Source organism: Gigantopelta aegis, chromosome 12 (genome assembly GCF_016097555.1).
Source record: "Gigantopelta aegis isolate Gae_Host chromosome 12, Gae_host_genome, whole genome shotgun sequence".
Classification (NCBI taxonomy): domain Eukaryota; kingdom Metazoa; phylum Mollusca; class Gastropoda; order Neomphalida; family Peltospiridae; genus Gigantopelta; species Gigantopelta aegis.
The window spans coordinates 14,375,970-14,448,058 of NC_054710.1; the positions used below are offsets into that span (position 1 = coordinate 14,375,970).

Genomic DNA, 72,089 nt, shown 5'->3' on the forward strand with positions numbered 1-72,089 from the left:
TGAAGGAAACCTCATGAATTGTCTCGCTCCAGCCAGTGCTCCACAGCTGACATATCAAATGCCGTGGTATGTACTACCCTGTCTGTGGGATGGTGCATATAAAAGATCCCTTGTTGTTAAGTTTGAAGTGGGCAGAATTTGGAATAAAACCATTTAGTAAAGGTCTACCGACAAGTAAACACCAAGTAAAAGCTGTTTCTACCAATCACCGAGGGTAAAAAAAAATGTGAGTTACTGTGGTAAATTTGACTTTCACTGGTCCATTCATTTTATTGTTACTCTTTATCCTCTACCGGCCTCGGTGGCGTCGTGGCAGGCCATCGGTCTACAGGCTGGTAGGTACTGGGTTCGGATCCCAGGCATGGAATTTTTAATCCAGATGCCGACTCCAAACTCTGAGTGAGTGCTCCGCAAAGCTCAATGGGTAGGTGTAAACGACTTGCACCGACCAGTGATCCATAACTGGTTCAACAAAGGCCATGGTTTGTGCTATCCTGCCTGTGGGAAGCGCAAATAAAAGATCCCTTGCTGCTAATCGGAAGAGTAGCCCATGTAATGGCGACAGCGGGTTTACTCTCAAAATCTGTGTGGTCCTTAACCATATGTCTGACGTCATATAACCGTAAATAAAATGTGTTGAGTGCGTCGTTAAATAAAACATTTCTTTCTTTCTTTCTTTATCCTCTGTTAATACACGAACATTCGTAGCTAGCTGACTGTAAGCATTGTGAGATGGAACAAAAACTGATGTATTCACCTGTTATATTCTGTATAATAAAATGATGCACATGTTTGAGTTTTACGTTCGTCTGTTGTCCCACGAAATAAAACCCCTGAGAATCCTGTTTCTCATAGTGGCCCAGGGTTGAAAGTATTCTCAGGGCATTTTCTTTTAAGTTTTTTTCTTTCTTTTTTTTGGTTTTGTTTTGTTTTTTGTTGTTGTTTTGTTTTTTGAGGGAGGAGAGGGGAGAGGTTGTGTTTGTGTTTTTGTTTGTTGTTGTTTTTTTGCTTACTTGCTTGTTTTTGTTTGTGGATCTTCCATAAGACATGTCACTGTATCCCGCAATATTCAAATACATGTACAGTCAAAACTGTATATAACGGCCACCCAAGAGACCCGACAAAAGTGGCCGTTATAGACAGGTGACCCTTGTATACAGGTTCAAAATTAGAACCCATATATTAAAACATCACAACTGTCATAATCTTCTTCTATATCCATGGTAGCAAATTTTTTAAGTAACTAACATACTTCTAACTCACAAGTCATTTGTTTGTTTTATGTCACCGCTAATCCTTCAGTGAAGTATGATCGTTGACACACTCAAGACATTTTATTTACAGTTATGTTATCACACATATGAATAAGGACCACATAGATAATGAGAGAGGAAACCCGCTGTCGCCACTTCATGGGCTACTCTTTTCAATTAGCAGAAAGGGATCTTTTATATGGACCATCCCACAGGCAGGATAGCACATACCACGGCCTTTGATATACCAGTCGTGGTGCACTGACCGGAACGAGAAATAGCCCAATGGGTCTGTTGTGAAATTAATTGTTTCAAAGAGCACGATCCTTTAAAATTAAATTTCAATGTTTCACCGTGGTCAGCTATGTTGAAACTTGACGTTTACCTTTTTATTTCTTCCATGATTTGAAGTAATTAACGTGTAGATGGACAGGCCAATGTCCGTGATTAAATTATGTATCATTATAGTTCAGTAAATACTTAAATGAATATTAATATTCGAGTTATTTCATAAAAAAACTTAGTATTTCTTGCTAAATGTCGTCTGCTTTGCGAGCGGAAATGCACGAGACGAACTATGTCCGGTTTGCTGTAAAGCACTGTTGGTTAATAGACCGGAACCGTAGTGTTATTGCTTAACCTGTGAAAACGATGTTGTTGTTTTGATTAATGTAATGGATTATAAATAACATTGATATTAGAAATATATGCTTAGATATTCGCTGATTTATGTATCCGTTGTGTATTGTAAGACCATATTGTGTTTTTCTCAAGAGTATATTTGACGTCATACTAGAGATTCAAAAAAGACCAGTGACGTCAATGTTGGGGTATAAATAGAACTGTTACGTCAGTTGTAAACAGTTGGATCCAAATTTTGACAACTATCAGCTGATCGAGCTAAACTTCGCAGTTATAACGTTTCATTGAATATTTTTCTTACATTTTTGGACAGCATTGAGAGGTAAATAGACGATTGTCTTTAGCTTCCTTTGCAATCTTTCTAAATTAATAGGTTATCCAATTTAAATTACTTTAAAGTAGTTTTGGGATCCAACTCAATAATTACTCTTTCTTGTTTATTAAATTTAGGATAGATAATTAATTAACTGGTCATTGAGAGCATCTTGAGATAATGGGCGATTGTCTAGTCTCCTGGTGTTGTTAGTCAGTCACTGAGAACACTCAATTGATAATGGGCGATTGCCTAGTCTTTTGGTTGTTTAAATAAATATCTGTAAGTGTATATAATATTAACTGTAGTTAAATATTGTAGTTCTTTTGTGTATAACTCTTTAATTAACTGGTCATTGAGAGCATCTTGAGATAATGGGCGATTGTCTAGTCTCCTGGTGTTGTTAGTCAGTCACTGAGAACACTCAATTGATAATGGGCGATTGCCTAGTCTTTTGGTTGTTTAAATAAATATCTGTAAGTGTATGTAAGTGTATATAATATTAACTGTAGTTAAATATTGTAGTTCTTTTGTGTATAACTCTTTAATTAACTGGTCATTGAGAGCATCTTGAGATAATGGGCGATTGTCTAGTCTCCTGGTGTTGTTAGTCGGTCACTGTGAACATTCAATGGATAATGGGCGACTGCCTAGTCTTTTGGCTGTTTAAATGAATATAGATTTTTAACTGTGATACTTGTAATTGACATCACTGGGTAAAAGGAAATATGTAGTACTATCCACATAGGTGTGTTTAAAGGCTTCTTTTCACTTGGGCAACTTATAAATTTATAAAAGACAAGGCATTTTGATTTTGAGGGCAACATGGTGCTAACCTATCTGTGGGAGAGTACATACAAAAGACCCCTTGCTGTTTAATAATAGGCAGAAGGTTTACTAGCTCTCATACTAACACTTAACTTGTGTAGGGGAGACCGGGGCACAGTGGATCAAAGGGCACAGTGAATCTGTCTATTTTTAGAGAAATTGATACTTTGTAATAACAAGATGATGTCATCAGTTTATACCTCTAGGCAATTCCCAACTGAATTAGTGCATGATTCAAGACCAGATTTCACTGCAGAACAATTACAAGGTAAAGTATGTTTTTCACTACCTAAAGTAAAATTTGCATGCTCTATTGTTTTTGTCATTTAGTATAGATCATCCAGTAATAAGTAACCAAGCACTTGTTTGTAATTAGAGGGCTGTTTCATGCAGTTAATAACCATGTGCTCTGTCTGCTGCAGGCAGCCATTTTTAAAACAATGCCACAAGAGGGCATTAAGTGCATTTGGGGTACAGTGAATCGGGGTACAGTGGCTCATTTTGACAAGTGATTCACTGCCCCGGAAAATTTTCAAAACTTTATATGGCAGGTCCAAAACCGTATTGAAGCTACTGATGAGGCAATCTTTGAAGTGAAGTTCTTGAGACATGAGAAACCAGTCATTCACATTTATTTTTCCAAATGTAAAAGACATATCAGATGTTTCGTTCGAAGATGTTGTAGGGAAGTTGCCTGTTCCCAACCAACAAGGTGGCACAGCTCGTGTGGCACGCCATATGGTATTTCCAGTGGACCTCACCTCTTACTCAGATGTGCTGCGCTAGGTTAACACCAGTTAACATCTTCAACCAGGGGATTCATTGACCTGTTTTGAATATTGCACGACCCACAGTTTAGTTTAAAATGTTTTGCAAGACATGCACATACTATGTTTCCTTTGTACTTGTTCACTGTTTATAACCTTGAACACTAGGTTTAACTGTAACAGGTTTTTTAGGACTATTTTAAATTCAGTTATTATAATTTTATTTCCTTTTGCCTACACTTCGAAGGCATAGGCAACTATTGCCACAAGTGCCTAATTTTGTTATCTTTGTTATCAACAACATCTTTTTAAGCACAGTTATTTTGGTATTTGTCAAATTTTCATATTTATGAATACAATGTTTGTGAACATTAAATTGGAATATGGAGTCTTTTTTAACATTTGATTTACTGTGCCCCGTTCAGTGGTTCACTCTGCCCCGGTACCTGCCCACAGTGAATCGATTTTTTTTTTTTTTAAATTTCCATTCAGCAAAAAATGGTGGCAATTGGCAGGCTATAAGTAAACATGTTTTATAGAGGTGAAGTTCTTCTATCATTTCCACCATCAACATTAAGCCTGCCGACTTTAACATAGAAATAATATTAAACAGAAGATTTCCGATCCACTGTGCCCCGGCCTCCCCTACTGGTCCAGGACAGACTTAGTTGAACCTTAATTAGATAGAAACCAGTAAATAAGTTATAACAATTTCTTTTAATGAAAACTGAAAAGAAGGGTTCTATATTTACCTGTCCAACAATAACATTTAAAAAAAAAATATATTATGAATATTATCTTTCCTAGTGTATCTAAGAAATGGTAGACTTGCCAGTATTATAATTTACAATGTTAGTTTTATTCTGTATGCATCCAGTATTAAAGTACACACGTGGTTTGAAGCAATCAATTGGTCCAATGAATAGAAATGCAGTACAAATGCTCAGGATGCTCAAACGAATGTTGAAAAGTAAAGTTTGTTTTATTTAACGACGCCACTAGAGCACATTGATTTTTATCTTTAATATCATCGGCTATTGGACGTCAAACACATGGTCATTCTGACACTGTTTTTAGTGGAAACCTGCGAAGTTCCCAGTGACCACTTACAAAAAATAACGAAACGCATCGAGATCTTACTGACATATTTAATCATTTGATTTGGCAGTAAACTCCATCAATATCGGTAAACATTCCCTCCCCTAGTTTATCAGAAGGTCACTAAATTTCTACAAGGACAGTTTGTCGCTGGAGTAAATCATTAAATATAATTATTATTATTATTATTATTATTATTATTATTAATCGGAACACCTCGCTATGCTAGATGTGGAGTAAATCGGAAAAGATCGCATATATTCGTGAAAACAATTTTCCGACTCTTCGCCCGATATTTCACGAAAGTTACCGAACTTCAATTTCAAGGTAAGTAACTCCATCAATGAATTGTTAGAATAAAACAGTTCGTGGCTAAAGGCCCTTTTCCATGGAGCGTATTTCCGCGCCGAAAGCCACGCGTGTTTTGTCCGCGCCGAAAATGCGCTGCTTTTAAGACAATCGCTTCACAGTATCTACCATACAAGCGTTTCCACGCAGGCGAATTGCCGTGCTGATTTTTGACCGCGCGGAAAAAAATCGCTAGGAGAGGCGATTTTTATCAGCTTGTCTGCGCGGACAACGCTAGAAATGTCATAATTACGTCATTAATGTAGGGGTTTCCCTTCCAGAAGCGATAATGAAGTTTGATTTGCACACATATGAAAAATTGATCGAATTGGTGAGGAGTCATCCTTGTTTATACCAGTCCACCATGGCTGAACACAAGGACTTCCACTTACAAAGAAACATTTGGAAGGAAATAGCAAACGAAATGGATATGAAAGAAATTAACGGTAAATAGGCCTATTCTCGGACACTGTTCAATCTGTTAAATTATAGCATTTGGGATTTACCCATTTTAAATAATTTTCTACCGTTTGTTTACCTTCCCCGAAGTACACAGGCACCCAGCCAAGTAATTTTAAGTATATCTTAACAATTACGTCTTTTTGCATATATTGCTAATACCCGAAATGCGTCCTAACCCTAGGATCATCCCATTTTGTTTAAAACGAATCTGCGCACACGAGGGGATGCAGACGACTCGTCCCCTGGACGATTTATCCTCCAAAAATTCGTCCACTGGTCAACTCGAAACAATAAAAATAAAATAAATAATGACAAATAAACATTATAAAAGATAAAACATAGAAAAATAACAATAAGTAAATACAAAATCAAGCAAAGGGATGCAGACGATTCGTTCACGATCAATTCGTCCCCTGCACGATCAAAGATTACTTCTGGACATTTAAATTTAAATAAAATAAATGCAACAAACAAAAAGCACCCCACAAAAACTACTAAACAAACAGATTACGTCTGAAGAGAAACGTGTTCATCCGGTCGCTTTAATTAATTTATTTATTTATTTATTTCTTTGGTTTATTTGATGAAACCATTTATGAATATATTATTATCTTTTCTACCTGCTTGTTTGTTTAGTAATATATTAGAGTAATCACTTGATTGATCCGTCGACCTACTGTACTGTACTAGTTACCTGTTTTGCTTCTCTCTCTCTCTCTCTCTCTCTCTCTCTCTCTCTCTCTCTCTCTCTCTCTCTCTCTCTCTCTCTCTCTCTCTCTCTCTCTCTCTCTCGCTACACACACGCACACATACACACTAAGGCCGTAGCTAGGATTTTATTGTGTGTGGGTGTAGTTTCAAGCGAGTGGACGAATTTTAATGTATTTTATAACTCAACCTCTAATTCTCAACTCTAAAAACAAATACCTTCACTTTCATAATAACCAACTTAGGAAAAACAATACGTTTATAAGGAACATTTTAAAGGAAAGACGGAATAAAGATTATCCCAAGTTTATTGTTCATTCCAGTACTGTGAGCAATCTGGCAGATGACAGCCATCCAAGTTCTTCAGAAGGAGAGGAATCCCGCTATAGTCACGATGAAATGGAGGAGGAAAGTGCTGCAGAGACACACCAAGAACCAGATACTCAAGGTACATAGTGCTTTACATATTTAGTCCTCTTCGAACATATTGTACTTGCCATGGTAAAGCATGTCTGTTAAAATATTTGGTAAACATTTCTCTTATCTTTATTGCCTCAGCTGTGCCTCTTGTGCCTAATCTATCTAGTGGTTGAAGGCCTGCTGCTTGGTCACAACTGGTGTCATCCAACAATTCTGTGGTTGTCTTAGATTGTCTTTGTAACATATTATGCAGCACAGTTGTTGCCTTAACAATTTTGATGACACTATCTGGCATAACTGCAATTTTAGTGTGGTACACTCGCCATCTTTGTGATAAAATCCCAAAGGCATTCTCTACAATTCGTCTTGCACGACTACGGCGGTAGTTGTAGACGTCTTGTTCCTCACTTGTGTTTTTTCCTAGATAGGGCTTCATCATATGTCATTGCAACGGAAAAGCCTCGTCTGCTACTACCACATAGGGCATTGGACCTAATTCCTCATCCCCATTAATAACATCATCCTTGGGTAACTGCAGTGAATTTGTAGGTGACAATGCTCTTCCCAACGTTGAAGCAGAATAAATGCCACCATCAGATTGTTTCCCATATGCTCCTATATCAACGTAGATGAAACTGTAATTTGCATCAACCAAAGCTAGTAGCACCACTGAAAATGTGTGCTTGTTGTTGAAGTACTGAGACCCTGTGTTGGCTGGGGCTTAAATTAGTACATGCTTCCCATCTATGGCACCTACGCAATGTGGATAGTCCCACCTTTGAGCAAAATTCACAGCTTTTGCACGCCACTCTTCACTGGTTTTAAGGAAAGGCATGAAGTGTTCCTGCATCGTAATCCAGATAGCCTCACATACCTCAGGTACAATTTTGGACAAGGTAGTCACGCCAACTCTGTACTGTGATGCCAAAGACGTGTACGTCTCACCTGTTGCCAGAAACCTGAAAACAAATATCGTTTTTTTTATATTTTCATGTTAAACTAGTCATTCATAATACTTCATCATGTTTATAATTGTTTATTTATAGGTACATCATGTCAACATCTATGTCAAGATCAAGTTCACCAACCACCACTCAAGACATTACTTCTCAGACAAGCATGACACCCAGTGTGAGCGAGTCAACAGGATCATTATCCGCCACAGCCCAGCAAGGATCCCAGGATAAAACAGAAAGAGCAACATTGAAATGCAGCAAACGCACTAGCGTAAAGGGCAAGAAGAAAAAAGAGTTGGAGGTGGACAGTTTGATTGAACATCTTAAACAACGTTCTGCATCCAACATGGAGAGCATGCAAAAGATAGCATCCACACTTACACAAGAAGAGGATGATGCAAACATCTTTACTTTCTTGTCCAAAAGAATTAAAACATTTTCCAAACCAACTCAAGAATGGATGGAAGATGAAGTTCTTCGAATTTATATGGAGCCTAAGAGGCGAGAGAAAAATCTGAGTTCTGCCACTGCTACTACTGATTCAAGTACCACATCCATGCAGCAGTATCAATCTACGTTCACGCAGCAGTTGTATAGTCAACAGGACCAAAATCAAGCTATGGAAACACAACCTGAACCACAATATTATAATTATTAAATATCGCAAATCTTACCCCACCTACCAGCATATTCCATTTCAGTGGTAATACAATATAACCAACCAACTGTAATAAAACATATATCTCCCATACTATTTAGTTATTATTTGTACACTTTTAGTTTCAGTTCAAATTATTAATTTTTTTTTTTTTTTATAATGAATATCTTTACCGTATACACATCACAAGTCTCTTGGCATTAATTGCTTCTCTCACTGCTGATGATTTGCCGATGATGGCTCCCACAAATCCCAGAATCATCTCCATTTCCTGGGAGGACATCCTAAAATACTCATGGTGTTTTTCACTGTCAAGCTGGAGTTCTTTAATTAAGTGATAAAAGGTACCATATTGTTTTCTTCCTTGTATGATTTTGTGTAACCAAAAATTGTATTTTCTTTTACTTAATAATATTTTCTTTTTCAAAAGTAAAGCTAATAACATGTCTACAACATTGGACTCTTCCCAATGGGCAAGTAAAAACAGTCTCAACTGAAGGTGCTTTGACATCGCCATTTTAATTGTCAACGCGTGTTTTCACTAAACTCGGCGCAGACGATCTGCTTCATGGACATGAATTGTCTGCGCGGCTATTATTAACGCGCGGCAAAAAGCCGCGCCATGGAAAACGGCCATAACGGGTCGGCAATAAAACTAAATTTGCGACAGTAAAACCACCGATATACGTCCGCAAATCGGAAAACACAGTAGGGTTATCCCCTAAATGACACCAAATTAGTGTTTGTGATAGTTTTGGAATGTTTTCGTGGAAATCGTTGTTATATTAAAAAAACATTTTTGGATATAGAAAATTCGGGCAAAACAGTGGGGAAAATTCGGGCAGTTTTTATCTGGGTAAAATTTCGGGCAAATCAACCCCTCTAGCCTCCCTAAATCAAAGAGTCCCCATACGCCCATGCTACTACCCCTCACACTTAAAGTGAATCAGAAAAAATTGGGGGTCAAGCTGCTCGTTTCTGAGGTAAGGGGTAACGTCTATGACTACCCTAGTTCCGCACAAAATTCGAGTACTGTTTTTTTACAGGTACTAAAACTGTCACAATTTCCCATTTTAAATCAACCAGCAAACAGTTTAATTAGTAGAACCACCGATATACGTCCGGAAATCGGAAAACGGAGTAGGGTTATCCCCCAATTATTTAATTATTTGAAGCTATTAAGTGACGTTTGGAATTTTGTCACTTATTATTGTCATTGTTTAATGAAATTTTGAGTAGTGCAGTTTGTTGTGCTGCGCACTATAATGATAAAACCGAACTGTACGAGTGTCATTATTGATCGTTTGGATGCAAAATAAAGAGTTAAATTTAGCTGTATTTCCTAAAAAAATTGGTTTCAGTTTATGAAGCTATGTTTGCAAATAGTTGTCATAATTTATTTATGGATATTCGTATATTATGATCGCCAAATGTTTCAAGTTATTGTCCAAATCAAATTGTTAACAACTACGAAAAATTACTCTCCTACCTTTAATTACCGTTAAATTTCCTCCAAAGTTTGTCCAGACACAAATCTTGAAAACCCCATTACAATGACATAGATTCCACATACCAGATGATAACTATGTCACCTATACAGGCATCGAAATAAGTCGAGAACGGTCGTTCAGGTTACCGGGGGGTTACCACATGTTAGAAAAGTCGAGAACGGTGTTTCGTTCTCGATAAAAAATTTCAACGAATGGTAGTTTCGTTTCCGAACGTAAACCAAGCAATCCATTCAGGACTTCTGCGTTTCATTTTCTCGTCAGGAATTGTATCGATGTTCGCGCGCAAGTCCCTCCGCGTTTAAGCAGCGACCACTAAATGAATTTATGTCCGCATTTTGTTTTCTCGTACAAAATTACACCGATGTTCGTGCGCACTTGTGCAATTGTAAAGCAATTTTGGCAATCCGCGTTTAAGCAGCGCCCACTAGATAAATTTACTTCCGGATTTCGTTTCTCGTATCGATGTTCGTGCGCACCGTTACAATTTCAGAACGACCGCGTAGTAGTAACAGGAATTCAATTCTAACTTTCATATAGTTGTGGAAACCTATCGGTTACCAGACTATATTTTGTGGTAACCTGTAAATGGGTTACCAGACACAATGCTTATTTCGATGCCTGCTATATCGACTTCGCTGAGAGAGCATAGGGCAAAAAGCATGTAATTTTGCCCCAGCTGCCATTTTGACTTTTTTGGAATATTCTTCAACAGGGGTGAAAGGATAAGACTTAATCTAACAACGTCATAGCATGTTATGATATAAAAGCAAACGTGATGACATCATATTATTTATTCTTATTTTTTTAATGGTACCACTAGAGATCATTGATTTCATATTAATTGTGTCACATACTTTAGAGGCTTTCACCCCTCTTGAAGAATATTCCATAAACAAGCAACATGGCAGACGGCAGAAAACTGCATGTATTTTTTCCTATGCAATCTCAGGAAAGACGATATCGGCGAAATCGTTGCAGTCTCGTGTGTGGAATCTGTATATTTGTAGTGTTTTTTTGCGATTTGTGTCTGGACAAACTTTGGAGGAAATCTAACGGCAATTAAAGGTAGGAGAGTAATTTTTTGTAGTTGTTAACAATTTGGTGCGGACAATAATTTCCGATGTAGTTTTTCAGCCATGGATGATGTCACATGTGCTCTTCGACCTTGCGATTTAATTATCAGATTCCTGTGCATATTAAGCTTATTACAGTACGTTGACATTAGTATTATTGAAGTAAATCTTACCATAATTGCAACGTGTGTGTAATTATACAATGACGATATTCCATGGACTTAGTAAACTGGAATTAATTTCCGTTTGATCAACTGTTTTAACATGGCTGCCGTAATGACCTTGCCCTTAGTAAAGTTTATTTTCCTCCAAAACTGGTATGATCGATTGGCTATTTTCTTAGTTAAATGTATCCTAATATTGTTTATACATTGTGACAAATCATTTTATTAATTCATTGAGATAATAACTGTAAATATTATTACTGTAATATTAGTGCTTTTAGGAACTATATCCTTGTACGCTGAGAACCTGGGGGGGGGGGGGGGGGGGGGGGGCTATGAAGCATTATAGAAACTTAAAGAAAATTCTCTTCCTAACTGTTTAAGGAGTTTTAGACTATTAACTACTCAGTCCCCCCCCCCCCCCCCCCCCAAACAAAAAATCCTAGCTACGGCCCTGGTTTACGCATGCAGGTTGCTAAGGTCTGATATATCGGTACACAATGTTTGTAAACAACAGTATAAAAATGCTGTTTTTGTAATATTCCCAAAGGCTTTTTCATTCAAACTATTTTATATTGAAATTAGACCAAAAAAGCAATTGTGTAGTGATAGTCTCGTTTTTATGCATATTAGAATTCATTTGTATTATTAGCTTGAATTCCCAATGTATTTGCAATGCACAATAGCGTGTTTCTGTGCCTGGTCAATGTCGTTTTTATAAATATTCTAAAGGCTTTTTCTGTGAAATTGTTTTACGCTAATTTTAGACTAAAAATCAATTAAGAAATGTTAGTTTTATGTTTATGCACTTTAGAAATTTCCAGTATTAATTATTTCAATTTGGTAATGCTTTTGCCATGGGCTAAACTGACGTATTTATAAAAGTTGAATTTTTTCAGGATTTAGTGTGCATTTACAAACTGTAAATTGCAAACGGAAGCGGGACAAAAACGCAATTACTTTATTTATTGAGCAAGTGTGTGCATAACATAATTATTAAATGAAATTATATTTATTTTGTAAAGGTAGATCTCTTCCTAGTGTAACGCAATTTCTGATTAGCTGTTATATGGAAGTAATATTTATAAGCAACTGTTAGCTGTTTACATTTATTGGAGATACAGTCCTCACTGGTTTGATATAACTAGAGCTGAAAGGAAGAGATATATCTATCTATTGGAAAGTTACCTGTGAACATTAACTGTATTTTTATTTACTCATGACTTAAATAAATTTATTAATTCTGGAACTGGAACACTTCGGCTTTGTTATCTGTGGATGTTATTTATATTCTCTGGACAGTATTGATATCCTTGGGACGCGGCCACAACAAACATGGTGTCAGAAGCGGGGATGATTATTTACTAAACATCCTTGATCCGGATCCACGTACTGAGGAGGAATCATAACACTTTACAGGAAAACAGTATTTATTCACGGAGTCATGGATAATGAAGCTGTCTGTTCACCGGATCCTGAAGTTACTCTTAAGTTGCCAAATGTCTCGGAAGGAGCTGGACAAGGGGATATCTTGTTTAACGAGGATAGCCTGGAGGATCCTGTATTTTCAAATGGAAGGAATGGAGTGGAATATCACCCTCGAAAATCTCATTCACAGTTGTCTTCCAGTGAGGAAAATACAGTGAGGTATTCAGTACCTACCATCCAAGTAGGAGGCAGAACATATTGTAGGAGGAATGTAATGGGCCATTCATCACCAAATTTTTATTTTGAAAATTGCTTCTCTCCGGATAGACGAAGTAGGATAAACCATCCAGTATCTCACCTGCGAAATAATAATTAAAGGGACACAACTCACAAAAACTGTTCAGGATATATCAACCCGATGACTATACGGCCTGACTATTATGATGGTATAGCAGACTGGGAAGCATATATCTCACATTTCCGCAACTGTGCTGATCTTGGAGACTGGACAGAACAGAAGCAGTTGTTAATTTTAGCTGCCAGCCTTAAAGGTATTGCAAGCACATTTTATATGCGGCCTACCTTATTGGAAAGGAATTCTCTCCATCACATGATCAAACGAATGAACCAAAGATTTGGAAGTGAGAGACAGCAGTCACTCTGGTTGAGTTCCTTGAAACAAGGAGCAGACATCCAGGCTAGTCAATTGCTGGTTTTGCTGATGATATACGCCAAATAATTAAAGGGCATATGGGCGCCTGGATAGTCAAGCTCAAGAGGCGATCGCTTTGAATCAGAGGTGAAATTTAACTGTATTGACAGGGGTTGTCAGACACTGGATGATGCAGTGGAAGTATGCGAGAGATATGAAACTCTTATAGATGACTGTAAGGATAAGAAAAGAGCCTCAGTTCGAGCTTTAAGAAGAGAAAATGTGAACTACACAACTCAGTCCATGTGTAATACTGAAAAGAATGGATTTTCAAATCAAATATATGACCAGAATGATTTGTTGAAACAAGTGTCGGGAAGAATCCAAAAACTGGAAACGGGATATAAACGAAACTATCAGAAACAACCCTTTGTAAGGAGGTGCGTCATTTGTAGGTCTCCTAATCGTATAAGAGACTGCCCTATATGGAAAATTCAGTTGGAGCGGGAAAATGCACAATATAGTGAAAAGAGAATATCGGGAAACCTGAGTCTGTCCTCTCAGTAGGCCGGGAGGGAATGGAGACATCAAGGTCTTTACATAACACAGATGTCAGGGTCGGAGTAACTACAAAAGGAAATGAGTTGTGCGACAATGAATGTACATACGTACATTTAAATTGACACTGGAATAACTTTAACTTGTATTTTTAAAGTAAATTTTATTAACTTACCATCTCTATTTAATTAAGTTGTTTTATGGAAGTAATATTTATAAGCAACTATAAGTTGTTTACATTTATTGGAGATACAGTCCTCACTGGTTTGATATAACTAGAGCTGAAAGGAAGAGATCTATCTATATATTGGAAGCTTACCTCTGAACATTAACTTTATTTTCATTTACTCGTAACTTTCAATAAATTTATAATTCTGAAAACTGGAACACTTCGGCTTTGTCATCTGTGAATGTTATTTATATTATCTGGACAGTGTTGATATCCTTGGGATGTGGCCACAACAATATATATCCATATCTATATCTATGTCTGTATGTATGTATGTGTATACATGTATGTATATGTATATATTCTTTAAAAAAGTAGGGGAACTCTAATAAGCATTTACAGTTATCAAAATTGTAAGGTATATTAGCTGTGGGGAATGGTTATATGATAATAATGAATTAATTGGGAACACATTACAACCGGTAGTTCAGTATTACAGTAGGTTTTATGACCACCACAGATCTTGAAGGACGATTTGGGTCAGAAGTGAAATTTGAAAGTTGACATTTTCTATTAGTAAATCGCGAATTCAAACAATAAAAATTACTAAAAACAAAACAATAACAACTGTATGATCAACAGAATGAAAACGATTGGCAATGATTAATGGACCTTCCTGGAAATTGTCAAAATCGAGAATGACATCACACGCACCTGTACGGGGCAACTGCGTGATGCATGTGCAAACTATGGAATGTGTTTCGGTGTGTTAATAAACAGACCTGAACGTTCTTTACTAGGATGTCTGTGGTCAAAACGTATGTTCGGTCTAATAGTTGATATTAACATTAATATTTCAGGTTCCCCTACTTTTTTTGAAGACTTGTTTGTTAATTTTGACATATAGTCTTAATATACATTTAATATATGTTTTGAGTCAATGAAAATCAATGAATAAATAATTAAAAGCTGGGTTACTTCCCTACTTCTTTTTATTCAGTGACAAAATCCTCATTAGAGATGAATACACACGTTTTTGTCTAGAGTCATGTCACTCAATCTACGTCTTCAGTTCAGTTTCCCCCAGTATGAATCAACATATGTTGTCTTAAGCTGGAACTCCGAGCAAAACATTTTGTGCACACTTCACATTTGAAAGGTTTCTTACCAGTATGAATCAACATATGCTACTTTAAGTTGACTCTCTGTGCAAAAGATTTTGCCTGTATGAATCATTATATGATATTTTAAGCTGGATTTATAAGCAAAACATTTCGTGCACACTTCACATTTGAAAGGTTTCTCACCAGTATGAATCAACATATGCCGCTTAAATTTGGAACTATATGCAAAATATGTTGGGCACACTTCACATTTGAATGGTGTCTCACCAGTATGAATCATTATATGTTGTTTTAAACTGCATTTATAAGCTAATATGAATCAACATGTTTTTTTCAAGTGGGATCTACATCTAAAACATTTTGTGCACTCTTGACATTTGACAGATTTCTTACCAGTATGAATCAACATATGCTGTTTTAAGTTGACTCTCTGTGCAAAACATTTTGTGCACACTTCACACTTGAAAGGTTTTTCTCCAGTGTGGATCTGCATGTGTCTTTTAATGTTACCTTTGGTTGAGAAATACTTTAAGCATATTCCACACCTGAAAAGTTTTTCACCAGAATGAACACGCATGTGTCTTTCTAGAAGAGACTTGACTTTACAACTCTTTGAACAGACTTCACATTGGAAACACCCTTTATCCCTGAGCGACGTTTTGCTTTCCAGATGAACATCTTCAGCTGATGACGTTTGCCAGACTAGAGTCTATTCTGTGCTGAGTAAATATCTGACATGCCTCCAATTATATTAAACTATTATTAAATGCAAAATTAAACATTAAAACAAGCATATAAAACAAATATCAAGCGAATGACCTAAAACGAATGTTTATAATTAAATGCTTAAACATTCTTAAGAAACTCCCACACAACCCTCTCCCCCTCCAAAAAAAATAAAAAAAATAAAAAAATAAATAAATAATAAAATCCCCCATATAAAACAAACAAAACCAAACCCGGCACACACACACACACCCAAAACCCCCAAACAAACAAAACGAAGCACACACGGATTGTAGGAGTTCTTTACGGAAATAGCCGATCTTTAATTATCAGGGCCCGTATTTATCAAACAACTTAAGTTTCCGAGACTGACTTAGCTAAGTTGGTGTTTATTAAACAAAAGAAGTTACACTTTACTGAGCTAGAATACCACCCCCCGCAACTTACGTCCATGGTAGTTAAAGATGTATTTCTTATTTATAAACGTCTTATTAAAAAACAAATTAAATACAAAAAAACAAGTAACACAACAGGCTACAAAAGTAATGTATTTCGTTCTATCAAAAGCTAACGATAAAAATATATCAATAGAATTAAAGTTAAAAGTGTCTGATACTATGGTATTACCTATCGTTTTATATGGATGTGAAATATGCGGCTACGAAAACATGGATATTATCGAAAATATACACACCAATTTGCTGAGACGCATACTTCCTGTTATCAAAAGGCACACCGATATTAATGTTATATGGAAAGAAAGAAATGTTTTATTTAACGACGCACTCAACACATTTTATTTATGGTTATATGGCGTCAAACATATGGTGAAGGACCACACAGATTTTGAGAGGAAACCGGCTATCGCCACTTCATGGGCTACTCTTTCCGATTAACAGCAAGGGATCTTTTGTTTGCGCTTCCCACAGGCAGGATAGCACAAACCATGGCACTTGTTGAACCAGGTATGGATCACTGGTCGGTGCAAGTGGTTTACACCTACCCATTGAGCCTTGCGGAGCACTCACTCAAGGTTTGGAGTCGGTATCTGGAATAAAATTCCTATGCCTCGACTGGAATCCGAACCCAGTACCTACCAGCCTGTTGACCGATGGCCTAACCACGACGCCACCGAGGCCGGTCATCATGTTATATGGAGAAGTAGGAAGTAAACCACTTAAATTAATGATCCAACAAATAATGTTTAGTTTCTGGACTAGAATTGTATCTGACAAACAAACAAAACTATGTTTTTATTACATGGATTTATGTTACACGAGTGTTTCCTAAATTAACTCAGCTATACTTGGATCCAACATATTAAACAATTATTTAACAGCTTAGGAATGACAGATATATGAATGTTCCATAGATTCTCAACACAAAAACACCAACAAGTTCTTGAACTAATCAAATTAAGACAGCATAGCCATTATCTTCAAACGTGGAACAATAATATTGCAACTTCGTCTAGATGCCCCTTGTTGCTAATCAAAAAGATTAGTCCATGAAGTGGCGACAGCGGGTTTCTTCGCTAAATATCTGTGTGGTCCTTAACCATATGTTTGACGCCATATAACCGTAAACAAAATGTTTTGAGTACCTCAAATAAAACATTTCCTTCCTTCCTTTGTCTAGAGGGAAAACGTACTTAATGTTTCCTGAAACAATATTTTTATCTTGATCCCAGTATACTGAAATTTAAAGAATTATTTACCGGTAATAAAATAGGTAACTTAAAGAAAGTAGGTAAATTAATTGAAATAATTAATGATCAAGTCCGAAGATATATACCACACAGATATTTAGAGAGGAAACCTGCTGTCGCCACTTCATGAGCTACTTTTTCTATTAGCAGCAAGGGATCTTTTATATGCACCATCTCATAGACAGGATATCACATACCACGGCCTTTGTTGTATGAATCGTGGTGCACTGGCTGGAGCGAGAAATAGTCCAATGGGCCCACCGACGGGGATCGATCCTAGACCGACCGCGCATCTTTGCTAACGCTAATTTCTACGAATGACTTTGTATTAAAATGTAGCTGAACTCTGGTTTGGTAACACAGGGCGGGACGTAACCCAGTGGTAAAGTGTTCGCCTCATACGCGGTTGGTATTGAATTGATCCCCATCGATGGGCCCATTGTGCTATTTCTCGTTCCAGCCAATGCACCACTATTGGTATATCAAATGTCGAAGTCTGTGCTGTCTGGGATGGTGTATATGAAAGACCCCTTGCTACTAAGGGTAATATGTTGCTGGTTTCCTCTTGAAGACTATATGTCGCAATTACCAAACGTTTGACACGCAGTAGCCGATGATTAATAAATCAATGTGATCTAGTGGTGTCGTTAACCAAAAACAAACTAAACTGGTCTTATATCAGTCATGTTTTTAACTCGGGACGATAAAACTGCCGTCGTTGCTGTCTATTCATCTAAGATTATGTGTTTTGAAATATCCGATATTCCATGCCACTCAATCCGAATCAGTGTTTTATATCGGTTATCAGTATAGAAGTATATAGTCCGAAAGTAAATATCAGTTTGTGTATAAAATGACAAAAACACTCGTGTGTACATATCAATTTTAAGCATACCGAACCGTTCCTTTGTGCTTCTAATCGAATACAATAAATTATACAAATAAACCAAAGTCACCGAGAGAAATCTAATCAAGTTAACATGAAGCAAGCGGAAATAGACACTAATCTGACCCGCTGTCCGGACCACAGTCAATGCGGACCGCTATTATCATTGCCATGTTTTATTGGCAGGCCCATTGGAGCGTGTTTGTAAGGGTGGGTGTGGGGGGGGGGGGGGGGGGGGGAGGGTGGGGGGGGACTATTCCCAATGGTGGAGAAGAAAATGGTCAGGCCGTTAAAAACAATGGGAAACATACGGACAAAACAATTTTAGCCTATAAAACAGGTTATTTTCAGCATTCTATGACGCCCGTCGGTGGGTTCAAGTTTGGGCCAGTTCTCGCTCCCGCCATGTGCATACCACGAACTGGTATATCAAAGGCCGTGTATGTGGTATCAGTGTCTGTGGGATAGTGCAAATAAAAAGATCCCTTGCTGCTAAATCGAAATAAAACAAACATGAAGTGGCGACAGCGGGTTTCCGCAATCGGTATCTGTGTGGTCTTTAACCATATGTCCTATGCAATATAACCGTAAATAAAATGTGTTGAGTGCGTCGTTAAATAAACCATTTCCTTCATTCTGTGACTGCTAAGAATCTAATCCTGAAAATTTAGAGAATATTGATTTATTAATTCATGTGAAACATTTAATGATTTTGACGTATAGTCTTAGACAGGAAACCCGCTACATTTTTTTCATTAATAGCAAGGGGTCTTTTATCCCACAGACAGGATAGTAGATTGTACGACCGGTCTTGATTTACAATATCTGTTGTGACGACTCGATAATAAAAATCATTTTATGATTGTTATAGGACATATGCTGCTAATGGTAGTGATGTAAATTTGTTTGGGGACAACTGGTTTAATCGGAGGTGCAAAATTTGTTGGGGGGGGGGGGGGGGGGGGGGGGGGCACACACATACACGTACATGTATAAATATATAAAAAAGCATCGCTGTTTCCCCCCCCCCCCCCCCACCCCTCCTTTCTACCCCAGTGGTTATTGACGGAACATTGTTGATCTGTTAGGTCTATCCCAGAGGACACGAGAACAGGTGCACGATGCTTATAACTCATATCCTTCTTATGTTCATAACATTCTAACCGATCGCGTAATCGAAAGTTCGTCGTGTAATCGAAAGTTGTAACTGTATACACATAATATGAGACTTTGCTCCAATGGGTAACGAGAGAACTTGTATTTTACTTTTATTATTTTATTTTCTCAATTCTCTTATCCTGTTCTGTAAGTCTCTTATCCGTCACATATACAGAGATTATTATACGAGCGTGTGTGTCGTACTGATTTTACTAAACGAGGATCTGGAGTTTTGTATTGCCCGAGCAAGAGCGACGCTAATACGTAAATCCTGATAAGAGTTTCGTAAAATCAGTACGACACAAACGTGAGTGTAAAAATTTCTTTATTATCCATATCATTATTATTTGTTTATGAATTTGTTTATGAATAACAAGTAGGCCTACCGTCTCAAAATGCTTCAACCACAAGTAGAAGGAGACGACGAAATGACGTCAGATTTTCATATGCAGTCTTAGGACATGGAAAAATAATGTCATGTAATGACGTTGGTTCCCAAAATTGCGTCATTGCATTTGTTATTACAGTGTGCTTCGTCTGATTAGTATTAACTAGGTTATGTTGAACCATGTGGATAATAAGTCTAAATAGTTCTCGGTATACAAGACAAAATGACTCTTATCATATCTATCCTTTCCATCTTTAACCATTCTTTCTCTCTCATTCCAGACTAGAAGTCTTAGTCATATGGCAACAGTCTGCCACATGTATATTTATTGTTATGGCTTATATACACATAATGACTGTTAACTGGCAGGGACTGGGAGAGCCTCAAAAAGGAGAGATGTACTTAATTATTTAAAGCAGAAACAATTTAGTATATATTGTTTACATGATACTACTTTTACAAGAGATCTTGAATCCTATATACACACACAATGGGGATGTATGTGCTTTTTAGTTCTTTTTCTAGTAATTCAAGTGGAGCTGCTGTATTGCTAAATAACAATTTCGAGTACAAATTGCATAAAATAAAGAATAATATTTCGGGTAATTATATTATACTTCATATAACTATGGAAGAGAGTCACACATGTCAATTTATATGGACCAAACGATGACAACCTAAATTTCTATGAGAAATATTTTTTACATCGGTTGAAAAATTTGAGAATGAAAACATATATTGTATGTAGGTATTTTAATCTAGTACTTGATCAAAACCTTGACACACAAACATATTTCTACATATAAATAACCCAAAGGCTAGAAACATAATTCTGGAAAGTTTTGAAAAATATGACTTTAGACCCTTTTTGAGAAAAAAAAATGTTATGTCCTAAATTTATGGAACATACCTTTAGAAAAAGTGGTAAATCATCATGCAAAATAAACTTCATCAGTTACAGTACATGATAAAGAAATATACAAAATAAACTTGATCAGTTACAGTACATGATAAAGAAATATACAAAATAAACTTGATCAGTTACAGTACATGATAAAGAAATATACAAAATAAACTTCATCAGTTACAGTACATGATAAAGAAATATACAAAATAAACTTGATCAGTTACAGTACATGATAAAGAAAAGAAAAAACAAATTCACCTGAATGAAACCAAAGTTCGGAAAATAAATGTTTAAATCTCTTAAGTTCTGGATTCACAAGTCCGTCAAAAACGGGTAATTTGCAATTAAAATCAACTTTGATCTGTAACAGTAAATTATAAAGCTATACACAAAATCTCAGTTCAATATCTCAAGAACTTCTGAAAATAAAGTCTGGATAGCTACTTTTCACATCTCCTAAGTTCAAGAGCATAACTCAATCAGATATGAGTAAATCGCCATGGAAGTCAAACTTGATCTGTAACAGTACATGATAAAAAATTTCAAAACATCTCAGCTCAATATCTCAAGGCAATAATAAAAAATTAAAAAAAATCATTCAGAAATCTATATGTAGGACAAACAGACAGACGGACAGAAGGACGGAGATAAAACCTATAGTCCCCTCTGGTTGGACCGGACGGGGACTAATAATACATTTGCTAATTGCTCTTCTAAATCGCACAGATAAAATAATAAAACAAATAAACAGAATGCTTTATGGTTTTATTTGGCAAAATAAACCTGGAAAAAAAAGATATTAGAACAAGAATATAAAAATGGTGGCCTTAAAATGTTAAACATTAACAATTGTATGACAGCTTTAAAGTCTACTTGGATAAGGCGACTATATACATCAAACTCTAATTGGGTACATCTGTTTCAAGTAGTTATATACAACTAATATCACAAGCATTTGTATTATATATCATAATTTATCAGCACGAGTTGATAAAAGTATGAAATCGAGGCTTCATATCACAAGAAATCAGGGGGGTATTCTTTTTATCATCCATTATCATTCTTTTCATTTGCGACAAGACAAGACAAGACAATACAAGACTTTATTTACTCTCTGGCCGTTGCACAACGGCGTAGGAGGAATATATACATAATATTTCTATAAACACGTTACAAGATGAAAGTGAAATACAAAAGTTAAATTACAATGATTGTCAATTAATTGCTATGAACATTTGCATACAACATAAAGCTGTGAATATTCATAAAAATACAATATATAAACTGTTTAGCCGGTAGAACTAGTTAAAATTGTTATTGGTAAATTAATGTTCAATATATATATATATATATATATATATATATATAAAATGTGCTTCTGGGGGTTGGGGATGTGAAATATCATGGATGTTTAAATGCATTCATACCGTATATCTTCGCCTATAAGTCGAATTTTGTTCCCCCAAAAATTATTTTATAAATTGGGGGGTCGACTTACAAGAGGGTGAAAAAATTTCACCCAAAAATATTAGTTTTGAGGATTATTTTACAAGTTTTATTATTGATGTATGCCCTGTATTTATACTCAAATATATTAATTTGACACATTTATTTGTTTATAACCTATTTTTGGGGGCATTATAATGGTTTTGGTTATTTGAAAAGGCGTGCGATCTCACTCACATGCCAAGACAACAGTCCACTTAGTTAAAATAACAGTCATCACTAATAGCAAAAATGTAAACAATACTAACTACCTGTTGCCTGAGTTTATTTTGAAATCTGGTCACTGGCATTAATGGTTGTTCAAACAATGTTTTCTCGGTGATTAACTTCATGAATATTAATGAGCTTTCCCTTAAAATAGAATGATCTCTGCAGTTCACTAGAGCAATAGGGACACATCATTTGGTACAAAAACCAGTGTACTTTCCAGAGTTATCCTCCTTACATGTATTAATATGGCGGCAAAACATGTGATTAACCGATGATACATGTACTTTCAGTTTTATCGTAGTGATCTGTTGTCAGTGTTTATAAATAAAGTTGTTGTCTTTGCACAAAACCACACTGTACAGTGCCATACGGTAACAGTCAAACAGCTTTCACTCTCTACTAAGGGAATATTTCGTTTTGATGCTATGTTGTTTGATTGGAATATTATTGCGATGTACAAAATGTGAAAAACGAAGTTTGTAAAAAAATTCTTTTGTTCAGATATTGTACATTATTGTTCTCGTGTGCTGTAAATAAGAAATACTTCAATATTCATACGTTGTTTTTCATGGGTCGACTTATAAATGGGTCAATAAAAATAATACGTTTTCAGGGCTTGAAATTAGGGACTGACTTATAGCCGAGATGGACTTACAGGCGAAGATATACGGTAATTACTTTTATAAACATTGCTAAATTCTTTAGTGTACTGATTCGTTTGTGTTGCATTAGTTGGTAGGTTTCGCCTCTCGAAGATAATGATATGTTACTTCTCCATGTTTGTGAATATTAATCAGTTTGTCTTTGTTTAATTTGTTGCGAGACAATTAACTGATCTGAAAGTATGAGCTACCCAGACATTACCCATTCCCAACTTTTCCAAAATGTTTTTAATAGTAATGACCCATTTATATTCTGTTCAGTTAAAAATATAGTCATTTAGCATTACTTTATACAATAAGTTCAAAAAAATTGACTGCTTTCCTGATAAAAGCCTTGCCCAGTAACATACCATTCTTCTATAAATTATTAATTCAATAGGAAGTCTCCCTAGCTCTCCAAAGAGCATAAAAAATTGTGTTTCTTGTTTAATAGGTAAAATATGTCTTAAATGTATTTGTACAGAATTAAAAATATCAATTTTCTCATGTCCCCAGACTTCACATCCGTATAACAAGATTGGAAGGACTATTGAATCAAACATTTTTAATTTACATTCGGTTGATAAATGAGTAGCCTGTTGGCTGAGCTTAGTTTTAGTAATACGGAAGTTATTTAATTTAGTAAAGATAATTCCAAGATATTTATATTCTTTTACATTCTCTAGAACAGTGTTTCCGATCTTGAAAGTATGTTTATAATCTCTAGTGGTTCCCTTAAAAATTAATATTATCGTTTTGCTACAGTTTATTTTAAATTTCCATTTTAAAGAATATTGATAAAATATATTTAAGGTGTAAACAACGTCAGTAATGTGGGTTGAATGTCAGCGATAGATTCGTTAACTAGCAGAACGGCATTGGCGTGACGTTACTAATGATAGGTTTAGCGTTGAAACAAACAAAATGATGTAATAAAACATTGTCTTGTGATTAAAATTTGACCAATCAAGATTATAACAAGTGATGTCTTCTGCGGAGATATCGCAAATTATAGTGCCAGCGATATCTCCTACAAAAGCCTTTAATGGACGATATATATATATACATACATACATACATACATATATATTATTACGCCAGTGGTCACTCATAACAGGGAAAATATTTTCCATATTTTCTCAGTGAGAAATATTCTACATTGGTCTAACGAACAATACTATTGAACAATTTGACGCTTACAAACTAACGACTTTGCCGGTACTAAATATGAAGTCATCACGATTTGACAAACACACAAAATGACGCCATGTAGTTTAAATAGTTTGCGTTTACGGCTCTGTTTTTGGTGTTACATTTATAACAAAATGCCATTTTAATGCAATTGTTTATAGATTTTGAAGCAGAATAAAGAGAACTTGTGTTTTTTAACATATCTATGAACGTGATTAAATTACAACGTTATAGTAATTCTCAGAACAGTGCGTAAAGTGCTTTACATCGTTTCTATACAGGTTGGCCTTCGTGCATATGCGTGGAAAATAAAGATTTTTAGAGAAAAAAAAGCTCAGGTAATAAGGCCGAATTTTTTATTTTACTTCTTTCCTATTACATGCTGGAAAAATATAGGGTAGGTAGGTAGGAAAAACATTTTATTTTGGAAAATAATTTTATTTATGGATGTTAAATAAAGGTGTCGACTACCGGTATCCAAAATAACCTCTGCATGTATAAGAAATGCATTATGCAAACCAACAATACCATTCATCACAGTGTTTTCCCTAGAAATGAAGTAAGGCATGGTAAAGTGACTTTTTGGGGGAATATTTTATGTGCAGTTTTAAATATAAGGGTTTTTCTTCCCCATTATACAATTTTCAAAAGGACAAAAACCTTATGGCCATTTTATTTTCTACATCTATTTCGTAACTTAATTAAAAAAAGGAAATATGTAGTACTATCCACACAGGTGTGTTTAAAGGCTTCTTTTTACATGGGCAACTTATAAATTTATAAAAGGCAAGGCATTTTGATTTTGAGGGCAACATGGTGCTAACCTATCTGTGGGAGAGTACATACAAAAGACCCCTTGCCATTTGATAATAGGCAGAAGGTTTACTCTCATACTAACACTACTTCTGTACTGGTCCGGGACAGACTTGCTTGAACCTTAATTGGATAGAAACCAGTAAATAAGTTAAAACTATTTTTTTTTAATAAAAACTGAAATGAAGAGTTCTACATTTATAATAACAATAACATTTTAAAAAGATTTTTATGAATATTATCTTTCCTAGTGTATCTAAGAAATGGTTGACTTACCAATTTTATAATTTGCAATGTTAGTTTTATTCTGTATGCATCCAGTATTAAAGTACACACTTGGTTTGAAGCAATCAATTGGTCCAATGAATAGAAATGCAGTACAAATGCTCAGGATACTCAAACGAATGTTGAAAATTAAACCTTGTTTTATTTAACGACGCCACTAGAGCACATTGATTTCTATCTTTAATATCATTGGCTATTGGACGTCAAACACATGGTCATTCTGACATTGTTTTTAGTGGAAACCCGTGAAGTTCCCAGTGACCACTTACAAAAAATAACGAAACGCATCGAGATCTTACTGACATATTTAATCATTTGATTTGGCAGTAAAATCCATCAGTATCGGTAAACATTCTCTCCCCTAGTTTATCAGAAGGTCACTAAATTTCTACAAGGCCAGTTTGTTGCTGGAGTAAATCATTAAATATAGTTATTATTATTATTATTAATCGGAACACCTCGCTACGCTAGATGTAGAGTAAATCGGAAAAGATTGCATATATTTGTGAAAACAATTTTCCAACTCTTCGCCCGATATCTCACGAAAGTTACCGAACTTCAATTTGAAGGGAAGTAACTCCATCAATCAATTGTTAGAATAAAACAACGGGTCGCCAATAAAACTAAATTTGCGACAGTAAAACCACCGATATACGTCCACAAATCGGAAAACACAGTAGGGTTATCCCCTAAAGGACACCAAAGTTGTGCTTGTGATAGTTTTGGAATGTTTTCGTGGAAATCGTTGTTACATTAAAACAAACATTTTTGGATATACAAAAAAAGTTTTAGGGTCGGCAGGTTCAAATTAGGGTCGGTCGGGTAACCGAAAACAAACAATATTTTATGATACGCCTAAATAGAATAACAAACTCGGTTCCAGTTATTATCAAATGCTTGTGATATTAGTTGTACTGGTTGATACAATCTGGTGAGTGGATCATTTTGATTATTAGGTTATCAATTACCTAATAAAACAAGTTAACAGTCAAAAGTTGTAGTAGTATTGTTAAATCAGAACAGTAAAGTAATACACAGTTATGATATAATGAAGTATTTTTAAAAATCTATAATACCTTAAAACTGATACATGAAAATACACTTATACTTTCCAACATTATTTATCATCGGCTACTTGAGGTCAATCATTTGATCATTCTGGCATAAAGACTTACGATACAGTTAATATATATATTTCTAGTCAACTAAGAAAATGAACAAATAAATAATTAAAGGCTGAATTACTACTTGTCTACTTCTTTCTCATCAGTCACTAAATCCTCATCAGAGATGGATACACACTTGTTTTGTCTAGAAACATGTCACTCAATCTACATCTTCAGTTCAGTTCTTTCATGTATGAATCAACCTACGTCGTCTTAAGCGAGAGGTTTCTCACCAGTATGAATCAACTTATATCGTCTTAAGATGGAACTTTGCGTAAAATATTTTGTGCACACTTCACATTTGAAAGGTTTCTCACCAGTATGAATCAACATATGTCGTCTTAACCTTCTGACTACTGCAGGCGAGTGACGTCAGTCAATATACTGTACACTGTATACAGTGCATTCCCCAATTCATATTTCCCGCCCTTTTCCACACGACACTCACCGGAAACGGAAATATAATTAAAGAAAAAAGATTTTTTTTTCAAAATGGTGGTTTTTGTTTTGATTTTTTCAATTGAAAATACCTTGAAATTTTGAGTTCAAAAAGTGGTTTTCGGCAAGCATTTTCGCTTGACAACAATCCGGCACGTCGCGGTAATTTTCAGGGATCGATAGCTGATTGTAACAGCTAATTTGATAAAAATTTGATCGTTTTACTAACAACGAAAATTACCAAATATTGCAATATGAATCGTATTTCGGTTTTAAAAAAAATTCTGGTCAGAAAACCACTCTTATCGGGAATAATGGACATAAATACTGGACAGTTGGCCACAAATGCCCGTAAGTAAACGCAACTTTTTCGATTTTTCGCCTAATTTTAATCACCATTAGCCGATCTAAAATAATAAAAATTACAAAAAAAGACACGAAAATAATACTTACCGATTCAGATATGAACTTTATTTCATGTATTTATGAAACATTTAAGTGAATATATGTGAGTAAAAATTATAAACTTGTACCCACTCAATGTGGTTTTTGTTAAAAATTAATCCAGTAGTCTAAAGGTTAAGCTGGAACTTTATATAAAACATGTTGTGCACACTTCACATTTAAGAGGTTTCTCACCAGTATGAATCGACATATATCGCCTTAAGCTGGAACTCTGTGCAAAACATGTTGTGCACACTTCACATTTGAAAGGTTTATCCCCAGTATGAATCGACATATGCTTCTTTAAGCTGGAACTCCATCTAAAACATGTGCACACTTCACATTTGAAAGGTTTCTCCGCAGTATGAATCCACATATGCTTCTTTAAGCTGGATCTGAGTGCAAAAAATGTTGCGCACATTTCACATTTGAAAGGTTTCTCGCCAGTATGAATCAACATATGTTGTTTTAAGATGACACTGTGCAAAGCATATTGCGCACACTTCACATTTGAAAGGTTTCTCCCCAGTATGAATCAACATATGCTGCTTTAAATTGGAACTGTATGTAAAACATTTTGTGCACACTTCACATCTGAAAGGTTTCACACCAGTATGAATCAGCATATGCCTCTTTAAGGTGGAACTATGTGAAAAACATTTGGAACAGACATCACATCTGAAAGGTTTCTTGTCTGTATGAATCAACATATGTAGGTTTAAGTAGGAACGACACTTGAAACATTTTGTGCACACTTCACATTTGGAAGGTTTCTCCCTACTATGAATCGACATATGCTGCTTTAAGCTGGAACTACATATGCACCTTTAAGCTGGAACTGTGTACAAAACATGTTGTGCACACTTCACATTTGAAAGGTTTCTCCCCAGTATGAATCGACATATGCTGCTTTAAGCTGGAACTACATATGCTCCTTTAAGCTGGAACTGTGTACAAAACATGTTGTGCACACTTCACATTTGAAAGGTTTCTCCCCAGTATGAATCGACATATGCTGCTTTAAGCTGGAACTCCGTGTAAAACATGTTGTGCACACTTCACATTTGAAAGGTTTCTCCCCAGTATGAATCCATATATGCTGCTTTAAGCCGGAACTCTGTGTAAAACATTTTGTGCATCCTTCACATTTGAAAGGTTTATCCCCAGTATGAATCCACATATGCTTCTTTAAGCTGGATCTGTGTGCAAAAAATGTTGTGCACATTTCACATTTGAAAGGTTTCTCGCCAGTATGAATCAACATATGCTGCTTTAAGTTGGAACTGCATGTAAAACATTTTGTGCACACTTCACATCTGAAAGGTTTCACACCAGTATGAATCGGCATATGCCTCTTTAAGTTGGAACTATGTGAAAAACATTTGGAACAGACCTCACATCTGAAAGGTTTCTTGTCTGTATGAATCAACATATGTAGGTTTAAGTAGGAACGAACCTTGAAACATTTTGTGCACACTTCACATTTGAAAGGTTTCTCCCTAGTATGAATCAACATATGTTGTGTTAAGGTGGAATTCTGAGCAAAAGATTTGGTACACATTCCACATTTGAAAGGTTTCTCCCCAGTATGAATCAACATATGTGTTTTTAAGCTGGAACTGTGTACAAAACATGTTGTGCACACTTCACATTTGAAAGGTTTCTCGCCAGTATGAATCAACATATGCTCCTTTAAGCTGGAACTGTGTACAAAACATGTTGTGCACACTTCACATTTGAAAGGTTTCTCGCCAGTATGAATTAACATATGCCGCTTTAAGCTGGAACTCTGTGTAAAACATTTTGTGCACACTTCACATTTGAAAGGTTTTTCTCCAGTGTGAATCACCATGTGTTTTTTAATGTCAGCCTTGGCTGAGAAATCCTTTAAGCACATTCCACACCTGAAAGGTCTTTCACTAGTATGAACATGCATGTGTTTTTCTAGAAGAGACTTTCCTTTACAACTCTTTGAACAGACTTCACATTGCAAACACCCTTTAACCCTGAGCGACATGTTGGTTTCCAGATGCAGGTCTTCAGCTGACGTTTTCCAGACTAGAGTTTACTCTGTGCTCAGTAACATCTGACATGCCTTCAAAGTTGCAGTACTAGTATCTATACAGCTAGCACTGAAATAGAAAACTACTAATGAATTGATATAATAGAAACAAAGTAGGACACATACTTTGGTTGCACATCGTTTTGACGCCATGCACATACAGTATGACAGGTGCACACTGGCGTTGGTGACAGTTTAACGTTATGCAGCGATGGTGGAACAATTTTCAAATCATGTACAATCAGTCTGACGGTGTCGGCGTCATGAGTAGTAATCATGGGCATGCAAGAAAATAAATGTGTGAGAAGTGACAGAGAGAGAGAGAGAGAGAGAGAGAGAGAGAGAGAGAGAGAGAGAGAGAGAGAGAGAGAGAGAGAGAGAGAGAGAGGGGTGTGTGTGTGTGTGTGTGCTCAACATTTATCTGTTTGGTTCTACTGATGTGGCGATCAATTATAAAAATCCATAATTCGTGGAGTGGTAAAATTGATATTTGTAATTAATTTTCCAATTGACTTGATGAAATTAAATAATGTAAATATGTTGAAGTGTTTGCTTTCAATAATACTTTAAAACAATTGTATAAAATAATTATGCAATATTAAACGTAAAAACAAGAATATAAACAAAATTATCAATCAAATTGCCTAAAACAAATGTTGATAATTTAATTCAAAAAATTCTCCGTACCCCCAGAAGAAAGAAAACTGATTTTACTTAAGTATAACTTCAGTTTACGAAACTGACTTGGCTATGTCAAAATCTTCAGTTGCTGTTTATCAAACACGTAAGTTAACTTTTACTGAGTCAGAAAAAACCCACCAACTTACGTCCATGGTCGTTAAAGATGTATTTCCTATTTATAAACATCTTATTAAAAAAAAAAAAAAAAAATACAACAAAAACATGAACACAAGCAACAAACGCAATGTATTTATTTCTAACTAAAGCGAATGATAAAAAATCTATCAATAGAATCTAAGTTAAATCTATGACACTATAGTATTACCTATCGTTTTATATGGGTGTGAAATATGGGGCTATGAAAACACGGATATTATTGAAAGTATACACACACATTGAGACGTTTAGTCCCTGTTAAAAAAGGCATAGCCAATACTCATGTTATATGGAGAACTAGGACGTACACCACTTAAATTAATTATGCAACAAAGAATGATTAGTTTTTGGACTAGAATTGTATCTGGCAAACAAACAAAACTATATTTTTATTACATGAATTTATGTTACATGATTCTTCCCTAAATGGACTCAGCTATACATGGATCCAACATATTAAACAATTATTTAACAGCCTAGGTATGACAGATACATGAATGTTCCAAGGATTCTCAACAAAAACCTCAGTTCTTAAACAAATCAAGTTAAGACAGCATGGCCAGTATCGTAAACCGTGGAACAATAATATTGCAATTTTGTCTGCAGATAAAGATAACCTAACACTAGAGAAATACCAGGGCACAATATTTCACGCGAACCGCCGTTCTGTTCGCGTGTCGGTTACGCAAAGTTAAATTTACGTGAAACGCAAACTGGTTACGTCATGGCCTGTAAACGTTCAGAAATTAAAACTTGCAAACTTCATGATTACAGGATGTTTATTCACGCAGACGTACTACTAGTATTTCGACAAGTGTTTTAGGCTGAATTTTAGATACTCGATGCACAGCAAACCAGTAAACAACGTTATATTGCAACAGTTGTAATTTGCGACCAGTTAAAGTAAATGCTCAGTATAGAGTCGAGCCAAATGTTTTAAAGAAATGTGCTCAGACCGGTGGGGACGGCTAAATTATCTGCTGCTATTTTATCTCTAAAGGAATATATGTAGACATAATATTGGATTGCCCATAATTTTACACATGTTAAAAACAGTTTTACCGTAAACAGGAATCCAAAAGTGTTTTAAAAAAATGTAAAATACTAACATCGCATAATGAGTGTTAAAAAACCAAACATTTGGAACGTATCTGTAGTATAGAAGTATCATCGATAAAGTGAAAGTAGCATAGACACCGCAAAACCGAAAAGGGAATCCCTCGAAATGATTATGTATATATTTCAAAGACGTAGCGCCCATTACGCACAGTATGCATGTTCGTAATCCAAAAACAAAATCCGGGAATAGGTCGAGGCTGTCTGTAATTGTTCTATAAAATATCCTCTTAAAATTGACTTGAAAAAAAGATTTAAAAAAAAAAGAAGAAAAAAATAAAAGCAGCCTCCGAAAAGGCTCAGATAGCATCTACAGACGTCCCCGAGTTTCAAACTTTTCACCCGCTCGGGCACGCCTTTGGCGTGCGTAATGCTAAGAAAATGTCGGGCTACGCCCCTGTATTTTATTTCAGTACTGTGGCTGATATTCAGTTCTTTTATAATATTGTTAACTGTAGCAAGCATTAAAGACATTTCTTTTTTGTCAAATGTTTTCTTTTGTATTTCTTTTTAACTTTGTTTCAGCTAAAAACTATGTATTTAAAATATAATTTCAACGTAATTTTGAGGTAACCGATCAAGTAACCCACGGGTTACGCAACTATAATTCACGTAACCGAACAATTAGTTACCTAGGTAAAAACCACATGAACCGACTTCCGGTTCCCTCAGAGATCACCAGACTCAAATTTATAACATGAAATTACTACCACACAATTGAAATAGCAAATAACAATACCGTAGAAAATCGATTATGCACACTATGTAACTCTAGTGATATTGGCGATGAAGATCATTATTTATTCTCTTTTGAATTCTTTAAGGAACACCGAAAATGATTCCTAAAACAATAGTTTTTATGAAAACCACAGTACCCTGAAATTTAAAGAATTATTGATAAGTAATAAAATAGGTGTCCTAAGAAAAAGTTGGTAAATTAATTACAATAATTAATGATAAATTAAGAAGACAGTAGATATATCTGTATCAATGTATACCACACTACTGGAAGCATTCCATTGTATTGTATTATTGTGTATATGCATTTATATATTATATTCTTATACGATTTATTCTTTAATAGCCTCCTGTAAACCCCATCCTATATTGGCATGTCGAACAGTGTTGTTCATGTTTCCCCACATGGCTTTGCCTAACGGCCTGGGTGTAATAAGGTTCTGTTCTGTTCTGTTGTTAAAGATGTATTTCCTATTTATGAAAATTTTTTATTAGAAAAGGAGAAATATTTTTTTTACAATTAACCAAAACATTTTATTACTTTACTTATTTTTAAAATTAAAAATTATTTGAGTATTTTTTTTTTTCTAAGTAATATTTTGTATGTAAACAGATTCAAACGTCAATTCAATTAAACAAATCTCGCTTGAGAAAATATCTATAAAAAATGTTAAACAATTTAAAGGAACAGACCCTAGTTTTTAAACACTAAGGCATACTTTTCACCTAGACGTTAGTTTCAACCCGTAACAATGGGCACTCAGTTTGGTTAATGTAGAAACCTGTAACAAATTTGAATACAACAGAGTAAAAAAAAAAAGAAGATTATGTGACGGTGAAATATCCTCAAAAATAGACTAAAACGCGACTCCTTCAACGTTACTTCTCAGACGCACGTGTTTTTAAAAATATGAATAATGCATTTTGTGGTATTAGAAACACCAGGATGACTGGAAACACTTCGGATGTTCGGGAATGGATCATTTAAACAATAGAATATAAGTATGTTTGACTTTAGTGATTGCAAACGGACCCAATGGCGAAAAATATGCCTGTCTGTCCCTTTAATTAATTTTTTTAAAAACCTGAATTAATGCAAAAAAGACGCCCTTTTCCCCCCATCACATAGAGGCTAGATCAAAATGATCTCTTTCCTATATACAGAACCTATAAAGACATTTTGCATGCCACGGCTGCGAGTTGGTACATATACTCTTCAAAAAAAGAAACGCAAAAGGGTACAAATGGGTTATAACTCCGATTTTATGTTTCCTACCGGTTCATGCTTTGTGAATATAAGGTCATTGCATGTCCCAAACACATTCCCACGGTTACATTCGATAAAACGCAGCTACTGTACAATAAAGTTCCAAAATGTGAATATTCGCAAAAACGCAGCCACGTGCAAACCATGTCACCACTGCACGTGCGTTGTCTGCACGTGCAACATGAACACCGACAGTATAAAAGTGCAGGGTGTTCGCTTGCCTGGCCTCTGTATCTGGCCGACAGTTGACAATCCAGGACATGCCACGTCTCAGTGAACCTCAGAGAAACAATGCCATCGGCCGACTAGACGCAGGCGAATCCAGAACGGCCGTTGCCAGGGCATTCCATATGTCCCCAAGCACCATCTCCAGACTGTGGGACCGTTACCAGCAACATGGATCAACACGTGACCTCCCTAGATCCGGTCGACCACGGGTCACTACCCCCGGGCAGGACCGCTACATCCGGGTACGCCACCTTCGGGAACGATTGACTACTGCCACCTCCACAGCCGCAGCAATACCAGGTTTGCGCAGGATATCCGACCAGACCGTACGGAACCGCCTACGTGAGGTAGGAATTCGTGCCAGACGTCCAGTTCGAGGTGTCATCTTAACACCACAACACCGTCGACTCCGACTGCAGTGGTGCCAGATTCATCGACAATGGCCTCAACTGCGATGGAGACAGGTGTGGTTCAGTGACGAGTCCCGATTTCTGCTCCGACGTCATGATGGAAGATTTCGCGTGTATATGCGTCGTGGTGAACGTTATGCGGCAAACTGCGTGCAGGAAGTGGACAGATTCGGCGGGGGTAGTGTCATGGTGTGGGCAGCCATCTCACACACTGGCAGAGCTGACCTGGTCCACGTGCAGGGCAACCTGAATGCACAGGGCTACATTGACCAGATCCTCCGGCCACACATCGTTCCAGTTATGGCCAACGCCAACGCAGTGTTCCAACATGACAACGCCAGGCCTCACACAGCACGTCTCACAACGGCTTTCCTACAGAACAACAACATTAATGTCTATGGGACGAGTTGGACCGACGCCTCCGACAGCGACAACCACAGCCCCAGACCCTGCCCGAGCTGGCAGCAGCCTTGCAGGCCGAGTGGGCCACCATCCCCCGGGACGTCATCCGTACTCTGGTTGCTTCAATGGGCAGGCGGTGCCAGGCAGTTGTCAACACACGCGGAGGCCACACCCGGTATTGACTCCAGATGACCTTGACCTTGGTGGTGTGTCCTATCACTTACTCACAATGGACTAGAGTGAATTGTGAACAATCCAGCAACATTTAGTAATTATCGGACTCACCATTCAATAATTAAATCAATTCTCCAAATGTTACGACAATGGTTTTGCGTTTCTTCTTTTGAAGAGTATATAAACAGATTCCTTGCTACTAATATTTAACATTGGCACTTAATATTAAAGCATAGGCATGGTCAGACATATGCAGGCGTGGCGAAGGTAAGTGAATATTTGTGGAGGGAGTAGTATTAGGGCCTACCGGGAGTCATGAACTACTTTCCGTGACCTTGACCTTGATGACGTCACGGCCTTGTCACGTGACCTCGTCCTATTAACCCGGTCCTGACCTACTTAGACTGACCTTGACCTACTTAGACTGGCCTACTGTGCCGTGTGCAACGTTCTACTGAACCGGCCCTGACCTACTTAGACCGGCCCCCAATGTACTTAGTCTAGTCCTGACGTATTTAGCCCGGCCCCGATCCATCGTACTTAGCAACGCCCGTGCTATCCTGTCTGTGGGAAGTGTAGGATCCCTGGCTACTAATGGAAAAGTGTAGCGGGTTTCCTCTGTAAAACTGTCAAAAGTATGTTTGACATCCAATAGCTGATGATTCATAAATCAAGGTGCTCTAGTGGTGTCGTTAAACAAAACCACTTCTAAGGACTTGGCCCGATGCGACGTAGTGTGTTTAATTTTAGCGCACTGAATGTTGAATGGTTATAACTGCTTACATCCGGGAAGCGGTGGTATCCTATTTTATTGTTGGTGGCAATACTCTTAGGAACTAGAAGTTACATTCTTAAAGACGTGAAATAAGAAATGATTTAAATGGGTGTAAAATAGAATTCTCGTCCCACTATATCTCCCGCGCTAGCGCATTCACAAGATTATTAAACTATTTTAACATACCCAAAGAATGCGCTTTACCCACTCGCATATATCTGATTTAAATGACAGGCTTTGTTTACATGTGTGAAGTAGTCAAATGCGAACGAGTTCGTGTCCAGAGGAAGGTACGCCGTTCGTATCTGAAGTGGGGAAATTAAATATTTTCTATTATTTTAAAAAAGATTAATACTTTATAGTTTATTTGTTTTTATTGATTTGTTTGCTTATTTATTGATTTATTATGTTACAAATTTTTTTAAGCAGCCTCCTTTCACCTTTGTACAATCAGCGGTAGAAATATCCAATCACAACAAAAAAAACCGCAATGGTTTGGTTTTTCATTTATTTCTATATTAAAAATCACTCACACATATATAAAATGGGCACACATGGGTTACATCGAGAGGCCTTAAGGGCGACATGTGAATAATATGAGTGTTCATTTCTCTTAATTTTCGTCCTCGTCATCAGTATTATCATCATCGGTATCGTCGTCGTCTACTTCGTCCAAATATTCGCCGATCCAGGAACAATACTGATTTAATTTAGAACGAATCTGTGGTCTGACATCTCGGTTAGGATTCACAGACTGCAGAAGCTTCCTCGTGTTGGGGCCTTTGTCAAAGTAATGCATATAGGCCAGAAAGCGAGAGTACGTGTCTTTAAATAACTTCCATTGTAAAGCCTTCATGTTTCTTTCGATGGCATCTTGGGACATGGTTTTTTCTTCGCAGCGTTTTCTCTTGCTTTCGATATAGTCATGATTGATGTCGAATTCACGTTCCACCATGAGACGAATGCCTTCGTTTTTTAGGTCGGGCGACAGGTCTTCTTCTTTTTCATTTCCCTCCTCACACGTTTTAAATCGCAGATGTCGCTGCAAGTCGCTTCCGTCTTTAAAGACCAGACCACACGTATCGCAAGACTGCATCTTCTTGACTTTTTTCAGATAGGGTTCATCTTCTTCTTCGTCGTCACTTTTGTAGGCGGGTATGCCTGGCAGTTTTCTTTTGAATGTGTTTCTTTGCATGATTTGCACGTAGACCTCTTTCTTCATCGGTGGCTGCAACTCTTCTGAGACATTCGCCATTACATTCGTGCTTTTATACCATTCGGACGGTCCCGTCTCTAAACCATTAGGTCGAAGGCGCCAAGCTTCGGGCGTGGTCGGTTTCAAGTCCACCAAGAGATATCCGTAGGGCCTGTGGGTAGCTTTCTCAAACCGCTGCATGAAATCACGAGTATTTCCAGGATACATCTGCTGTGCCAAGGTTAGGACTTGATGCTTGTCGATGGGGTTGTTAAACAGTGCCAGGTAATGACAGTTTCTTCTCTGTGTCGGGTCCTTGCTGTGATACAGGTTCTGGTTGATGGCAATCACAGAGAGGTTTCTGTGGTGACTTCCTTCCATGAACAGGTTGGTGATGCGAGTCTTTTCCAGCTGTAGACATCAGGTCATCCAACACGATGAGATTTCTGACTCGAATCCAAATAACGATCCTTTTCCAAATTCTCGGGTATTCCTTGAACAAATTTCACATGAGCAACCTTTTTGATCATATCATACAGGGGTTGCCATCGTTTGTAGAGCCAGGTGATGCGCTGGGGAGGCAGCTGGATTTTACCATCCCTTAGCAGTTTGTACAACAAAAATGTCTTTCCACACGACGTGGGTCCCGACACGATCATGGTGAACGGATGTAACAATCTTAGGGGATGCTGCTGCTGCTGGTGCTGCTGCTGCTCCTGGGAAGACTTACTGCCAGATTCCAAGAGTCCATGTTTATTTCGTACGTGCCGAGTTAGGTCGTGGGTCAAAACTTTTTTTTTCTTCACAAATACGACACTGATTCATGTTGTTGACTGTTGAAGTGTTCGACGTGAACTGGCTATGTTGAAACTGCCGATGTTTAAACTGCCATGCCCCCTTTTATAGCCTTCTCAGAAATGCCTGAGCCATTTTTGTCCAGTCTGCACACATCGTTTCTCTTCCACGCCACTCTGTTCTAGTTTCCGTTTCAGATCGGCCTTGGCTTGCTCTATCACCTGTTGCGTTGGGGAGACCATGACGATTTTGGGTCCCGGGGGCATGTTCTGTTCCTCTTTTTTCCACGTGGGATAATAGAGTTTTAGACATCGATCCACACTGTACATGATCTGACTTTGCCCACCACGTTGAATTTCGAAGTGAGGTTGAAGTTTGCCTTGTGCCTGCAGTTTGTAGAAACGGGTCCACTTATCCACGTCGGGAACGTACAGCTTGTGCTGGTCTGACATGTTGCTCCTCTCAACGTTCTATCTCAAATGATGATGGTTTTTGACAGACATCCTCTTTATAGAGCTCCTGCATACCTCCAGCTATCCGTGACCACTGACCATACGGTTTTTGCTTTCATCTGATCCAGGTGACTGTCGTCCAAAATGAAGGCTAACAAAGGGGTGTTTTGTTTCAATATACGTTTTTTAGTTCTATTCATCAAGGCAGGTGATACGAGAATTTTCATCATGTTCAGATATTCATTGTTATACTGTAAAAATCGACATCCAGCAACCCTTGAACGATCTCCACCAAGGCCAACATTTGTTCTTCATTCATATCATTCAGCAATCCCAGAGTCATATGGTAATCGTGAATATTCGTCATCAGTTTTAAATAATTGTAATGTTTTAGAACGTATTCAGCCATATTTCAAAACCAAAAAGGCTGCGGCTTTATGTGCAGTGTCACCGTCACTGGTCCTGTGATAAATGAGGCTGGATTGCCATCTGCATCCTGTATATAGATGTCCACGATCTGCACATCTTCTAGTCTCAGGGGTACGTAATCATAGTTTGGAAACACAAAAGATTTTTCCTTTTAATTCCCTATCAAACAGATGCGTCTCAGCAAGGGCTCCTTTCTTTCTCCAACGTGTGAGCTGTAGCAGATGTTGGAACACACGTAAATGTCATGGCTGTCTCATTTTCTCGAAACTTCCCAGTTCTAAATGGTGATTTCGGTGGCTGCTACCACCCACTTTTTTCCAAGATGTAGTCTGTCATATAGATTGACTCTAAAAGACCAGTGTGTGTTGTCAGGAAAGTAAGACGTGCTGTCTGTACTTCGAATGGTAATGTACTTATCCATGGTGCTTATTTGTTTTGATCTTGGGATTTAGCAGCAAATAACCCAAGTTACCGCTGAGTAGTGCTGTCCACAAGTTAGAATTACCTCGATCGAGAGATAAGTTGATGATACACGTAATCACCACCACGTATATGATGATGATATGAGAGAAAAATGCCGTTTCCAATTTGGCCACACGTTTACCAAAAAATGTCCAGGTATCACCCGAATGACTTCTTGACAGAGGTTGTGTCTCTACAATTTCTTCCATGATAATGAAAAGTCAAACATGTGCTGAGGTCTTTTATACTGTCTGATATTGAACAACGTCTGCTTCTTGAATCCACGAATTGTACTTCTTAGGCCAGTGAAGCCATTTGACCAACACTTCTTTCTGTTTGTTACGAGTTCTCCTTTTCACAATGTCTTGGATACGGTACAGTTGATCAGGATTCTCAGTCACCTTTTGAAGTTCAGCTGCATAGAATGTCCCTTCGATGGCATCACCACCCCAGTCCTTTAATTTGTACAAATCTTTCCCTTTAGACCAGTACCTTTTCTCAATGGTAAATATTTCACCAGACCATTTCTCTTGGTATTCCCGATCAAAGGTGCCCCGAAGATGACTGACTCGTACTTTATCACCTATGTTAAATGTAAACTTCTTTTTGTGGATTGCCTTTTTAGGTTTGATCAGGTACTGAGACATACGGACCTCTCCTTCGTTCGTTTGGTTGACACTGGCTGGTGTTTGACCTAACATTTGATGCTTGGTGTGGTTATAGCTATAGACGACTTTCTCTAGGACATCTGTGTACTTGTAAGTAAAGTTTTTTAACATGTAGCGATAGAGACGCATTTTGATCGTTTTAATGACCCGTTCGGCATAACTTGCTTTGGTTTCATTTAGAGCAAACAGCTGTGTTATGCCATGCGACTTCAACAATGCTTTGACCTTATGGTTCTTGTATTCTGACCCTGAATCGGACTGAAACAGTTTGGGTTTTCTGGACTCTAATTTTCAGAATTCTGTCAAAGCATCTACCACGTCGTTCCCCGTTTTTGACTTGAGTGGTAGCACCCACAAGTACCTGGAGAACAGTTCAATGATCACCATGAGGTATCTCACCCCGTCATTGTATTTAGCCAAACTGACCATATCCATTAGATCAGTTTGCCAGTGACTGTCTAACCCTTCCACAACATAGGTATTACGTGGAACATGGTTCATACAGAAATTTCCTGATTTCATTCAAGGACTTTTCAGGGGTTTTTAAAGGGTTTTTAAAGGCTTTTTCTTATGAAATTCAAGGACATTTTACCTCTCAAACGTGTTCACTGATGCGAGCGGCCATTTGCAATATAACTAAGCTTGACAAACGATCACGGAAATATACGAACGAACTTGTAGACGCTACCGGAACCGTACGAAAGTTACCGAAGCCATCGAATCAACAGTAAATTATCCGCATTCGTCAAAAAACATGTACGCTCTCTCCGCTAATATTTTAAATTGTTACTATCGTTGTTGAAATAAATATTTTCAAGCACAACATACAGAAATTCAAGGATTTTCCAATTACTTTTAGGACTTTTCATGACATTCTGCAGTTTTCAAGGTTAATTTCAAATTTATGGACTTTTCAAGACAGGGCTTGAAATTCCAGTACTTTTCAAGCCTGCGCGAACCATGTGGAAACTTTTGCCTCACTTGATGTGTCATGGTATAGGTCTCTTGACCTTTCAACCATGATTTAATACGTGTCAGAGGAATTTCAAATTTACCCTCTGCTTTAACAGCTTGATACAGTTTACTAGGACCTGCATAACTCACAGGATGTTTTACATGGTAGTAAATAGACTCTAGGTACCTTTCCCACCGAGACATGGTTCTCAACTGACATACATGTCACAAAGTCATGCTATTTATAAATAACGGAAGGATACAACAGAAAATTTTATTACTAAACAACAAAAATGTAGTACATAAAATATATGACAAAACATACAGTTATGTCAAAAACATTCAAGTGTCTCACACGTGTTTGAAACAGTTAATGTCTGAACACGTTATTCACATAGGACATCTCGGGGACAGTCTGTAATGTTCCATCACTGGGTCATCCATTCTCTGCCATCGGTAGGCGCGTAGTCCACAACAGTAAAAGACAACGGCATTGTGATCCCCTGTGTAGAAGAAACCGGCCTTGGCGAGCTCCCTCGGTTTCTGGCGTAACTGTATTGGCCACCATCCAAATGTCTGCATCTGTGTGTAGACGTGGCGCATTTCGAGACGATGGCAGAACAGGTAACGTCTCGAACAGCAGTCTTCTTCATCCCAGGCAGCGTCTGTTTTATATTCTCGAGTGGCATCTGTTTGATCCACGGCTTGTTTGATTTCACCATCTTCATTTTCATCCATATTGTCACAGGCAGCATCCGTTTGATCAATGAAATGTTCTTCTGGTTTGGTAGCCACTCTTTTACATTTGATTGTACGTCTTTCTGAACATTTGCAGACCAAGATGTCATCCTCGTCACTACTGCTGCTGCTACTAACACCCCTCAAATATCCCGATACCATCTTCTTCATTCCAGATAGTGCAACAAGGCACAAGAATGTCAGAATCATAAAACACGTCTGTTCTCTAGCACAGTCACAAAGCAAATGAAGTGTAAACCATAAATCCATTCTTTTATACCTTCAAGTTAATCGAAAACAAAACTCGTTCACCACTGGTGACACTCGTTAGGGTTGCAGAAGTTACACTGAAGAAATCCCATCTGGTTTTGATGGTCGTCTTGCATGGCACAGGGCACAATCGAGTTCAGCTCTGGTACAAAGTCACACATGACTGTGAAACAGCCTTTCAGTTTCTCCCATTGTTGTAGAGAAAGGAATATTCCCTTCTTCGAAGGTTTCATGGATTTAGTTTCATCACACCACCACCACTGACGCAGGTCCACCCCAACAAAGTTCTTGTCGACGCTGACTTGGACGTTGGCACCAAGGTGTCTGAACAATTTTTCGTATTTCCCCTGGTTTAATGCTGAAATTGTTTCGTCAATTTGGTTTTTACATCCACACAGTTCGATCCACTGTTTAAGACCAAGGACAACACCTCGCTTGGTGGGGAAAGTTTTCCCCTTGTCACTGTCAAATTTCCTTATGTGAATAGCAGTGTCCCCTTTCCATAACTTGACCACCACGTAGACGTTAGTGCCAGAACCCCAACCCCCTGCTTCCTTCGCCAGTATTGAATAAGAAACAGTCAAATTTCTACGAAGGACGTTGTATTAAAATGTAGCTGATATCTTTTTTGGTAGCACATGGTGGAACATAACCCAGTGGTAAAGTGTTCGCCTCATGCGCGGTTGGTATAGGATCGATCCCTGTCGGTGGCCCATTGCTCTATTTATTGTTCCAGCCAATGCAACACGACTGGTATATCAAATGTCGAGGTATGTGCTGTCTGGGATGGTGTATATGAAAGACACCTTGCTACTAAGGGTAATATATTGATGGTTTCTTCTTGAAGACTATATGTCGCAACTACCAAACATTTGACACGCAACAGCCGATGAGTAATAAATCAATGTGATCTAGTGGTGTCGTTAACCAAAACAAACTAAACTGGTCTTATATCAGCCATGTTTAACTCGAGACGATAGAACTGCCGTCGTTGCTGTCTATTCATCTAAGATTATGTGTTTATTCTCGGAACTGGCGTGACGTCACACGGCCTAGTTACCGATCATCCGGGTCTTTGGGGGTGAAGCAAAGCCTTAGTGATGACTGTTTTACAAAGAATAAAGTTCTAATATTAACGTTTTGCATGCCTTGCATATTGTCATTTATTTTCTGTAGCTAACACATAGTTGCAGCATGTCTTACGAGTAGTGCTACAACGATAAACCGGTATACCAGTATACCAGGATAATTGATCAGCTCGATACGAAACGCGGTACAGTTTTGCGTATAGCGATTTTTATACGCTATTGTTTTTTTTCCTTGTATCTTATTTGACTACAAATAGGCAAACAATCAAACAAACAAAAATTGGTGGTGACAGGAAATGTAACAATCACGTCAAGCGTAGTCGGCTTACTTGTTGGCATACTAAGTGATAGGTCGGTTATACTTGGTTCTAACTTCTAAACAAAACGTGTTAAAAGTCCAATGAAGGTTATATTTCAACAGTTGTAATTTGCAACCAGTCTAAAGTAAATGTTCAGTATAGTCGAGCCAAAAGTTTTAAAGAAATGTGTGCTCAGACCGCTGGGGACGGCTAAATTATCTCAGATAATCTGCTGCTATTTTATCTCTAAAGGAATATATGTAGACATAATATTGGATTGCCTATAATTTTACATATGTTAAAAACAGTTTTAACGTAAACAGGAATCCAAAAGTATCACAAAAATTGAAAGAAAAAAAAATACCATCGCACAATGAGCTTTAAAAAACAAACATTTCGAACGTCACTGTAGTATAGAAGTGCCATCGATAAACTGAAAGTAGCGTAACCAGCAGAGTTCGACAAATCCGCTAGCCCGACACCCGTGGCTAGTGGTTTTTAAGTTCGGGCTAGTGAGAAACGCAAAACCACTAGCCCGCAGAGCTAGTGGTTTCTCACCCCCTCTCCTTATCACTCGATCGTGTTTTTGTTTTTGTTTTTTTTTCTTTTTCTCTCGGCTGAAATTTCGTTTAATAAATTTGATTGTGACATTTGTCATAGAATAATATCAACAACATCATCAGTATATAATAATAATCCACTTGAAATAGGTCTGCAAACTGCAGTAACATGCTATCTCTACATCGTTACGGTTACAGCATGCATTGTTTACTTTTCCCTTTCAAGTTTCTGGCACAGGAAATCAAGTCTAATGACATGCGTGTTTTGATTGGTTGGACACGTCACGTGGTAGTTAATCTCGCACATAATTATGTTTTAGGCTAACTTGGAAATGACCAATCGCGACGACAGGTTAATCTCAATCAAACCCCAGTCATGCTTTGAATTTCAGTGTTTGTTTTATTTACCTATTGTTTTCTAATTTAACACTTCGCTTACATATGGTTATCGGCAACCAGGAAAACAATTTACTTTAATGGTAACCGCACATGCAATGACTCGGCTTGGGCTATTACGTTTGGATAATGTCTCACAGCTGCCGATACAAGATAATACCTTTTTTGTTCATCAATTAACAACGGATTAGATGTCGCCGTTCTATTCTTTTGATATCGGTCTGACATGGGATAATGCCCTGTATTTGAGCAATTGGCAGTACCGTACCGAAGCATAACCCACTACCAAATACACTCAACCATCTATTACCGTGTGTCACACTGTCGTACCCTCATTTAAATTTAATTATTTTGATAGTGGTTTTACATACCAACCCCGGGAGTGGGCAAAAGCGAAAACGGGACAATAACGATGGATCACATTGGACAAAAGACCAAACGTACAACACGACAAAACTGAAAGTTACAACATAATTTAAGTGTTTGTTTCATTTTACTGTTATACTCGTAAATGTGTAATCTTACAAAAATTAGATAAAAATCCTGTTATAATTGATCAAGAATTTGGGCTACTGCTTTATCTTGGTGGGCTAGTGGTTTTCACAAACCCACTAGCCCTGTGGCTAGTGACTTTTCAAAATATTTGTCATACTCTGGTAACCAGCGCAAAACGAAAAAAGGAATCCCTTCAAATAATTATGTATCTATTTCAAAGGCGTAGCGCTCATTACACATGTGCGTAATACAAAAACATAATTCGGGATAGGTTGAGGCTGTATGTAATTGTTCTATAAAATATCCTCTTAAAATTCTCCGGCACGGGCACGGCATAGGCGTGCATAATGCTTAAAAAATGTCTGGTTACGCCCCTGTATTTTGTTTCAGTACTGGGGCTGATCTTCAGGGTTTTTTATAATACTGTTAACTTTAGCAATCATTAACGAAATGTTTTGGTAAAATGTGTTCTTTTGTATTTGTTTTAACTTTATGTTTGAGCTAAAAAATATATGTTTTAAAATATAATTTCAACGTAACTAATTTTGAGGTAACCAATCAGGTAACCCACGGATTACGCAAATATAATTCACGTAACCGAACAATTGGTTACCTAGGTAAAAACCACGTGAACCGACTTCCGGTTACCTCAGATTTCGAAATATTGTCCCCTGTAATGTGAGAGCTTGATAGTGATATGAATTAATATTGAAGGTCAAAGTCCAGTGTGCATCTGAGAAAAGTGGGTCCAAATTACAGACCTGAAAATTATTTATGTTAAAAATCTGGTGGCTACCAATTACATAATCAACGACACTACTGTCTTTGCATGTTAGTTTTCCAATATATTCATCATTACCTATTCTACCATTAGCTATGTATAGGTTATGTGTTTTACACAGGTTTAGACGCTGTGTGCCATGACTATTTATTCTCCCTGTATCTTGACTTACTCTATCTTTTGGGACATTACATGATTCTAGTTCAGTTATATCATTAAAAACATCTATTATGTCATTATTTATGTTATAGGGGAGATCAGCTTCTTCATCAAGTGTGATATAGTCTGGCAGGCATTTTGTTCTTGCATTAAAGGGACATTCCTGAGTTTGCTATGTTATAAGATATTTCCGACTAATAAAATATTTCTACGATTAAACTTACATATTAAATATGTTTTCTTGTTTAGAATATCAGTGTCTGTATATTCAATGTGTTTCTGGTCGTCTTAATATTTGTAAGGAGCCCAAACTGGATTCTGTTTTCAAATAATTTCGTAGATACGAAAAAATAATATTTTAGGAAATAAAATGAAATTTAACCTACCGTATATCTTCGCCTATAAGTCGAATTTTTTTCACCCAAAAATTATTTTATAACTTGGGGGGTCGACTTATAAGAGGGTAAAAAAAATTCACCAAAAAATATTACTGTTTTGGGGATTATTTTACAAGTTTTATTGTTGAAGTATGCCATGTATTTATACTCAAATATGTTAATTTGACACATTTATTTTTTATAACCTATTTTTTTTGGCATTAGAACGGTTTTGGTTATGCGAAAAGGCGTACGATCTCACTCACATGCCAAGACAACAGTCCACTTAGTTAAATTAACAGTCATCACTAATAGTAAAAATGTAAACAATACTAACTACCTGTTGCCTGAGTTTATTTTGAAATCTGGTCACTGGCATTAATGGTTGTTCACACAATGTTTTGGCGGTGATTAACTTCATGAATATTACTGAGCTTTCCCTTAAAATAGACTGATCTCTGCAGTTCACTATCTAGAGCAATAGGTGTATAGACAAACCAGTGTACTTTCCAGAGTTATCCTCCTTACATGTATTAATATGGCGGCAAAACGTGATACTTTCAGTTTTATCGTAGTGATCTGTTGTCAGTGTTTATAAATAAAGTTGTTGTCTGTGCACAAAACCATCTGTACAGTACTATACAGTAACAGTCAAACAGCTTTCACTCTCTACTAAGGGAATATTTCGTTTTGATGCTATGTAATAATGATAGTTTGATTGGAATAGTCTGATTATATTGCGATGTACAAAACGTGAAAACCGAAGTTTATGTAAAATTATTTTCTTTTGTTCAAATATTATTGTTCTCATGTGCTGAAAATAAGAAATATTTCAATATTTATAAGTAGTTTTTCATGGGTCGACTTATAAACGGGTCAATAAAAAAATACGTTTTCAGGGCTTGAAATTAGGGACTCGACTTATAGCCGAGATCGACTTACAGGCGAAGATATACGGTATTAAAAATATTAGAACGATCAGAAACACGTTTAATATACAGCCACTAATATTTTATGCAGAAAAATATATTTGATATGCAATTACAATCGTTAAAAAGGCAATATTAGTCGATAACACCTTAAAAGTTGCAGCAAACTCGGAAATGTCCCTTTAAAATCAACAAGTAACATAAATGGACTTCCTAATTTTGTGTGCTGATTTATTTCATATTCAATAATAGTAAATGTAATTTCCTTGTAATAAGGGGAATTTATTGGGGGAATATAAAGTATACCAATCAACAATTTTTCATGTAGGCCTATATTCTTACTTGGGATTTGGAGCCAAGATACAAATTCTGATTTGTCGGTGACATCAATATTGAGACTGGTGACCAACTCTTCTTTGATACCAATAGCTATGCCACCAGAGGGCCGTAGTTTGTTTTGGCGGTTATTCAGGTAAAAGGTATAACCAGGTAGAAGAATTGAAAGTTTATCCGATTCATCCATTTTGGTCTCAGTAAAGCACAAAATATCATATTTGATGACATTTTCAACAATGAATGAATGAATGTTTAACGACACCCCAGCACGAAAAATACATCGGCTATTGGGTGTCAAACTATGGTAATGCACATAAATAAAGTGATGATCAACATCAATATAAAAATTCAAGGTTTAAACAAAAACAGTGTAAAGAACTTTGCCAAAAATACAAATATCACAGAATTTTACGGACACCGAATTTTACTCTAAACTTCAATTTGTGCTGTATTGGCCATTCTCAAAGAGAATGTTACACCCCTGCACCACGGTGAGGTTACAGCACGCGCAGGGGACATTTTCAACAAATTCAGTTATCAATAATTTGCTTTTGAGCCCACATACATTTAAACTAAGAAAATTTATAGATTCCATATTAATTAATTTCTTTTGCTGGTCTGTATTTATTGTATTTCTATCTGGTTTATCGGTATTAGTAGACATATTGTCAATAACACCAATAGTTGGGTTGTCAGTATGTGATACAAAGTTCATATTTGAGAAAGATATATTTGCAGATTTGTTAGGATGGTTGTCATTTAGTATACCAGAGTTATTATTTGAAATATTGTTAATAATATCACAAGCATGGTTGTCGGTAGGTGTTACAGAGTTGGTAAATGAGGTAAGTACATTTTTGGGAACATCTCTGCAAAAGTGCTCAACACGTATCACATGTATCATTACTAATACTAATACTAATAACATCATCACTAGAAAGGTTATCATCATGTGGTACACAGTTCATAACTGGGATCATTGCATTTCTAAAAAATATCATTGGGATGTTTGTCATCATGTGATATACAGTTAACACTTGGAAAAAGTAGGCTGTTAAGTACTAGTAATATCATCACTGGAATGATTATCAAAACATGATTATTTACATTTCTCAAGATATCACTGCGATGATTGTCACTTTGTGTTACATGAATCATAACATGATTATTTACATTTCTCAAGATATCACTGGGATGATTGTCACCATGTGTTACAGGGATCATAGCATGATTATTTACATTTCTCAAGATATCACTGGGATGATTGTCACCTTGTGTTACATGAATCATAACATGATTATTTACATTTCTCAAGATATGACTGGGATGATATTGTCACCATGTGTTACAGGGATCATAGCATGATTATTTACATTTCTCAATATATCAATGAGATGATTGTCACCTTGTGTTACAGGGATCATAACATGATTATTTACATTTCTCAAGATATCACTTGGATGATTGTCACCTTGTGTTACAGGGACCATAACATGATTATTTACATTTCTCAAGATATCACTGGGATGATTGTCACCATGTGTTACAGAAATCATAACATGATTATTTACATTTTTCAAGATATCACTGGGATAATTGTCACCTTGTGTTACAGGGACCATAACATGATTATTTACATTTCTCAAGATGTCACTGGGATGATTGTCACCATGTGTTACAGGAATCATAACATGATTATTTACATTTCTCAATATATCAATGAGATGATTGTCACCTTGTGTTACAGGGACCATAGCATGATTATTTACATTTCTCAAGATATCAAGGGGAAAATATTTCGAAATCTGAAGCAACCAGAAGTCGGTTCACGTGGTTTTTACCTAGGTAAACAATTGTTCGGTTATGTGAATTATAGTTGCGTAACCCGTGGGTTACCTGATCGGTTACCTCAAAATTACATTTTAAATGCATAGTTTTTAGCTGAAACAAAGTTAAAACAAATACAAAAGAAAACATTTGACAAAAAAGAAATGTCTTTAATGCTTGCTAAAGTTAACAATATTATAAAAGAACTGAATATCAGCCAAAGTACTGAAATAAAATACAGGGGCGTAGCCAGACATTTTCTTAGCATTACACACGCCAAAGGCATGCCCGAGCCGGGATATTCAGAGGGCCTACCCCAGTGAAAAGTTTGAAACTCAGGACGTCTGTAGATGCAATCTGAGCCTTTTTGGAATGAATGAATGAATGTTTAACGACACCCCAGCACGAAAAATACATCGCTATTGGGTGACAAACTATGGTAATGCAAGTAAATAAAGTGATGATCAACATCAATATAAAAATTCAAGACAAACAAAAACAGTGTAAAGAACTGTGCAAAAACACAAATATCACAGAATTTTACAGATACTGAATTTTACTCAAAACTTCAATTTTGTGCTGTATTGGCCATTCTCAAAGGAGAATGTTACACCCGTGCACCACGGTGAGGTTACAGCACACGCAGGGGCAGAGCCTTTTTGGAGGCTTTTTTTTAAGAGGATATTTTATAGAACAACTACAGACAGCCCCGACCTATTCCCGGATTTTGTTTTTGCATTACGCACATGCGTACTGTGTGTAATGGGTGCTACGCCTTTGAAATATATACATAATAATTTCGAGGGATTCCTTTTTGCATTTTGCGGTGGCTATGCTACTTTCACTTTATCGATGGTACTTCTATACTACAGATACGTGCCAAATGTTTGGGTTTTTTAAAGCTCATAATGCGATGTTAGTATTTTAAAAAATTTGTGACACTTGGATTCCTGTTTACGTTAAAATTATAGCCAATCCAATATTATATCTACATATATTCCTTTAGAGATAAAATAACAGCAGATAATTTAGCCGTCCCCAGCGGTCTGAGCACATTTCTTCAAAACTTTTGGCTCGACTCTATATTGAGCATTTACTTTAACTGGTTGCAAATTACAACTGTTGAAATATAACGTTGTTTACTGATTTGCTGCACATCAAGTATCTAAAATTCAGCCTAAAACACTTGTCAAAATACTAGTAGTATGTCTGCGTGAATAAACGTCCTTTAATCGTGAAGTTTGCAAGTTTTAATTTCGGAACGTTTACAGGCCATGACGTAACCAGTTTGCGGTTCGCGTAAATTTAACTTTGCGTAACCGACACGCGAACAGAACAGCGGTTCGCGTGAAATATTGTGCCCTGGATATCACTGGGATGATTGTCACCTTGTGTTACAGGGATCATAGCATGATTATTTACATTTCTCAAGATATCACTGGGATGATTGTCACCTTGGTGTTACAGGAATCATAACATGATTATTTACATTTCTCAAGATATCAATGAGATGATTGTCACCTTGTGTTACAGGAGTCGAAACATGGTTAAATTTACATTTCTCAAGATATCACTGGGCTGATTGTCACTATGTGTTACAGGAATCATAACATGATTATTTACATTTCTCAAGATATCACTGGGATGATTGTCACCTTGGTGTTACAGGAATCATAACATGATTATTTACCTTTCTCAAGATATCACTGGGATGATTGTCACCTTCTTACAGTAATCATAACATGATTATTTACATTTCTCAAGATATCACTGGGATGATTGTCACCTTGGTGTTACAGGAATCATAACATGATTATTTACCTTTCTCAAGATATCACTGGGATGATTGTCACCTTGGTGTTACAGGAATCATAACATGATTATTTACCTTTCTCAAGATATCACTGGGATGATTGTCACCTTCTTACAGTAATCATAACATGATTATTTACGACAGCAGGTTTCTTCTCTCAATATTTGTTTGGTTCTTAACCATGTCTGACGCCATATAACGTAAATAAAATGTGTCGAGTGTGTCGTTAAATAAAACATATCCTTATATCCACTCAGTCCGAATCAGTGTTTTATTTTGGTTATCAGTATACAAGTATAGCCCGAAAGTAAATATCAGTTTGTGTATAAAATGATAAAAACACTCGTATCATCATCATATCATCATAATTTTTTTCAACATACCCACCTGATACTGGATCCTTGATTTGTGTCTCTAATCGCAGAATACAACAAACTAGGGGCCTATACAAATAAACTATATTCACCAAGAGAATCAAGTCAACACAAAGGAAGCGGAAATAGACACTAGTGTGACCCGCTGTTCGGACCATAGTCAATGCGGACCGCTATTATCATTTGCGAATTTTTTTTTTTTTTATTATCTTTTTTTCAAATTTTTTTTTTTTTTGGGGGGGGGGGGGGGGGGCTGGGGAACAACTATCCCCTGGTGTTGGAGAACAATTTACTCAATTCGTTAAAACAATAGGGAAATTCGGACAAAATCATTTAGCCTATAAAACATGCATGTATTTTCATCATTCTATGACGCCCGTCGGTGGGTCCAATGGGCCATTTCTCGCTCCTGCCAGTGCACCACAACTGGTATATCAAAGGCCGTGGTATGTGTTATCCTGTCTGTGGGATAGTGCATATAAAAGATCCCTTGCAGCTAATCGAAAAGAGTAGCCCACGAAGTGGCGACAGCGGGTTTCCTCTCTCAATATCTGTGTGGTCCTTAACCATATGTCCGACGCAATATAACCGTAAATAAAATGTGGTGTGTGTGTCGTTAAATAAACCATTTCCTTCATTCTGTGACTGCTAAGAATCTAATCCTGAAAATTTAGTTTTGTGTTTGTCAGCATTTTGAGATAGTTTTTGTTTAACAACACCACTAAAGAACATTGATTTATTAATCATCGGCTATAGTATTGCATGTCAAACATTTGATAATTTTGACGTATAATCTTAGGAAAATCGCTACATTTTGTTTCATTAATAGCAAGGGATCTTTTATACGCACCATCCCTCAGACAGGATAGTAGATAGCACGGCCTTTTATATAGCAGTCGATGTGACGACCGATAATAAAAATCCACAATCGATTATTTGAGAACATTTTAACTGTAATAGAATTGATGTAAATTGGTTTGTGTCACGGGCGTAGGGTAGTTCATAAAAATAAACTCGAATGTAAATGCACATTTTACATTCGAGTTTATTTTTATGAACTAGGGCGTAGGGAGGTGCAAAAAGGTTGGGTGGGTGGGCGGCACACACATATGTACATGTATAAATATATGAAAAAGCATCGCTGCTGCTAAAATGGGAGGGGGGGAGGGGGCGCACATGCCCGCTTGCCCCCCCCCCCCCCCCCCCCGCTTCCTTCCCCATAGCCCGAATACTCTGTAAGAGAACTAGACGGACATTTGGACATAAATACGCCTCATTAGTCAGAGACCAAGCTATGTAATGTTTTGACAATCGCCGACCACCAAAAGTAGTCAAAGATTTCCGCTATAATACCATAACAATCCTATGTTTGACGTCAAATACCATTACAGACGCGGATCCACGGGGGGGGGGGGGGGGGGGGTGTCGAGTGGGTCTGGACCCCCCCCCCCTCCCCCTGCTCGTGACACAAAATTAATTTCATTAAAAAGAATAAATAAAACAAACAGTTATGTTCGATCCTGAGACATTTCAGACATGGCCTGGGTGTTTGAACAAGCAGGATTTTTATAACGGGAATATAATTCAAATCCATCTAAAGCTATTTTCAAATATGAAAATTTCCTAGGGGGGGGGGGGGGGGGGGGGGGGGGGGGGCTTCAAAGTCTCAAGACTGGTCCCCCCCCCCGCTAAAATTCCTGGATCCGCCCCTGATTTACATCGACCATTTTCGAGTTCCTTGATTATAAAAAATTTCAGATATTAATCATTAATGGTTCCATTAGACCAAATCAATTCCTATTGCCGATAATGTTAACGTTTACTAATAAAACTGATATAAGCAGCGTTTCAACACACCCAGGAAGTACAGCAACAGAAAGTGTGGCACCTCACATCTAATCTAGCTGCAAGAAAATGGGGGGTCACGTATCATTTAAGAGATTTAATTTATGTTTTTAATAGCAACCGTCATTTTTGCTGAAAATTGCAGTTCCATTTTTGGGGGTACCCCACATTAGTTTCAACCTCTGGTATATACTGCATAACAACTGTATAACAAATAAAAGTGTATTTATTTATTGTCAATGGATAATAGTATTTGCACAAATAGTCAATGTCACATATTACTACCAATCACACCCACAGCTGCTTTTACTCCGTAAATATTTGACGGTGCACGTCGAACTTTGACACGGTACTCTCTTCTTTGGTACTATGCAACCTATATAAAAAAAATATATTTTTCAAAAAGTGTCCAATTGGGTGTTTTCATGACTATCAGGATCTTCTGTGTTCTAATATGATGTGACAACAAAATTGAAAGTGTTGTTCCTACAGTGCAACCTGATTTAATGTACACCTCAGGAAGCATCAGTGTTATGCAAAGTTGTATACAAATGCAATGTATCATATTTAAAACAAATAATAAATAAAAATACTACTCTTGAAGATACATACTATGGGTTGGTTGTGTATGCTTAGTTGTATATGTAGTATGTGCATGCATAGTCAGAGTCTCTCATTTCCAATAAATAATTACCTTAAAACTCATTTATTGCAGTGACCCTGTGTTTTGAAAGACTTTAATGGTCATATGATAAGAACTTCACTAGAAAAAAATCATATTACATGTGGTATCTGAAATGAACACCACTGCATCCACAAATAGTAGTAAATTAATGTGGTACACATCATGGTGGGGTAAACACCCAAGGTATGGACTATGCTTGGATGTCAAGTCACTGAATGCAATATTTTCAAACCCATCAGCCTAGTTGGTTTTTATATATGCATTATTAAATCCACTGACAGCTACCAATATATCTGTTGATATTTTATTAATAATCTCCAGTGATTGGTGCTTACAGACATGTATCATATCTAGAGTTATCATTAGGGTTTTACATCTTTATTTTTTATTTGTCATAAAAAAAAGCACATTCAATCCATCAAAAGAGTGCGAAAGTCATTTTTCTTTAATTATTTTCTGTTTTAACTGAATATAATATTTATATCGTATGCATTACTACAATCTGTAATGTAACACATCATTTACATAGTAATATTGGAAAATATAGCTTTACAAGTGTCGTAATAGTGGAAGATAATACTAACACACTCCTAGGTAGATTAACAAATGTGTCAAAATTGCTCTTGTACTTGGTATATACTTCAAATACCCTTTACTATAGAAAATTCACTGAATATATGGACAAGATTTAATGAACTGACCTAAAGCTATCATTACCAAGCTTATATTTGTGTACAAATAAAGAAGAGAATGCAAAATGGCTACACAGAACCCACTTCTGTAGATTTTAATGTTTTTGCCAAACTCACAAAAACAATTGTAAAAACTCCCATATTTGCCTAAAACATAATTCACCAACCTAAAAAGTATGTTAAAATTACAGCAGAAATCAGGTTATTTAAATATAGTCATTCCAGAGCCAATTGCATTCAAATACACATTGTTCATGGAGATCTAAAAGCTTAACCTAATATCAGCTAACATTATTTTTCAACTAAAAATAAATTATTACTAATAGCTTATTTCATCTTGCCTAGACTTATTATCCTAAATAAGATTAGTGTTATATGACATGTCAATCACCTTGGATAAATAAGCTTTAAAATATTTTAAGTAAAAAATATGGGCCAAAATCTCCAATTGGTCAAGTACAGACTTTTTTTCACTCTATTCTCAGCAGTGCACAGTAAATTAATGCCAAGGTCAAGGTCATTATGAACTCCCATGCCCGAGTGTAACCTAATTAAGCAATTATGACTGTCAAATAACAGTAAATGGCACACAATATAAAATAATGATAATATAGTGAATATATGCTATAGGTTCCATTAGACCAAATCAATTCCTATTGCCGATAATGTTAACATTTACTAATAAAACTGATATAAGCAGCGTTTCAACACACCCAGGAAGTACAGCAACAGAAAGTGTGGCACCTCACATCTAATCTAGCTGCAAGAAAATGGGGGGTCACATATCATTTAAGAGATTTAATTTATGTTTTTAATAGCAACCGTCATTTTTGCTGAAAATTGCAGTTCCATTTTTGGGTGTACCCCGCATTAGTTTCAACCTCTGGTATATACTGCATAACAACTGTATAACAAATAAAAGTGTATTTATTTATTGTCAATGGATAATAGTATTTGCACAAATAGTCAATGTCACATATTACTACCAATCACACCCACAGCTCTTTTACTCCGTAAATATTTGACGGTGCACGTCGAACTTTGACACGGTACTCTCTTCTTTGGTACTATGCAACCTAATACACACACTACAGACAAAAACCCACATTCAGCTAAGCTACGGCAAACTCCGGACAGCAGACTTCTAAGTTCGCCGACCTATATCGTGACGTTGCGTCACATGATCGCCCACTCAGCCATTCCGTCTTCCAGGGGCCGTCTCATACAATGATACAACTGCCCGACAATCACAAAAAAGAGCTTGTTTTGTGTAACGACACCACTAGAGCACATTGATTCATTAATCATCGGCCATTGGATGGCAAAAATTTGGTAATTTAATCATAGTGTTAGAGAGGAAACCCGCTACATTTTATCATTAGTAGCAAGTGATCTTGTATAGGCCTATGCACCATCCCAGACAGGATAGCACATACCACGGTCTTTGATATGCCAGAGTGGTACACATGCCAAGCAGGCATACGACTCGTATATCAAATACTTTTTTTTACCTTGCGAAAACGTGAATGTAATACTCTCTCTCTCTCTCTCTCTCTCTCTCTCTCTCTCTCTCTCTCTCTCTCTCTCTCTCTCTGTTTGTGTGTGTGTGTGTGAGTGTGCCACTCTCTGTTGCTTTGGTGATTGTCCACAGCTTAGTGGTAAAGCGCTCACTTGATGCGTAGTCGGTCTGGGATCGATCCCCGTCGGTGGGTCCATTGCGCTATTTCTCGCTTCATCCAGTGCACCACGACTGGTATATCAAAGGCCGTGGTATGTGCTATCCTGTCTGAGGGATGGTGCATATAAAAGTTCACTTGCTACTAATGATAAAATGTAGCGGGTTTCCTCTCTAGCACTATGCCTGAAGGGGATTAAGTAAGCAAGCATAATGACAGTTTAGCTTGTAACTTGTCCAGCGAGATTAACAGGATTTGGTATTTATCTGGACAGGTGAGGAATCGAGTACTCAGGCCAATGTATCCAATAATTATTCGTCACTGGAAGCCAGGAGAGAGGCACCATACAATGTGTTCATGAGTTTATGACAATATATCGGAGGTCAAAGGTAAAATTAATATTTACAAACGTGTTGTTATTGTGCTTGTGTATATTGGTTCACTAAACAAAAACAAAAAAAAGTAAAGTTTGTTTTATTTAACGACGCCACTAGAGTACATTGATTTTTTTATCTTATCATCGGTTATTGGGACGTTACACATATGGTAATTCTGACACTGTTTTTTTAGAGAAAACCCGCTGTCGCCACATAGGCTACTCTTTTATGACAGGCAGCAATATTTATTTGCGCTTCCCACAGGCTGGATAGCACAAGCCATGGCCTTCGTTGAACCAGTTATGGATCACTGGTCGGTGCAAGTGGTTTACACCTACCCATTGAGCCTTGCGGAGCACTCACTCAGGGTTTGGAGTCGGTATCTGGATTAAAAATCCCATGCCTCGACTGGGATCCGAACCCAGTACCTACCAGCCTGTAGACCGATGGCCTGCCACAACGCCACCGAGGTCGGTGAGAACCAATCGAATTACACCACTAGTAACTGCGTGTCACGGAATTTATTGAGTGCCGGTTTATTTTTCAATTACGAACAGAGAATTATAATGATACTTTGATGGAAAATAAATCCAAAGCTACAGACATGGCTATATAAACACATTTAATTGATTGAAAAAGTAAAGACAGAACCAGGGTAAAAAAAAATAAACCAAAAAACGTCTTCACGACGATCATCTTGTGACCGTTATACCAGGTTAAACTTGTGATTTTAGGTGAAAACTAGTGACCGCTGGCCGTTATGGACAGGTGACCGTTATGTACAGGTCAAATAAGGAAGGAAATGCATTGGGGGGATTTATAGTGGCCGTTATAGGCAGGTGACCATTATGTACAGGTGCCGTTAGACCAGGTTCGACTGTAGTTAGTTACATTACACCATTTACATAATATATGTACATTCTGCATGGAAATGAACCATATACATTATCTGAAATCTACCAGAGTTAGAGTATATTATACAGTCACGTGAGAAGCAGGGAGGGGAGGGGTCAAAGGAGATTCTTGTCCCTTATTTTTATCGATTCATTGTTAAAATAAGTGTCAGTCCATGTATAGAAGGAAATGTTTTATTTAACGACACACTCAACACATTTTATTTACGGTTATATGGCATCACACATATGAATAAGGACCACACAGATAATGAGAGAGGAAAGGGATCTTTTATATGCACCATCCCACAGGCAGGATAGCACATACCACGGCCTTTGATATACCAGTTGTGGTGCACTGGCCGGAACGAGAAATAGCCCAATGGGTCCACCGACAGGGATCGATCCTAGACCGACCGCGCATCAGGTTTGTGCTATACCACTGGGCTACGTCTCGTCCACTTACACAGATGGATATCAGTGTACGGTGTGTGTGTGTGTGTGTGTGTGTGTGTGTGTATCTTCCAGTGATAATACCTGTCTAGTTGAGCATGTCTGTTGGTAATACTACTCGGCATTAGGTTCATTTGAAAATGGCTATCTGTGTGTGTATTCCTGATTATATTTTATTTATAGCCTACTGTAGTTGGAGGTTTTAATAGTTGTGATATCTAGAATTAACATGCAGCTTTCACACATTTATTTTTGATTAATTACTGAAAAAAGCAATCTTTAAATGACAAAATTATCCGAACATCTATTTTCTTGCATTATTTTCTAATCCAGATGAATACAATATGTATATTGGATGTATTCCTACAATCTGTAATCCAGCATTTTATATAGCTAGTAACATTAGGTAACTTAATCCAAGGCAGATAATCAAATCTGAAAAAAAATTGGTTTTGAATCTAGTATGAACTCGAAATGCTCTTCATGAGAGCTAAGTGATTGTTTAGAAAACAAAATTGATCTGGAGATCTAAATATATGTTTAACAACCTTATTGTTATGTATAAATAAGAACAGCTATAAGGCAAAATAGGGACAAATTTAATTATGTTTTTGGTAAAGTTTTTCTTCAAATTTACTTTAAATTTTGCATAAAACTACAAATTTGTCTAAAATATACCTTAGCACACTATAAATATCTCAAAATTACAATAAAAATCAAGTTCTTTATAAATTTGAGTTTTCAGAATTTCATACATGAAAAATTAACTACATGTACGTTAATGGAAACTAAAGACATTAACCCACTATTGGCACATGCTATTTTTAATATAAAAATAAATTGCTATTAAAATCTTAGTTCAGGTTGCCTGTATATAATACCATATTTAAGGGCAGTTGTATATGGCAAGTCAAATACCATGTAAAAAGAAATTATTGAAATCATTACAGTATGAATTATAGGCCGAAACCAACTTTTCCTCAGTGCTAACTTTAATTCAAACTCCATTCAGAGCCATGTACAGAGATTATTGTCACGGTCAAGGTCATTGTGAACTTGCATGGTCGAGTGATGGCTAATTAATCAACCAGTATAATATAATTAAATAAAATGACAAAACCATAATATTGTTTATTATGACCTGATTATCTGCTATACTGACAACATACATGTTTCAAAAAGTGTCCAGCTATGTGTCTTTATGACAACCAGGGTCTGGTGTATTCTGACATAAACTGACAACCTCACTGAAACTGTTGTTTCTACAGTGCAACCTAATGTAATGTACATCTCAAAAGGCATATATATTGCACACAGTTTTGTACAAATGCAATATATCATATTAAACAATAAAATGTTTTAAAATAAAACTGAAGATATTTACTTTCAGTTGGGTGTGTGTACTCAGGTATATATGTAGAGACAACAAACACAGTCAGAGTAACTCTATCCCTTTAAAGAATTCCATTAAAACACATGCACTTGATTGACCCTAGATTATGAAGACCGTAACCGGCACATCAAAGAAATATCAGTATTAAAAAAATGCACTGTCTGAGGAAGGAAACACCAACATGACTGTACCTGTATGAAGTAATGACTTAATATCCTGGACATTAGTGTTGGGAGGAAATCCTGTATGCTGGGTGTGGGTGTCTTCAAGTTACCAGGTGTGGGAATCTCAAATCCATCGGCCATGCTGATTTTCATAATGAATCATCAAAACCATTGCCAGCCACCAATATCCCTCATTATATTTTATTTGTAGCCTACTGTAGTTGGAGGTTTTATAGTTAATAGATATCTGGAATTAACATGCAGCTTTCACACATTTATTTTTGATTAATTACTGAAAAAAAGCAATTTTTAAATGACAAAATTATCTGAACATCTATTTTCTTGCATTATTTTCTAATCCAGATAAATACAATATGTATATTGGATGTATTCCTACAATCTGTAATCCAGCATTTTATTTAGCTAGTAACATTAGGTAATACAGCTTTAACAATAAAATAAATTATCAACTTAATCCAAGGCAGATAATCAAATCTGAAAAAAAAAATGGTTTTGAATCTAGTATGAACTCAAAATACTCTTCATGAGAGCTAACTAAGTGATTGTTTAGAAAACAAAATTGATCTGGACATCTAAATATATGTTTAACAACCTTATTGTTATGTATAAATAAGAACAGCTAGAAGGCAAAATAGGGACAATAAATTTAATTATGTTTTTGGTAAAGTTTTTCTTCAAATTTTCTTTAAAATTTGCATAAAACTACAAATTTGTCTAAAATATACCTTAGCACCCTATAAATATCTCAAAATGACAATAAAAATCAAGTTCTTTACAAATTTGAGTTTTCAGAATTCATACATGAAAAATTAACTATGTTAATGGAAACTAAAGACATTAACCCACTATTGGCACATGCTATTTTTAATATAAAAATAAATTGCTATTAAAATCTTAGTTCAGGTTACCTGTATATAATACCATATTTAAGGGCAGTTGTATATGGCAAGTCAAATAGCATATGTAAAAAGAAATTATTGAAATCCGCATTCATAATTCACTCGAAACATGTCATATACCCTCAGGATAATTCGGAATGTTTTCAAATTATTTTTAAATCACTGGCAGGATTGTGCAAGTAAGGTTTTGATTGGTGGACATGAGCTCCAACTGGCTGGTGTTAGATCCACATGTAATAGTGGAGCTAATTTTAATTAGACTGAATGCAAAATAAGAGTTAAATTTAGGTGTATTTCCTAAAAAAAATTGGTTTCAGTTTATGAAGCTATGTTTGCAAATAGTTGTCATAATTTATTTATGGATATTCGTATATTATGATCGCCAAATGTTTCAAGTTAATTTCCAATGTAGTTTTTCACCTTGCAATTTAATTATCAGATTCCTGTGCATATAAAGCCTATTACAGTACGTTGACATTAGTATTATTGAAGTAAATCTTACCATAATTGCAACGTGTGTGTAATTACACAATGACGATATTCCATGGACTTAGTAAACTGGAATTAATTTCCGTTTGATCAACTGTTTTAATATGGCTGCCGTAATGACCTTGCCCTTAGTAAAGTTTATTTTCCTCCAAAACTTGTATGATCGATTGGCTATTTTCTTAGTTAAACGTATCCTAATATTGTTTATACATTGTGACAAATCATTTTATTAATTCATTGAGATATTAACTGTAAATCTTATTACTGTAATATTAGTGCTTTTAGGAACTATATCCTTGTAAGAATAAGAATAAGAATAATTTATTTGCATAACACCCGAATATGGGCAGAGCAAAAATAGCAATATAATATGCATTTATCTGCAGTAACAGTAACATAAATATACATTAATTACATGAACAAACATCTGAATCAACAAATACATATGTAATTTAAGCCTTATTACTTGTGATATTAATATTTAGGTAAAAGCAAATATTGTCAGAAGTGTAGAGCCATAAAAAAACATCAACTATGGCGTTCGTGAATTATTTTTCACGAATCCACACACCCTCAGACATTCTCCATTAGTTTATACAGACGTGAAATGCAAACAATTTGAAATTATTTCCAACTCATATGGTTTCACGCAACTTAAAGCATCTCTTTACAAAATTGCAAATGATAGGGCATAATTCCGGAATATTGTTGCGTGTAAGAAATAAGAATTTTTCATTATTAGTCAAAAAAGAAAAATGTGATTCTTGTTTTATTATTTTATGATGTAAATCATTTCTAAAAGCATTATATATAGGGCATGTCATAATGAAATGATAGTCGTCTTCAACTTCTAGGGGACAGTTGGGACAATATCTCTCATTTGCAGGGACAGGTGGTTTCTTGTATCTTCCCTTTTCAATCATAAGTGAATGTGAACTCTGAGAACCTAGCGGGGGCGGGGGGGGGGGGGGGGGGGGCAAAATCCGGAAAGCATTATAGAAACTTAATGAAAATTCTCTTCTTACTGTTTAAGGAGTTTTAGACTATTAACTACTCAGTTGCCCCCCCCCCCCCCCCCCCCCCCCCCCCCAAACAAAAAATCCTAGCTACGGCCCTGGTTTACGCATGCAGGTTGCTACGGTCCAATATATCGGTACACAATGTTTGTAAACAACAGTATAAAAATGCTGTTTTTGTAATATCCCCAAAGGCTTTTTTCATTAAAACTATTTTATATTGAAATTAGACCAAAAAAGCAATTGTGTAGTGATAGGTGCGTATTAAATACGCACCTATTTTATGCATATTAGAATTCGTTTTTATTATTAGCTTGAATTCCCAATGTATTTGCAATGCACCATAGCGTCTTTTTGTTCCTATTAAATAATGCTGTTTTTACAATATTCCGAAAGGCTTTTTCATTAAAACTATTTTATATTGAAATTAGACCAAAAAAGCAATTGTGTAGTGAGTCTCGTGTTTATGCACATTAGAATTTGTTTGTATTATTAGCCTGAATTCCCAATGTATTTGCAATGCACAATAGCGGGTTTCTGTGCCTGGTCAATGTCGTTTTTATAAATATTCTAAAGGCTTTTTCTGTGAAATTGTTTTACGCTAATTTTAGACTAAAAAATCAATTAAAAAATGTTAGTTTTATGTTTATGCACTTTAGAAATTTCCTGTATTAATTATTTCAATTTGGAAATGCTTTTGCCATGGGCTAAACTGACGTATTTATAAAAGTTGAATTTTTTTCAGGATTTAGAGTGTGCATTTACAAACTGTAAATTGCAAACAGAAGCGGGACAAAAACTCAGTTACTTTATTTATTGAGCAATTGTGTTCATAACGTAATTGTTAAATGATATATTTATTTTGTAAAGGTAGATCTCTTCCTAGCGTAACGTAATTTCTGATTAGCTGTTATGGAAGTAATATTTATAAGCAACTGTAAGCCGTTTACATTTATTGGAGATACAGTCCTCACTGGTTTGATATAACTAGAGCTGAAAGGAAGAGATATATCTATATATTGGAAGCTTACCTGTGAACATTAACTTTATTTTCATTTACTCATAACCTTTAAATAAATTTATAATTCTGAAAACTGGAACACTTCGGCTTTGTCATCTGTGGATGTTATTTATATTATCTGGACAATGTTGATATCCTTGGGACGCGACCACAACAAACATGGTGTCAGAAGCGGGGATGATTATTTACTAAACATCCTTGATCCGGATCCACGTACTGAGGAGAAATCATAACACTTTCCAGGAAAACATTATTTATTCACAGAGTCATGGATAATGAAGCTGTCTGTTCACCGGATCCTGAAATTACTCTTAAGTTGCCAAATGTCTCGGAAGGAGCTGGACAAGGAGATATCTTGTTTAACGAGGATAGCCTGGAGGATCCTGTATTTTCAAATGGAAGGAATGGAGTGGAATATCACACTCTAAAATCTCATTCACAAGAGATGTCTTCCAGTGAGGAAAATACAGTGAGGTATTCAGTACCTACCATCCAAGTAGAAGGCAGGACATATTGTAGGAGGAATGTAATGGGCCATTCATCACCAAATTTTTATTTGGAAAATTACTCGTCTCCGGATAGACGAAGTAGGATAAACCATCCAGTATCTCACCTGCAGAATAATAATTAAAGGGAGACAACTCACAAAAACTGTTCAGGATATATCAACCCGATGACTATATGGTGTTATGATGGTATAGCAGACTGAGAAGAATATCTCTCACATTTCCGCAACTGAGCTGATCTTGGAGACTGGACAGAACAGAAGCAGTTGTTAATTTTAGCTGCCAGCCTTAAAGGTATTGCAAGAACATTTTATATGGGGCTTACCTTATTGCAAAGGAATTCTCTCCATCACATGATCAAAAGAATGAACCAAAGATTTGGAAGTGAGAGACAGCAGTCACTCTGGTCGAGTTGCCTTGAAACAAGGAGCAGACATCCAGGCGAGTCAATTGCTGGTTTAGCTGATGATATACGTCAAATAACTAAAAGGGCATATGGGCGCCTGGATAGTCAAGCTCAAGAGGCGATCGCTTTGAATCAATTTTACAAAGCAATATGTCCAGAGGTGAACTTTAACTGTACTGACAGGGGTTGTCAGACACTGGATGATGCAGTGAAAGTATGCGAGAGATATGAAACTCTTATAGGTGACTGTAAGGATAAGAAAAGAGCCTCAGTTGGAGCTTTAGGCGGAGAAAATGTGAACTACGGAACTCAGTCCATGTGCAATACTGAAATGAATGGATTTTCAAATCAAATAGAGGAGCAGAATGATTTGTTGAAACAAGTGTTGGGAAGAATCCAAAAACTGGAAATGGGATATAAACCAAACTATCAGAAACAACCCTTTGTAAAGAGGTGCTTCATCTGTAGGTCTCCTAATCATATAAGAAGAGACTGCCCTATATGGAAAATTCAGTTGGAGCGGGAAAATCCACAATATAGTGAAAAGAGAATATCGGGAAACGTGAGCCTGTCCTCTCAGTAGGCCGGGAGGGAATGGAGACATCAAGGTCTTTACATAGCACAGATGTCAGGGTCGGAGTAACTACAAAAGAAAATGAGTTGTGCGACAATGGAATGTACATTTAAATTGACACTGGAATAACTTTAACTTGTATTTGTAAAGTAAATTTTATTAACTTACCATCTCTATTTAATTAAGTTGTTTTATGGAAGTAATATTTATAAGCAACTATAAGTTGTTTACATTTATTGGAGATACAGTCCTCACTGGTTTGACATAACTAGAGCTGAAAGGAAGAGATATATCTATATATTGGAAGCTTACCTGTGAACATTAACTTTATTTTCATTTACTCATAACCTTTAAATAAATTTATAATTCTGAAAACTGGAACACTTCGGCTTTGTCATCTGTGGATGTTATTTACATTATCTGGACAGTGTTGATATCCTTGGGACACGGCCACAACAAACATGGTGTATATATATCTATGTCTGTATGTATGTATGTATGTGTATACATGTATGTATATGTATATATTCTTTAAAAAAGAAGGGGAACTCTAATAAGCATTTACAATTGCCAAAATTGTAAGGTATATTAGCTGTGGGGAATGGTTATATGATAATAATGAATTAATTGGGAACACATTACAACCGGTAGTTCAGTATTACAGTAGGTTTTATGACCACCACAGATTTTGAAGGACGATTGGGGTCAGAAGTGAAATTTGAAAGTTGACGTTTTCTATCAGTAAATCACAAATTCAAACAATAAAAATTACTAAAAACAAAACAATAACAACTGTATGATCAACAGAATGAAAAAGATTGGCAGTGGTTAATGGGCCTTCCTGGAAATTGTCAAAATCGAGAATGACACCACACGCACGTGTACGGGGCAACTGCGTGATGCATGTGCAAACTATGGAATGTGTTTCGGTGTGTTGATAAACAGACCTGGACGTTCTTTACTAGGATGTCTGTGGTCAAAACGTATGTTCGGTCTAATAGTTGATATTAACATTAATATTTCAGGTTCCCCTACTTTTTTTGAAGACTTGTTTGTTAATTTTGACATATAGTCTTAATATACATTTAATATATGTTTGGAGTCAACTAAGAAAATCAATGAATAAATAATTAAAAGCTGGGTTACTTCTCTACTTCTTTTTATTCAGTGACAAAATCCTTATCAGAGATGAATACACACCTTTATTGTCTAGAATCATGTCACCCAATCTATATCTTCAGTTCAGTCCCCCTAGTATGAATCAACATATGTTGTCTTAAGCCGGAACTCCGAGCAAAACATTTTGTGCACACTTCACATTTGAGAGGTTTCTTCCCAGTATGAATAGGCGTATGTTGGTTTAAGTGGGATCGTTTTGTAAAACATTTTGTGCAGACTTCACATTTGAAAGGTTTCTCACCAGTATGAATCAACATATGTTGCTTTAAGTTGGAACTATATGCAAAATATGTTGGGCACACTTCACATTTAAAAGGTGTTTCACCAGTATGAATCAACATATGTTGTTTTAAGCTGGATTTATAAGCAAAACATTTCGTGCATACTTCACATTTGAAAGTTTTCCCGCCAGTATGAATCAACATATGTTTTTTCAAGAGGGAACTACATCTAAAACATTTTGTGCACACTTCACATTTGAAAGGTTTCTCACCAGTATGAATCAACATATGCTGCTTTAAGTTGAAAGTATGTGCAAAAGATTTTGGGCACAGTTCACATTTGAAAGGTGTCTTGCCTGTATGAATCAACATATGTCGGTTTAAGTAGGAACAACGCTTAAAACATTTTTTGCACACTTCACATTTGAAAGGTTTCTCACCAGTATGAATCTGCATATGTTCGTTTAAGTCGTAAGCTTTTGCAAAACATTTTGTGCACACTTCACATTTGAAAGGTTTCTCACCAGTATGAATCAACATATGCTGCTTTAAGTTTGAACTATATGCAAAATATTTTGGGCACACTTCACATTTGAAAGGTGTCTGACCAGTATGAATCAACATATGTTGTTTTAAGCTGGATTCATAAGCAAAAGATTTCGTGCAAACTTCACATTTGAAAGTTTTCCCACCAGTATGAATCAACATATGTTTTTTCAAGAGTGAACTACATCTGAAACATTTTGGGCACACTTCACATTTGACAGGTTTCTCACCAGTATGAATCAATATATGCTGCTTTAAGTGGATACTCTGTGCAAAAGATTTTGGGCACATTTCACACTTGAAAGGTGTCGTACCTGTATGAATCAACATATGTTGGTTCAAGTTGGAACTACGTAGAAAACGTTTTGTACACACGTCACATTTGAAAGGTTTCTGACCAGTATGAATCTGCTGATGTTCTCTGAATTTGGAACCATTTGTAAAACATTTCGTGCACACTTCACATTTGAAAGGTTTGTTGCCTTTATGAATCATCATATGGTGTTTTAAGTGGTAACAACGCGTGAAGCGTTTCGTGCACAATTCACATTTGAATGGCTTCTCACCAGTATGAATCAGTGTATGTACTTTCAAGTACGAATTCTGCTTAAAACATTTTTTGCACACTTCACATTCGAAAGGTTTTTCTCCAGTGTGGATCTGCATATGTCTTTTAATGTTACCCTTGGTTGTGAAATCCTTTAAGCACATTCCACATTGGAAACGTCGTTTATCCCTGAGCGACATGTTGGTTTCCAGATGCAGGTCTTCAGCTGACGACGTTTCCCAGACGAGATTCTACTCTGTGCTCAGTAAATATCTCACGTGCCTCAAAAGTCAATCTAATTAAAATTAGCTCTACTATTACATATGGATCTAACAGCAGCCCGTTGGAGCTCATGTCCAGTTGACCTTTCAATGTCACCAACAGATCTAAAAATTCAATATATAAATCATTAGATAAATTAGATGCCAGAAGATAAGCACAAAATACATAGATGACTGGAATCGTTAAGCACAACTTCAGCTCCTATAATACGATCAATTTCTATTATAGTAGTACATAGAATCAATTGTTTCTTAACGAGTAAAGCTACACCTCCTTTGTTAATAATTCAGTATAGCGTGGGGTCTTTTTCTGTTGCACATTTCGTAAATGCAGTGTAATTAGGGTCAACAGTATTTAAGAAATTACCAATTACCAGTTATTAGCGTTATTCAGGAGCATACAAATTCTAAAAATATCGGGCGAGACTATTTATGCAATAGGCGAACTTGTTGGTCTATTTCAACATTGAAAAAACAGGGGGAAAAGTGCAGTAATAAACTCTGGATTGTATACTAGTATAAAGAGATTTTATGGCTATACCATTACGGGTTTTTTTCGTCTTGAAACGAATTTTATATAAAACTTTATATTGCAATTAGTTTCCGGCATACTTCATAATTCACCCGAATCATTTCGTATACCCTCGGCATAATCCGGAATGTTTTCAAAATCTTTTCAAATCACTGGCATGATTTTGCAAGTAAGGTTTTGATTAGTCGAATGAAAGGTCAACTGGTCATGAACTCAAACGGGCTGCTGTTAGACACACATGTAATAGTGGAGCTAATTTTAATTAGATTGAGAAATTACTGTTATATTTTCTTAAATGGTACTCACTAATTCCACAAACATCTATATCATGTTCGTTTAAACAGGTAAGTAAACAGGGTGTTCCAAACATAACACCCCGACAGTTACAATACACAAATGAAATAATTACTTACAATGAACAACTGTATGATCCAATAAAATATCTTGAATAAAAGACAGTCGATTGGTGAAGCCCCAGAAATTATTTCCTCCATAGAGGTCGCGTGGTTACTATACACACTATAGTCTCGCTTTAAACAGCTGTTCGGTAGTTTGATTTGAAGCCACAGGTCGCATAAAATTACTTTGTCCACCACTGTACAGACAGGAAAAGTGGTCATATTTTATCAGACGATGAGGCATTGCACAAAGAATGTCTAGACTGTATAACGAATCTATTATATGATAAAATACAACAGAAAACACACCGTGAATCACTGGAAAACGAGACGTTTGTATGTCATTGCCAAAAACCTACCCATTCTCGGTTTTAAAATTTTTATTATTTATATATTATTTGAATAAAATCTACTTGAAATATTAAAGTATTAAAGTTCCTTTATTTTATTTTTTGTATGCTATGTGGGCATTTGTTTATTTGGGTGTTTTTTTCACAGCTTTTTGGTGAGGGTGAGGGTTTTGGTGGGTTCCTCCCCCCCACCCCCCCCCCCCCCCCCCCTCCCCCGGCACTGATCATGTTTGTTATCGATTATTAATTTATTTATTTATTTAATATTTTTAATCAATAATTTCACAAAACTAAAAGAAAAAGTGTTCCAGAAACAACACACTTTAAAAACAATTCTGTACAGGGCCAGCAGAGTGCATTCGAAAGTGGGGATGGGGATACTAGTAGTGTGCTGTCAGTCCAAAGGTTGTGGTGTGTGTACGTGTGTGTGTGTGTGAGAGAGAGAGAGAGAGAGAGAGAGAGAGAGAGAGAGAGAGAGAGAGAGAGAGAGAGAGAGAGACAGAGACAGAGACAGAGAGTAAATATATGTATTTGAGGGCCTGAACCTGTTAGTTGGGGTTCGAAGGCATGCTCACCCGGAATAACAGGGCATTTTGAGCACAGTAACAGAAAGAAACCCAGAGGAGACCATGGCCCTATCGACCCTCACCTATTCCGCAGCCCCTAATACACAATTTGATGAAAAGAAAAAATTGTTCGAGACATGCAAATAACATACATACAATATAAACAGAATAGTTAAGATGTGGTGTGCCCATTAAGGCATTAAAAAATATATATATATATATATATTTCTTGAAACAGACCCTACCTAAACAAAAAGGGCTTATCCTAATTAATTTTCCCTATTTGTTTTTTGTTTTATTATTTTAGGTACAAATGTAGACTTTAGACTGGCCCTACTTAATATTTTTTAGTCATATTCCCAGTTTGTTTAGAGAAAAGGCAAAATAAAATGTTTTTTTCTTCATTTGTTAAACTCTACTTGATGAAATACTTGAGGCATAACAGAACAGTTTGTTTTTTGCTACTGACCGAAAAACAAATTGACCATAACAATAAAATACTTTCCAAATTATAATGTAGAATTTATTTACATAAGTATCCTGAAACTGGAAATTTTAATATTTCTTCAGTTTATTTATTACCTTTTAAAATAAATGTTTAGTTTTTTTCTTCTTTTTTTTGGGCCTAACTAGACTATTTTGGACAAATGTAGCAAAAACCCAACATTTTATTCTGCAGTGACTGTTAAGCCATATAACAGTTATAATACTTGTACTTTTTGGGGGAGTGTGTTGACTACATTATGATAAATTCTAGCATGGCATTGAAAAAACCCACACTTTTGGACTGAAAATGTAAATACCAGATAGTTATTGTTTGTGTACTTATCAAATACATGTACAGTACATGCTAAGCAAGTAACTCTGATATATTGAACATGAAACAAGCCATGTGTGAATACTGCATGGAATGCATCTGTTGAAATTAATGTAATTAGTGTTACGTTAATTGATGTTGTACCTATATTCACTTTAAACTAATAGTAAACCATAAGTGTACTTTTATATACAGAATACACTTTTACAAGTAGGGGCCTCTGTGAAGAAGAAAACCCTATGTAAGTGAGTCATAATTATTTCTTGCTGCATCTGGTTTTAGAAATCCACATTTGTAAAATACTAGTATTTTGTTTCTTTAATTTATAATTTATTACTCTTACAGCCTTTGGAGAGAGAAAAAAAAAATATAATGTCTAAGCAGTTTTCAATTGCTGTTAATTATTGGGGGGGGGGGGGGGGGATAATTTCATTATCAGTGGAAATCATAGAAAGTCATGAATTTTCTTGGTAAATAAATGTATGAACCTACATAAAATAATTTACAGTGGACTTTTCTTAATATAAGTACTGAAAAATAGAATATTTAGATACTGGTATGTCAAATACATTTACCGGTATGTTAAAACAGGCTCAGTGAAATCAGAATTCCTATCAGATAATGTCATTTTGTACACACAAATTAAATTATTTACATTAACAAATTATAAATATTGCAAAACAATACCACTATCATTTCTAATTTCATGTAAATGTGCATGAAAAGGCTTGTTATATTTCTACTTACATGTAAAAAAGAAAATTAAGAAAAAACTGTATATTTAATATTTATTTCTCATCATTTGAAAATTTAATATTTATTTACCGGTATGTATTTATATGTATTTTTTATTTTATTATGTGTATACATATATAATATTTTTAATTCTTAATTTTACATTGAATATATATATATACTCTGTGTCACTGAAGGGTCACTCATATTTGCTAGTACTACACATGTTAACGATGCCCGTCCAACACACTAATTATGAAAGAAGCAATGTATGGCCTTTCGTGGATTAGGCCCAGAGAGAGGTTTCCTAAGTAGCATTTGGATTTTAATATGGTACTTACGGTTATAGGCCACAACAAAATGGTAAAGGTTATGCAGACATGTACAATGTACCTACCACCCCAACAAATGGGTCGTCTCAACACACCCATGTGTGGATATACAGATTGGTGCATTACGACAATACAAATTTAGAAACCGGAATGGTTTATAGTGCATGATCGCCACCTGTCAGAAACTCTCTGATGCAACCCCATTTCTACCAAGGACTTTGTATTAAAATGTAGCTCAACTCTGGTTTGTAGCACAGGGCGGAACCTAACCCAGTGGTAAAGTGTTCGCCTCATACGTGGTTGGTATAGGATCGATCCCCGTCAGTGGGTTCATTGTGCTATTTCTCGTTCCGGCCAATGAACGACGACTGATATATCAAAGGTTGTGGTATGTATTGTCCTGTCTGTCGCATGGTGTATATCAAGGACCCCGGAAAACTATCCGCCCAGTCTCCCTATCCCTCACCCTAACTAAAAGGGTGTGTGTGGGGGGGGGGGGGGGGGGGGGGGGGGGGGGACCGGGCGGATATTATGCCATTTTTAAATGTCCGATATTGCATTTCCACTCAATCCGAATCAGTGTTTCATTTCGGTTATCAGTATAAAAGTATAGCCCGGAAGTAAATATTAGGTTTGTGTATAAAATTACAAAAATACTACTGCGTACATATCATCATCATTTTTGTCAGCATACTCACCTGATATTGAAATCGTTGCTTTGTGTTTATAATCGCACAATACAACAAATAATACTAATAAACTAAATTCACCAAGAGAAAAATAACCAAGTCAACACAAACCAACCGGAAATAGACACACTAATCTGACCCGCTGTTCGGACCATACTCAATGCGGACCGCTGTTATTGCGGGGGGGGACTGCGGGGGGGGGGGACTATCTCCCTGGTACTCATTCTATCGGACAAAATCAATTGGCCTATAAGACATGCAACAGTATTTTCATCATTATGTGACTGTGAAGACATCTGGTCTAGAAAATTTAGTTTTGTGTTTGTCAGCATCTTCAGATAGTTTGTTTTGTTTAACGACATCACTAGAGCACATTGATTTATTAATCATCGGCTATTGAATGTGAAACATTTTATAATTTTGACGTATAATCTTAAACAGAATACCCTCTACATTTTTTAAATTATTATTATTAATAGCAAGGGATCTTTTATATGCACCATTCCATAGACAGGATAGTACATAGCACGGTTTTTGATGTACCAGTCGATGTGACGACCGATAATAAAAATTCACAATCGATTGTTTCAGAACATTTTAACTGTAATAGAATGGATGTAAATTTGTTTGAGATTGGCGTTTGTGTTTGTGTGTACATAAAGAAAAATGATATTACATAGTTATGAACGGTACATTGGTCACCTGTTGGGTCTATACCAGACGACACGATAACAGGTGCACGATGCTTATAACACATATCCTTCTTATGTTCATAAAATTC

General features: G+C 36.4%; 2 protein-coding genes across 2 annotated transcripts; both read right to left on the reverse strand.

Annotated features, from left to right (window-relative positions):
* Positions 1–27,690: 27,690 nt before the first annotated feature.
* On the reverse strand, positions 27,691–51,407 carry LOC121385844 (zinc finger protein 665-like). The gene is made up of 4 exons (XM_041516632.1): positions 51,019–51,407; positions 28,526–29,731; positions 28,187–28,244; positions 27,691–28,038 (listed from the first exon to the last, which is right to left on the reverse strand). The coding sequence occupies exons 2-4, from the start codon at positions 29,614–29,616 to the stop codon at positions 27,748–27,750; spliced, it is 1,440 nt and encodes a 479-aa protein (XP_041372566.1). The 5' UTR covers positions 29,617–29,731; positions 51,019–51,407; the 3' UTR covers positions 27,691–27,747.
* Positions 51,408–65,257: 13,850 nt separating this feature from the next.
* On the reverse strand, positions 65,258–71,423 carry LOC121386972 (zinc finger protein 99-like). The gene is made up of 2 exons (XM_041518027.1): positions 71,318–71,423; positions 65,258–66,994 (listed from the first exon to the last, which is right to left on the reverse strand). The coding sequence occupies exon 2, from the start codon at positions 66,806–66,808 to the stop codon at positions 65,345–65,347; it is 1,464 nt and encodes a 487-aa protein (XP_041373961.1). The 5' UTR covers positions 66,809–66,994; positions 71,318–71,423; the 3' UTR covers positions 65,258–65,344.
* Between the last annotated feature and the right edge of the window lie 666 nt (positions 71,424–72,089).

Coding starts and splice junctions, on each gene's coding strand:
- LOC121386972 (XM_041518027.1), bottom strand. CDS start 66,808: ATGTCGCTCAGGGATAAACGACGTTTCCAATGTGGAATGTGCTTAAAG.
- LOC121385844 (XM_041516632.1), bottom strand. CDS start 29,616: ATGTCGCTCAGGGTTAAAGGGTGTTTGCAATGTGAAGTCTGTTCAAAG. Junction 28,245..28,525: donor TCCAGCTTAAAGGAGCATAT/GTAGTTCCAGCT, acceptor TTTTTCACATAG/TTCCACCTTAAAGAGGCATA. Junction 28,039..28,186: donor TGAAACCTTTCAGATGTGAA/GTGTGCACAAAA, acceptor CATACTGGCGAG/AAACCTTTCAAATGTGAAAT.